General features: G+C 33.8%; 2 protein-coding genes and 1 pseudogene across 2 annotated transcripts; 2 read left to right on the forward strand and 1 right to left on the reverse strand.

Moving 5' to 3' along the window:
* Positions 1-27,886: 27,886 nt before the first annotated feature.
* LOC107846708 (trans-resveratrol di-O-methyltransferase-like) lies at positions 27,887-41,765 on the forward strand. The gene is made up of 4 exons (XM_047400078.1): positions 27,887-28,243; positions 40,485-40,712; positions 40,749-41,279; positions 41,378-41,765. Exons 1-4 carry the CDS (start codon positions 27,887-27,889, stop codon positions 41,678-41,680), a joined length of 1,419 nt encoding a protein of 472 aa, XP_047256034.1. The 3' UTR covers positions 41,681-41,765.
* Positions 41,766-50,212: 8,447 nt separating this feature from the next.
* LOC124888788 lies at positions 50,213-50,791 on the reverse strand. Its single transcript, XM_047400079.1, has one exon. The coding sequence runs from the start codon at positions 50,789-50,791 to the stop codon at positions 50,213-50,215; it is 579 nt and encodes a 192-aa protein (XP_047256035.1).
* A 5,354-nt stretch (positions 50,792-56,145) lies between these two features.
* LOC107846707 overlaps positions 56,146-72,089 on the forward strand; it is a 31,425-nt pseudogene continuing 15,481 nt past the window's right edge.

Genomic DNA, 72,089 nt, shown 5'->3' on the forward strand with positions numbered 1-72,089 from the left:
TAAGTGTAGGGACTTTAAAGGTGAATTTTTTGTTTTGAAAGTGGTTATTCTTGGTGACTTGGTAGGTTAAAAATGATTAAGTGTAGAGACTTTAAAGGTGCTTTTTTGTTTTGAATGTGGTTATGCTTGGTGACTTGGTAGGTTTAAAATGATTAAGTGTAGGGACAGTTGAATATGATTGATATCATAGATGGAACCTGATTAAAGCTAGATATATCAGCGGAACAATGATAATAGAATGGGAATTAGGGAGGAATTTGTTGAAGGTGTCAGATGATTTGTTGAACATGCTAAGACACTTGATGTTTGGTCACATTTTCGGGCTATTCATTGTCTTGTCTTAGATGTGATGGTATAAATCTTTCAAAAGAAAAAGTTGTGAAGGAACATCTTTATAGAAAGGGGTTTCACGAGGAGTTTTAAGATTGCATGCTATTGGTGGTGATATTGGGCAAAATAACTTTGTTATTAGAGAAAGTAATAGGTCTGCAGGGCATAATGAATATCAAGATACTAGGATGACAGAAATGGTGCATGATGCTTTTGGGATGCAACACGAGGGAGACTTTAGAGAAAATGTCAAAGATGTTCCTAAAAGCAAAACGGGCAAATTCTATGAACAATTGCATGTTGCTAGTCATCCTTTGTTTGACGGGTGTTCGCACTCTCTTTTGTCTGTTACTGTTAGAATATTAAGTATTAAATCTGACTGGAATATTGCTGAAGAAGGAATGGACTCAATGATAGGCCTTATTAAAGAGTTAGTTGACCCCGGCTTAGAGGTTTCTGATTCTTTCTATAAGGCAAAAAGATTGGTGTCAAGTTAGGCCTCTTCTTGGTTAGAATTGATTGTTGTGAAAATGGATGCATGTTATACTTTAAGAAAGATGCTAACCTAGAGTCTTGTAAGTTTTGTCATCACCCTCGATATAAGCGTGGTTTTAGTGGAAATCAAATTACTATTAAGACGATGCATTATTTAACTTTAATACCAAGGTTGTAGAGGTTGTATACTTCAAATAGCTCAGCTCCTCATATGAGATGGCACAGTGAAAATAGAAGGCCTACTAGTGTTATGTGTCATCCATCTGATGGAGAGGCTTAGAAGCATTTTGATGCAACTTATCCAGATTTTGCAGCTGAGCCACAAAATACTCGTTTGGGATTATGTACGAATGGCTTCTCTCCTTTTTTAGTTGGTGTTGTGCCATATTCATGTTGGTCTGTATTTACCACCCCGTATAATTTTTCTCCTGAAATGTTGATGACTAGTCCCTATATATTTCTGAATTGTATTTTTCCTGGCCCGCGTAATCCAAAAAGCAGAGTAGATGTCTACTTGCAACCTTTGATCGATGAACTTCAAATTTTATGGCATGAGGGGGTTAAAACTTGGGACATCTCACTTAAACAGAATTTCAATCTGCGTGCATATCTAATGTGGATTGTTAATGATTTTTCTACTTATGGAATGTTGTCTGGGTGGATGACAGCTAGAAAGCTAGCTTGTCCATATTGCATGGAAAAAATAAAATCTTTCACATTGAGACATGGCAGAAAAAATTCATGGTTTGATTGTTATCGTTGTTTCTTGCCACCTGATCATGAATTTAGGAGACTCAAGAATGCATTCAAAAGGAATAAAAGGGAACATGATAGTCCACCTCCAAGGCTATCTGGTGATGACATCTGGGAGATAGTTCAGGATTTGCCTAAAGCCAGCGAGGAACCATTGTACAGGCTTGATGGATATGGCGTTTCGCATAGCTGGGGCCAAATAATTTACTTTGAAATAATGTTGATGTCATGCATAATGAGAAGAACTATTTTGAAAACTTTTTCAACACAGTTATGGATGTCACCGACAAAATAAAGGATAATCCTAAGGCCAAACTTAACTTATCAGAATATTGCAAACACAGAGAATTACACTTACAGGAGGGGCCCAATGGTAATATTCTTAAGCCCAAGGCTAGTTTTACATTCAAGTTGGACCAAAAGCATTAAATATGTGAGTGGGTCTAAAGTTTGAAGGTGCCCGATGGATATGCCTTAAATTTTGGAAAGAGGGTTGATATGGCACAAGTAATCTTGCATGAAATGAAAAGCCATGATTGTCATGCTTTCATGGAACAATTACTTTCAATTGCTTTTATTGGTTTACCTGAAAAAATATGGAAACCAATAGCAGATATCAGTTTGTTCTTCAAGGACTTATGTGCCACCACATTAAAATAAGAAAATATGGCGCGAATGGAAAGTAATATTGTTGTTATCACAATAAGCTGGAGAAGATTTTTTTGCCAGCGTTCTTCGATGTGATGGAACATCTTCCCATTCACCTTGTGTACGAAGATCAGCTAGGCGGTCCAGTTCAAACTAGGTGGATGTATCCATTCGAATGGTAAGTAATTGCAACATATTTAAATTCGTACTTATCTTTTTTAATATAGTAAACATCTAATCTTAAGATTGTGCAGGGTAATTAGAAAATTGAAAAAGGGTCCCAACAATAAATATAGGATGGAAGGCACTATAGTTACGACATATCTTGCAAGAGAAACATCTCAATTTTATCCATACTACTTTCATGATGAAGTTGCTTGTTCAAGATACCGACTGAATCACCATCAAGACGATATGAATGAGCCTTATTTGCAACCAATATCAATTTTCAATCAATATAGTTGTAAGGCTAAAAAGACCATACATCGCAGGATCACTCCCACGGATCATAAATCAACAACTTTGTATGTCTTGTTGAATTGCTCGAAAGTTGAGCCCTTTCTAAAGTAAGTAGATTAAACTTTTAACATATCTTATTTGTTTACTCATTCCCTTAAAGAAGATAATTGTGTTTCGCATGTTGGATCTTCAGTTCATTTAAGACTCAATTTCACAAAAATCAAGTATATGCATTCTTTGTAACATGGTTTACATATGAGGTTCGTAAGTGTATTAATATTTCTACAAATTTTAAACATTTACACATTCCTCAACTAACATATATAATATATATATATATATATATATATGTATAATTTTTGTAGGTACACCAGTCACCAAATGCAGCCGCATACGATCAGCTCTTGAGAGATATTTCTTTAGATCAAGTTGAAGCTCATGCAATGTCCCACTACACAGTAAGTGGGTTTAAATTTTCCACCGAACAATACTCCAGAACAAGGAAAACAAACAATAGTGGTGTTTGGGTTAAGGGTGATAATGATGATGATTACTTTGGCATCATACACCAGATCTTAGAATTGGAGTATGTTGGTTTCCTAATCAAAAAACTGTCCTCTTTCGATGTAAGTGGTTTGATCCAAGCACAAAAGGCACAAGAGTACATAAGGAGCATAATATCATTGAAGTGAAGCACAGTAGGTCGTATCCTGTTTACTATCCATTTGTTCTAGTATAAAATTCTAAACAAGTGTATTATGATCCTTATCCGTTGCACAGTAATAAGTCTGATTGGTGGGATGTAATCAAAACAAAGCCTATAGGACGGGTGGAAGTTCAGAATGTCCTGGAGACTGCGTATCAAAATGAAATGCAAATTGATCACCAACTAGTGGACGTTGACTTAGTTGATAGTTTGAATCACCCAAAAAATATATTTGAAGAAGTTAATATTGTGGAAGAAGAAGCTGAAAGGGTAGGAGATGAGGAAACTTCCGAAGAGGCTGAATGGTTTAGTAGAGAATCTTCAGAAGAGGAGGATTAGTTATGCAGGTTGTATTTATTATGTATTGATCTCTTTATGCTTTGTACTATATATTTACCTTTATGTTTCTTATTTAAGATGGATATGTAATATACTGTTTAAGATTGTTGTTTTCACTTTTCCATAATTTATATATTAATAAAAATATTCTTGTCTATCTCATGTTGTTGGAGTGATTTGAAATGTGAATTAGTAACTTGAAATTAGTTACTTGGAATGTTTTCTTATATATTCATTTTGTAGGAACTAACTACTTGTTAGCTTTACATGATTTAGATGTTAGGTAGAGGTGACAAAGGTAAGGGAGAAGTTGATCCTACGAAAACAACAAAGAAAAAACAACCTCCACCTTATAGACGACCGACAGGTATTCATATATCTGAGGGTTGGTTTGCTGATGTGACAGCACGACCCTCATATTCTAGGTCATCTCAGTATTCGATTCCTGTTCCTACACATGTGGGGACACTACATGAGTCTACACCGACTCATTCTTCTCCTATCACTGTGCCACCATCACCACAGTGCTATCGGACTACCACTGGCACATCCAGACATCTACCATCGTAAGTACCCTTCTGTAGCAGTCACCCAGGTTCGCACAATGATTGTGCTAGATCTATTGGGTTGTCAGATTTTCATCTTGGCGGCACTCCATCCAGTGCTATATATCCGCCCACGGCAGTTCATCCACCATCCCTTTCTCCACGGCTCGGAGACAGTGATGATTTTGGGAGGCGTTATCTTATTTCATATGGGATAGGGTAAGATTTCTAAATATAATAACATTATTCATTTTTTTATTACTATATTATTATGCTCTGTGAAATTATTGTTTGATCTTGTGTTGTAAGTTTAGTGCGGATGCTGGAGTTGGACAAATTGCGGGAAAATGTATTTGTCAAAACTTCAATGGCTACTGGACCAGTTGACAAAAGGTTCCAAAAATTGATAGGGAAAGAATGTTTCAAGAATTTTATGTAAGGATTTAACTTATCGACTACTTAGCACATTGTTAGGAAAAAAGATTGAATATTATATTTTTATTTTTGTTGTAGAAATTTTACTAGTGGAATGATGCAAATGCATGTCTTATAAAGAGAAACTTTTTCAGAAGATGTAGATCCAGATATAACGGTCTGTTGGATTATGCCTGAACCAAATTGGTACGACCTGACTGGATAAGTGAATCCTTATGGCAACAGTATATTCTCTATTGGAATAGTGAAGACTACCAATTGTTGAGGGACAAAGGAAAGAAAGCCCAAGCATCATTCAAGGGTGGGTCCCTACATACTGTGGGTGCAAAAAGTGTAATTGTCGTGGAGGAAAAAATGGTATGTAACTTTTATAGTTTTAATTATTTGTTTCTATTTAAATTTTTAATTATTTGAAGTTTGATAATATTTTCATATACAGGAAAAAGAAAAAGGTAGGAAGATACCACACGATGAGCTATTAGAGGAGACACATCTAAAAAGAAAAAGAACCCGACTGATGAAGATGTCTAAGTTGAACCTCATGCAAAAGCTGCCCATGTAAGAATCAAATTTTTAATTTATGAATCTTTTTCTCAAAGTTGATATTATTCAAGTATAAGTACTTTAATATTTTTTGACTTTTAATTTTAACTTTACTTTGAATATAGGACAAATATATGCAGCTCGTTAGTGAGTATCGTAGTGCTCAGCCTTCTGAAAGTTAGGGTGACCCACTACCCCACCATGTAGAGGAGGAGTTATGCGGAAAAGTTGTGGGTCCAGCAGTTAGAGGCCATTACTACAAATACCACAGAAATTTTTTTGGCAAGAATGTTAGGTGTTCATCTGGCCCTACATACTATAACTCTTCAGTTGATAGAGAAACCGTTAAAACACTACAAAATAGGTTTCTAAACTCACTGAAGAGCTTGTTGCAGAGAGAGAGGGGGCGCAGAAGAGGGAGGATGATACACATCATAACTCAGGATGCTGCAACAGTAGTTCAGCTCTTTCATTTAGTCTGCAGGGGTTATTCCTCCATGTGCTGGTGATGCAGTTTAGGCCGAAAAAGGTCTAGGCCCACTGGATAATATCAGCTCAGATGAGTATGTGGAAGACGAGGACGAAGATGATGAGTTTTAGTTTTTTGACTTTTGTATGTGTTTTACTTTGGATTTGGATATTTTGTTGTACTTTTTACACTTTTGTATGTATTGTTGTAGTTGTTACACTTTTACACTTTTGTTGGACATTTTGTATGTGTTGTAGTGACATTTTGTATGTTGAGTGGGAATACATTTGGTTTCTTGTTTTTGTTGTTGTATTGTATTGTTTCATTTACTGCTTTTTATTTTTATTTTTAAATTTCCAGAAAAACCGACCACAAGTGGTCGGTTTTAATAATATTAATTAATTAATTTTAAAATAAAACCGACCACTTGTGGTCAGTTTTAGCAAAATTAATTAATCTTTTTAAAAAAAACGACCACTTGTGGTCGGTTTATTTTGAAATTTTTTATTCTTAAAATTATTTTTTCCTGTTTTAATAAAAAAATAATGACTTTTAAAAATATATATATATTTTTAAAGAAACCGAACACACGTGGTCAGTTTTAAAAAGCTACCACTTATTTACCAACCACGCACTTTGGTCAGTTTTGTGGTCGGAAATTAAGGAAAACCATTTTCTTTAGTAGTGCCACCAAAATGCCCCTTCTCCCTCTTCTTTTTGCCGCTGCCTAGCCGAAATTAATCACCGGCAGGCAAGCTCCATTTCCTATCACACACAACCAGCAGATTCGGCCACCACAACCACACTACCACAATGTCCAGCCTTCCCCATCTCGTTGCCGCCGTCGGGTTTGACCGTCGAACGGCCGGCAAGTTTCAGACAAACACACCAACAGCACCCCCTCTCCCTTTCTCTTTCATTTTCTCTGATCTTTTCTTTGATGTATTGGCCAGATAAGGCTAGATCTGGACTGACTATTAATACTCCGGCGTTGCTCTGGCAAAGGCCGTGGAAGCAACACCACTTTCTTCACTAGTTTATGTTGTTGTCTCCATTGAATGGGGTTTTTGATTTTTGTATGTTGTTATATTATTGTGGAAATCTGGTTGTAGCCTATATTTTTGATAATGTCTTGGCTATTTGGGTTTATTCCCGGTGAATTTCCTTTCCTTTCAGAGACAATATGTTGGTTTTTGCATTGTGTTGTTTTGTTGATTCACCGTTGTTATTGGTATACTGTTTAATTGCTTACACCCGCTTATTATCCCTTCATTTTTCTACTGGTCACTATTGTTTTATGTTTTTAAGCAGCTAGAGTTGATGCGATTCTATTTGGACTTTTGACGTCCTATTTTGTGATTATTTTGAGAAATTTTGTATTTACTGCTTTTGCTTTGAAAATGAACAAGATTCTGTACGAATTGGCCAATGAAATTATCTCTTCGTCTAGATATTTGAGGTCACCCCATTACAAAAGACGGACTTTATTTTATCAAAGTTAGTATTTTATATTAAGGGCCGACACATGGCCGATGAAGAAATCTTTTGTCGATTTTCGAGGCCTTCACAAATAAAAGACGGATATTACGTATATAAATAAATTTGGGCGATGACAAAATTTTTATAACAATGCAAAAAGTTTTATGATTCGTATCTTGGCAAGACAATTTAGGACGGCTAATAAATCATCAACCACTTCGTAGCCATGCCGTATTTAAAATTTAATTTGAGCCCATCTTTTAACAAAAATTATATATTTTTATACATATATGCACATATAGGTTCTCAATTTATTTTGATAATTCTTTATTTGTTACTAATATTTTATTAACAAGTGTTTATACAGGTTATTGGGAATACTCATCGGAAATAGCATTCAAAGAAGACTTTAAGTTTTATGATTGAATTTTTATACTTTTACACTTGTACGAATATTAAATTATAGTGAAATCTTTATTTTTGGGATGTTGGGAAGGATATTATTTATTTACGCAATTTTCATCACGCGTTAGGAAAATTTAGGCCATCAATTTTTACACTAAAAACATTACGTAATCTTTTCCTTTGAACAAATTTTTCTTTATTTAATCTTTTCATTTTTTCATACATATCTCATGTATTTTTGTTTATTTTTATACACATATTTTTACGATAACAAATTCAATTTACACATTCTTTACATATAAATTGTGTATAGTGTTTTAATACGCATTTTTGTATTTGTACTTACAAACATTAATTTTTCCTCTTTCTTTTAATAACCCCAAGTCTGGTCAGAAACTGCATTTGTGGATTCTAAAGGGTGTCTAATACCTTTCCTTCAGAGTAATTTGAACCCTTACCTAGGATCTAATTTGGTTCGTAGATTAGAACACAAGTCATACATGTTAATAATTAAATATGTTTCTTATTTTTCCTCAAAACTTTGGTGGCAACTCTGAAAATTTTATTCTTTTTAGAACCCATAACGTCGTGCTCGTTTTGACCTAAGGTAAAAATAGGGTATGACAAACATTATATGAAATAACTTTATTAAATTGACTAGTAACAAGGGATTGTTAAATGAATGAATGTTATAATGAATTGGGTCGATTCTCAATTTGTCGATATTATATGAAATAACTTTATCAAATTGACTCGCAACAACGGATTGTTGAATTAATGTACGTAATAATGAATTGCGTTAATTCTTAATTTATCGACATTATATGAAATAACATTATTAAATTGACTAGCAACAAGGGATTGTTGAATGAATATACGTAATAATGAATTGCATCAATTCTCAATTTGTCGAGATTATATGAAATAACTTTATTAAATTAACTCACAACAACAGATTGTCGAATGAATGTACATAATAATGAATTGTGTCAATTCTCACTTTGTCGATATTATATGAAATAACTTTATTAAATTAACTCATGACAATGAATTGTTGAATTAATGTACGTAATAATGAATTGCGTCAATTCTCAATTGCCAACAATATATGAAATAACTTTATTAAATTCACTAGTAACAAGGGATTTTTGAATGAATGTACGTAATAATGAATTGCGTCGATTCCTAATTTGTCGACATTATATGAAATAACTTTATTAAATTGACTCGCAACAATGGATTGTCTAATGAATGTATGTAATAATGAATTGCGTCGATTCTCAATTTATCGACATTATATGAAATAACTTTATAAAATTAACCCACCAAAATGGATTGTCGAATGAAGGATGTAATAATGAATTGCGTCAATTCTCAATTTGTCCACATTATATGCAATAACTTAATTAAATTAACTCGTGACAATGGATTGTCGAATGAATGTACGTAATAATGAATTGCATCGATTCTCAATTTGTCGACATTATATGAAATAACTTTATTAAATTGAATAGCAACAACGGATTGTTGAATTAATGTACATAATAATGAATTGCGCCGATTCTCAATTTGTTGACATTATATGAAATAACTTTATTAAATTGAATAGCAACAACGAATTGTTGAATGAATGGACGTAATAATGAATTGCGTCGATTCTCTATTTGTCCACAGCATATGCAATAACTTTATTAAATTGACTCGTGACAATGAATTGTCGAATGAATGTACATAATAATGAACTGCGTCGATTCTCAATTTGTCGACATTATATGAAATAACTTCATAAAATTAACTCGTCACAATGGATTGTCCAATGAATAGACGTAATAATGAATTGCATCGATTCTAAATGTTTCTACATTATATTCAATAACTTTATTAAATTAACTCATGATAGTGGATTATCGAATTAATGTACGTAATAATGAATTGCGTCGATTCTCAATTTGTCAAAATTATATGAAATAACTTTATAAAATTAACTTGCCACAATGGATTGTCAAATGAATGGACGTAATAATGAATTGTGTCGATTCTCAATTTGTCCACATTATATTAAATAACTTCATTAAATTAACTTGTGACAATGGATTGTCGAATGAATGTACGTAATAATGAATTGCGTCGATTCTCAATTTGTCGACAGTATATGAAATAAATTTATTAAATTGAATAGCAACAACGGATTGTTGAATTAATGTACATAATAATGAATTGCGTCGATTCTCAATTTGTCGATACTATATGAAATAACTTTATTAAATTGAATAGAAACAACGAATTGTTGTATGAATGGACTTAATAATAAATTGCGTCGATTCTCAATTTGTCCACATTATATGCAATAACTTTACTAAATTAAATCATGACAATGGATTGTTGAATGAATGTACGTAATAATGAATTGCGTTGATTCTCAATGTCGATATTATATGAAATAACTTTATTAAATTTACTCGTAACAACGGATTGTTGAATGAATGGATGTAACAATGAATTGCGTTGATTCTCAGTTTGTCAACATTATATGCAATAACTTCATTAAATTAAATTGTGACAATGGATTTGTCGAATGAATGTACGTAATAATGAACTGCGTCGATTCTCAATTTGTCGACATTATATGAAATAACTTTATAAAATTAACTGGTAACAATATGAGAGTTGCAATAGGATTTAAAATCGATTTGTAAAGAAAAGGAAATGGTAAGGTAATCGAACTGGAATCCATAATTCTAACACTTTTGTAGTGACCGTTGTTAATCTCCAATCTGTGTTTGTGTCATGCACAGTCGACTAAAGCGATGAACTATAATTGTATCCATATGTAGGTAGGCTAGGCAAGGCTATGGTAAAGAGGGTCAAATCGTTCACACTATTACATGCATCACTCTACATGCATTTACTGAGAGCAATCAAATCGGATAATGGGCAATCAGTCAGTGATTGTCCTTTTTTGGAGGTAAATTTTTCAACTTTTTAAAACCTACTAAAATGTCAAATGAAATAAAACCAACTTGAAAATATAAGTTTGTTAAAACTCGATTTAGAAAATATTTATGAAAGGTATAGCTGAACATTTTAATTCTGTTATTATTGAACGTTCTTAAAAATGAATATCGAAAAATCACATAATCTTAGACTGGGCGAAGTATTGGGTGGTTTAAGACTTGTGATCTAACAATGGTGTGAGATATGGCATGCTTCACTCAATATTCATATCAAATTAATGATCTTGTATAACAAAAGGAGTTATACAATCCTGCACATCTATTTTACTTACTTTTTTTATCACTCATGACATAGGGTGGAGTGTTGACTGCGTACTGAGGGGATTCATCGGTGTAACCAGGCTATCAACTTTGCCTATCGACTGTTCCAAACTTTTGAAGTTGGATTTAATTGCCAAAAAAAATCCATGCATCTAAGTGACGTCTTTTTTTTTAGTTTTTTTTAATGATTTGTAACTTCGTGTTTTCTTATTTAGTTTGTCGTCATTTACAATGTCTCAAGCCTCTGAATCATCCAATACAACCAACAAGCCTCATTTTTTATGTTATTACGGTAATCCAGCTGTCTTGAGGAAGTCACGCACCAATTCAAATCTAGGCCGACTATTCATTAACTGTGCGGTTGGCCAGGTTGGTTGTTTTATTTACCATATTATAATTATTTTGTTTTATTAAAATGCAATCTAATTCTTGTAATTTGTTGTAGTATAACGGCGGTTTCTCTTTTTTCGAATAGCTTAAAGAGGATGCACCGCCGAGCAGCCCTTCTACGTGCAATTTGAAAGAACTTGCCAAGTTTGAAGTCCTCCAACAGTTTTGTGAATCCGAAGAAAATAAGGAGCTTCTTACCTCATTGTTGTTTGAAGCCAAAGGGCGAAGGGATCACTTAAAAGGATTGCTAAAAGAAACCGAACAGGAGAGGGATCAACTAAAACAAAAGTTGATTTTCGCCGAAGAAAAATAGAATACCCTTAAAAATTTATTGTATGTTATGGTGCTTGCGTTGTTTTTTTGAAATTTTGTAACGGGTATGTACTAGAATTGAAAAAATATATATTTTCTCCTAAACTCTTTAATGATTATGTCAGCTTATTGTTAGTAATCAACTATGGGATCCGTCTACAATTTCAAGAGTTTGCTCCGTTAATCTAGTACAGATAAATCAGTTTGCACTCTAAAAATAAATCTATTACTATTCCATATTTAATAAATTAAAAGGTACTCTATAATATTAAGCATTCCAAATAACCAAATAAATGTAAGAAGATGTCAAAGTGTAACTGCTTCATTAAGGGCAGGAAAGTCGCAGCAAAGTGTTTAATTTTTTCATGATGAATTGAGAATTATACTATCTCCAATAGTGAATGATTTTAAATTTTTGTTAGGAGAGGACAAATTTCCAAAGTTTTTGTGATTATAATGAAATTTTGGCAATTAAAACTTGGAGGAAAAACCACAAACTTTTAAAATTTTTATTGACCAATTAAAAAGGGTTAACTTTTTACTACTATATAAAGGCATCGTTGCTTGTGATAGTGTTTAACTTGTTACTAATATCCAAAGTTCTGATAGTCTTTACTTGAAAAGGGTATGAGTTGGCATAATTCTTTTTTTAGGCTTCTTTGTTATCTTTCTTTATATTAAAATAACGACATTTTCTGTTTAATTTTTGTTTGCACAGACTTAAAATAGAGATTGAACAGATACATTTTTGAGTATAATCTGTAAAGCAAAGAATTAAAAGTCTACCAGATCGTGAAGAATTTGATAAAAGATTATCGATATTGTCCGACCAAATTCAAACTTTGGATATAATGCTAAGAGGTCTACTCAATCGCAGGGGCTGCTATGCTGATGAATGCCTTACTCCTCCATCATCACCCCCTCCTCGATGAATAATGGATGGTAAGTGCTAAGATTATTTTGATCAGCTTCGACTTTTACAGATGTAATTTTGATTTATCGAACCATTGCCCAACGCGAATTGGATTATATTTTTCCCAATATATTCACTGTGATTTGCGCTAATCAAATTATTTGAATCAAAAGTATGTTGATTAGTACAAAGTAGTATAACAATGGAAGTATTTTCTACTAGCAATATTCAATCTCATAAAATACTTATGCGATGACCCTGGAAAAATTTAAACAAACATAATAAACAGACGAAAAAAAACTAAGATAACTAAACGAAACATGAAAATTCATCACAAGTTGTCTTAACTATCCCCACCGTCGATTTCACCCGTGTGCCAAAATAAATCCTGCCTCATGTTATGCCGTTGCCATTGAAGTTCATCATTTTCTACTCTGAGAGCATCCACAAATCCCCTCAGAAGTTCCATGTCTCTTATATGATTTGGTGCAAACTCACGGACCCAAACTGAATGATGGTTATGCGGTTGGCCATTTGCATGACCCATTGGGTGCCCGTTATCATAATTGTTGATGCCAAAATTGTCCATTGTTTTCAAAGACTATTTATTTTCTTGAAAAGTTTTTTTTATGATGAAGATTGAAGAGTTAGGGTTGCATTATATAGCATCAAACCTATGAAACCCAAAGGACACCATCTGAAAATTGCATCCATTGAACGTGACTCTTCATTTTTTAGAAATCTGAAATGTCTTTGACAAATAGCGAACGTGACCCTTCGATTTTGTGAAAAAAAATTGAACCGTCTGTGGCAATTATTGAACATGACTTTCATTAGGGTTAAGTAATTTGAAAGCTTGATAATTGTTGTTATTTATTCGTTATTTATTGTGTAAAGTCGTGAAAATTATAGAGTTTAACTTACATCCACTGTCAGGGTAGGTTTTATTTTACACAAGCCATAAGTTTAAAAAGTAATAGGAAATTCTTACATTGTTCTCCTAAAGTAACATCAGTGATTACTTACTCTTTTTCTCTGTCCACTACTTGTTATTGATCTCGCCTAAGCTTATCATTTCAATCAAAAAATAATAATTATTTCTCTAATATTTGTTATAATAAAAATCTACTTGCATTAGTTTTCTATAATGAATTACAATCACACGCCACATTTAAAAGATGTATTATTTTTCATCTCAATTTATTTGATGATGTTTGAATTTTGAGAATAAATTGAGTTAACATTTTATGATATTTTATTATATGCCTTGCTAATTGATTTTAATATGTAGCGAGTTAAAATGTTAAAACAAAATCAACAATAGGGATAACCAAAAATCTCCCACTACTAAATCTGGAAAATATGATTAAGACTATCAATTTATAGAAGAGGTAGTGATTACTCTGATTATGTAAGAAGTTGATTGTTTACACGGGATTGAAGAAACAGAATACAGAATAAGTGATTATACTGTCGGTGAATTATTAGTTAAACTCAAAATTATATATTAAAAAAAGTAATCAAAATACAAAATAAGTTACATAGTTTGCTTCTGAATGGAAAAAATAACTTTTAGTCAACATAACAAAATTTAAAAAAAAAAAAAACAAAGCAAAATTAGGATAATTAAACTAAACATGACATATCACCGTAGGCCGTCGTTCCAAGCACTGCCGTCTATTTCATCCATTGACTAAAATAACCTCTGCCTGATGTAATGCATTTCCTGTTGAATTTCATCATTTTCTCGACTGAGAGCATTCATAAGTCCCCTTAGAAACGTTATGTCTCTTCTAAGATCAGCAGCTTTAAGGTTCGCGTATGATACCCGGCAACAGCAAATTCTGTGATCGTTGGTCTACAACGGTTATGTGGTTGGCCATTTGCATGATTGTTTGCGCGAAAATTGTCCATTTTTTCCAAAGATTATTTAAGTTCTTGAAAAGTTTTATTGAATGATAAGGAAAATTGATGATTCTGGCTTGTGTTATATAGCATCAAGCCTATGAAACCCAAAGGTCACCTAGTGAAAGTTGCATCTAATGAACATGACTCTTCAGTTTGCTGAATTAAATTTGAAATGTCTTTCATAATTATGAACTCAACTCTTATTTTTTTTGTTAAATAGTTTGAAACGTCAGTGACAATTAGTGATCATGTCGCTTCGTTTTGCCGAATTAACTTGAAACATCTTTGATAATTGTTGAAGGTAACTCTATATTTTTGTTAACTAATTTGAATGTCTTTGATAATTATGGGTTACCATTTTATTTGAACGCATGTCTTGTTAATACGGTATGTAAATACTTAAAATTGTGCATTTTTCCATTGATTCGTCAGGAAATGTTAACTTAGAGAAGCTTCTACACAGACCACACTTAATTTTATTTGGTTTTGGGAGGTGGGACGGAACAACTACCAAGCTGCTTTTGTTGCACCATTCTCTCAATTCTATATGCAGCTGCTTCAATACGCCTGAACATTGCCTCTTGCTTGTCGCCAAAGCTGTCCACGTAGCGCGTTAACACTTCCAGCTCCACTCGCATTTCATGGACGTGAGTGTACAACGATTGAAGTGGATTAATCGTAACATACCTGTATTAAAGCAGTGCATACAAAGGGTGAGATCCATGTGGGTTGTTGGGTGGGTTACTTATTTTCACCTGCAATTTCATAACAAAATTTAAAACTAAGAAGAAAGATGGTAATAGAAAAATGAATGGACGCATGATCTTTTCTAATCTTATGTTATGTTCTATTGCACGAAGCTGCTAAGATTATGCCTATGTTGTTCTATATCCTAGGATAAACACTCAATTTATAGAAAATAAACATCACAGGAAAGTAGCCTTTGTCTTTTGCTGACAATATTGACAGTCAACTTGTATAAATGTCGCACTTAAAAAAAAATTGTAATATTTGAAGTGTTAATTTTATCTCTAAACTAAACTTAAGGTGGAAATTAATGAAAAATATTTGAAATTTAAATAAATTTCTTACGCATTCGTCTGTTACGCTATAGTTGTAGATCAAAAAATAAGTTAGTTCCACGGCATATCACTCCAACTATTAAAGTATCCAACTGAAGTAACATGTCACTAACATAACTCACTACAATCATCGTCACTGAATTACACATATAGTACAATCATTTGAAAACAATGAAAGAGGGTTAAATCTATATAAGGGTTTTATTGTCAAAAAAATGTATTCCCTCGGTCCTATTTTATTTGTCTAAATTTGCATTTTTTAATTGTTACTTGTCATTTTACCAAGTTAATGTGGGACGAGTACAATGGGACAACCAGATTCTTCTTTGACTGTTACTCTAATAAATGGGACATATATTACTATAGTATAACTAAGTAAGTAGTATTTGAAATTGAAAATTTAAATTAGAGTGGTGTAAGTAATGACTCAAAAGAATGGTTGCAATGCTATTCCATTAGGCATGGGTGACACTCTTTAATGAATGGTGTCTTGGGAAATCACAAGGTTGCATATCCAAAGCAAAAGCAATGATGCCATAGCCGTCGGTTTAAAAAAGGGTCCCTTCGTTTAAGTCATCCATACACTTCATTAAAAACCCTAACCTAATTTTAATGGTTGTTTGGCTGGAAAAAGAAATTGACGGTTGAACTTGGAATTAGAGTTACTGTTTATAGATATGAATATATATTGAAGTTGTTATTTAATTATCGTGTAAAAAATATAACTAATATAAGTGAAACATCATTTTAATATTTTACAAAAAAATTAATTTCCCTATAGTGAATTTGTATTTATGGGAAAAAAAACCTATTTTTCACTCACTAAAGTGGAAGTAAGAAGTTTTTGGTGCATCAATTGTTTCCAACGTTTCAACGGGTTGCACCCCATCGCATGGATGCAACTATTCATAAATGGCCTTTTACTTGGAAAAAGACCTATTTAAATGACATTAACATTAGCACAAAACTAGTATTTACACATTTCAAAACTTACAAACTTATATTTTTTAATTAGTGTAATCTTGTTTAATCAGGAAAGAATTCAAAAGGTTAATTATAAAACTACCAAACGCTTATCTTGTCTCCATTATTTAATGATGTTTAATATTTTATTTTGGATTATTATCACCTCTTCTTAATTAATCTGACTTTTTTGATTCGTACAGAAATGAACGAAAAAATCAATGAGAAGTATGCGAATGCACTGATGGGGAAGCCGATGAAGGACTGTCTAGTTGGTCTCACTTTCTTTGCATCGACCTTGTCTCTAAGATGGATGTGATACTGGCCCAACAAGATCAACTTCATAAAAAATAGATAGTTTGGAGGTGTTGTTGAGGGCAACAGCCCGTGCTTCAGGATTAGATGACAATGATATCATCCCCCATCACTTCCCTAGTAAAGTGGGTATCTTAGCACCCTATGCCCATCATGGAATAGTTTGTAGTTTTTGTGTGGTTACCTTTTGACAAGTTAATGACTAATAAAACTATTGTGTTGTAGTTGCAATGTTATGGTTGTTTAATTTCATTTTGTTTGACAAGTATGTTCCGATTGTAGTAAAAAATTTCATTATACGCATGTTAATGCTTAAGTATATGGTTTCATTAAGTAAATTCATAATAATGTGAAATCAAAGATCGAACAAGAAATACTTTTCAATTCGTTGGCAAAAGAAAATTCAAAATGAGGCAGAATATACATAGGTCCATTTTTTTAAGACGATTGACAAGTTTACAATTTAGGGTCTATTTACATGACCCTATTTAGTCAAAGGAGGGAAATGGTGATATTTTCAAAATGTTTGGGTGAAACCTATACTTTGCAATATGGAGGAAAATGGTCATCAAAATTTGAATAGAAATCTAATTTGCTTGCGCTATTTAAAGGCAATCTTGCTTTCATTTCAAACGTACCAATCTATTTTTTATCATCTTCTGAAGAAGCTTTACCTAAGGTATCTAATGACATTAATATATTTTATTTCCCCATCTTTGCTGCCCTATCATAATAACTCATCATTAATATATTCTATCTTCCTCATCTTTGTTGCCCTATCATAATAACTCATCATCAAATTTGCTGACTTAATAGTCTGAAAATGGACGTTGTCGATCTGATATGCACGAGCCTAGAAGAATTAGAGGAAAGAGTTGAAGCTTTACCAGATTGTGAAGAAATTGAAGAAAATTTATCGGATTTATCCGATCGAATTCACGTATTAGACAGTTTTCTTCTTTGTTTACTTGTGCGTTTGGGCATTGATATTGATCTATCCATTCATACCCCACCTTCTCCCCCTAGATAACAAATGATTACTGTAATTTAAAGATTAATGAAGTTATTGTGTTCATCTTATTAGAGCGTGTTCTTTAATTTTCTCCACTGCATTGCCAACATCAAATCGCACTATTAGAAACAAAGGGTCCGGTAGGTTAGGTACAGTCAGGCGCCATATTTCACTACTAACTCTTGATCTTCCATTGAAATCTGATTTAGTACTTAACTAAATTAATTTAGTCATCTCTATCAGCAAGCATTTAGTTTACGTAATAAATACTTGCGATTTACCCAAGCCAAGCATGCTATAGGGGTGGCTTATCATTAATGCAATGTCATGATTTTTTGTTCGGCAAAATAAATCATCAACTGGAAAATTTAAAACATATGAAAGTGCCTTTAATATGGTCTTTTGGTGGTTTGAAATCATTTGATGATATTAAATATCAATTTCCTAAGTTAGTGGTTAAGCATGATAAATTTAAAATAACTTTATTTTATGTTCATGTCCACTAAATTTAAATTTTAATTTATCACAATAACTTTAAAACATGCATGAACATGCACAATTGCAACTTCAACTATATCCCCAACTTCTAATTTTTCACTACCAAACACGTACTACAATTGCCTCAACTCAACTATCCCTTATCCACTATATAAATAGGGATCACCATTGCACTAAACCACTCACCTTCTCCTCAACAATTGCAGAGAACTCTTTCTAGAAAAAAAAACTTTCTTTCCAACAAACATAACCCTATACGTGAGTTGAAGTAATTTATTTTTTTTTCTTCTAACATGTCAAGTGTTAAACTGGCTTCCTTTTCTTGTAAACTTTGTATTCTTTTTATTTTTCATTAATAATTGAGGGATATTATTTGAGACATTGTTTTTTCATATTGCATGTCTGATTTAGATTTAAGTTTTGCATTCTAAATATTATTAGGATAATATTTTATTCATATTGAATGACTAAATTTGATTTTAGTTTTGCAATTTTTTAATATGTGCTATAGTTTTTGTTCATCTTTAATGTAGCAATGGCAGATCTAGTATGGGACATGACTGTATTGATGAACGCGGTCAGGAATCTACAGAGAACAGTGCAAGATTTACACTGGGAGTTGGCCGCCACTAGAGCGAGGCTGATTAGGGAGATGCGTAGAATTGTGCGTCATCTGCCCGATGAACCTCCGAAAGATAATGAGAATAATAATAATAATAATTAACCGTGTGCTTTTTTAAAAAATAATATGACGTTTTATGTGGTACTTTTTATCTAGTAGTTTTTATTGTATGTAGTATTATGTAATTAGTTTCCGTTGGCTATAGTCTAGGTACCCCTGTTTTTCTTTTATTATTAATGAAGAATATCTCTATTTGCTCCTACTGATGTTAGTTTTTTTTTTTTAAGAAACTCACCTATGCAAAGCAGTATTACTTTGCTTCCGCAAAATCACTGAAGTATGAATACTCACAGTATAAATTGCGTTCCAATGCTATGAGAGTTAGTTTATGTTGTATTAATTTAGGCTTTTAAAAAGCAATGCAATTTGCAGTCTTCCGAGTGGCACTAGCTATTTGTTAGTCGAATGATGTTAAATAATGCCCGCAAGAGATAACTCGTCCAACGGAAAAGGGTTTCCTAAATAACAAGTGTACTTTCAACAGCTTAGTTTGTTAATTTAAAAAATTGACATTTCACTATCACAAAAGATTATTCCTCTATTTCATTAAAATTACAAATGTCGTATTTTAATGAATTACTCATCTTTTAATTTATTAACATAACTCAAAAATATTTTTCTTAGTGGCACATGTAGAGACAACGAAATTTTGATTGAAATGAAAATAAGGAGAACATTCAAAGAATTTGCATTGGAAAGATAAGAATGTAATTCAAAATAAGGAGAACATTCAAGAATTTGCATTGAAAAGATAAGAATTTAATTAAACCTTGGTCATTGAAAAGGCTTCATCAACATTGAATATCAATTTCAAGTGGGTGAGTTCCTTTTAAAGGTGCTCTAGTGTTAAATAATACTTATGCGTTGCTTAACTAATTTTGATAAATTCAATGGTAAAAATAATTCTCAATAGTTAGTTATTCATTCAATACTTGCTAACATGTTACAGCACTAACCTATTATTTTGCTTATTACCAGGACAGAATCGATACAATTTATGCGAAGCTAATGGATATTGCGGCAAGTAGGATGGTCTTCGCCAAGAATTATCTGCACTCATCGATGTGATTCAAGAGAAGCTTGGACTGCTGGAAAGCTACCATGCGGCGTTGGATGTCTAAGTCGATGATTTGTATACTAGGATAAGTGTTATATTTGTACGATTAGGCATTGATCCTGGTGTTCCATTTTTCCCACCTTCGTCGGATCCTTCAACGCATACTTTATCACCCTCTCTATCCCCATCACCACCACCACCACCACCCCAGATTTCCCTGCCTCGGTGATGTATTAGTTGTTTTTCATTCGTAATTATTATTTAAATAAATGGAATCCTTTAGTATCCAATTTTCGAATGTATTTCTAACATTTTATTATGATGATTTTCTTTTCTACCCAGTTGTTGGACGTATTCCTTAACAAAATAAAGCACCTAGGTTTCAAATCTAACTTTAAAAGCAAAATCGTTTCATAAAAAGACTTCACGTCACGTTAAAACGTGTGTAATATCATAGGGATGGTAAAATAACATGTACATTGAGATCCCCACCTTATATTAGGACCTATATAAAGGTTGCCTACAACATCTATATATCGTTATCTTATCCTAAGCTATTTGTGATACTGTATTTCTGTGCTTCTCTAAATATTCTTGGCCATTTCTCGCACTCCTATCTACATCTGCAACTAGAATGGATAGAACCCCAACAAGTTCAACGAGAAAGACTCTATAGCTAACCACGTCTCCCAAAGTCCTGAAAAAGCTATACTAAAAAAAAATCAATGCGATGTCTTGGAAGATGAGATGACCAAAATCTGCAAACTCCTCGTGGACAAGGAGAAAGATGAATCGATTTTGAGTTTTTCCTGCTTTATGAACCGAGGCCCCAAACAAAGGCCTTTGACATCTACCAGAAGGTCCTGAAGGAAGACTGCCTGTAATGTGTGTATGTGTTGGGGTGGGGGGTTGGGGGGTTAGGCTTGTGTTTGGGTTTATTAATTGTTACTTTTCTTCCTAGTGGGTGAACAATTAACAGGTCATTTTCTTCATTAAATGTGTTATTTGTTCTCTACTAGTTGTTAAATGTTGTTTCTTTGTGTAATTGATGCTCCTTCCTTTCAAGGTTCCTTTACTTTCACTCTATAGTTTATAGTGGGGCTAACGTTGGTTAAAGTTATGCATTGAACATTTTGTCCTGATTCATTTAGAACTACTCATTAACCTAGGAAACATAGTTGAGACCTAATTCATGAGATGTTCGAGTGTTAAGTACTAAACAAACAATAGCATATAGCATTTTAATTTAATTTAATTTAATTAAATAAAAATATTTTTGTTACATATGTGTCAATATTTCTAGAACACACAAAGCCACGACTACTCAACATTACAACAACAACAACAACAAACCCAGTGTATTCCCACTAAGTGGGGTCTGGGGAGGGTAGAATGTACGCAGTCAATACCTCTACCTCCGAAGAAGTAGAGAGGTTGTTTTCGGTAGACCCCCGACTCAAGATAAAGAATAGTTAACAAGGTCATAGTAATACATTCTATTACTATTAATAACATAATTAAATAGAGAAGTATTATACACAACATAATTAAATTCACAAGTTTAGATTTAGAAATTTCTTTATGTCATGTAATTACCAATCCAAAAAAATTTCCTCTACTCATGCTCATTGACATTTACCATGTTGTTTTCGAGTAAAATTTTACCAAGGTTATCATGTAGATTTAGTGCCATTCATGCAAAACTTAGATTTGCAGGCTCCTTAATCAAACTTGAGAAGGGCAACTTGGACGGGTTTATGTGTCAAATCCGTCTTAATGGACATAAAGAGTGATAGATTTTGATAAAGAATGATATAAGGTCATCATTTTGACCTACCAAATCAAAATTAATTGTATCAAGTACTGTGATGCCCCGGAAAAATTTTCCGTTAAGATCTCGGACAAAAATGTGTTGAATTCTGTTCTTTATCGTGATTAATAATTTTCTATGTGGAATTTCTGAATATGCAACCCGTCATCACGTAGAGCATCAAATAAGCTTTCCAAATATATGTGGATCATCCAAAATGAACACTCGAGGGATGAGTTATGACCATTCTGATCTAACCGTGAATAGTGGTGAACAGTAAATGAGCAGGAAAAAAATACTGAGGCCAGGCGAATTTTAGGGTCAAATTCAAATGATCATAATTCTTTGTACATAATGATATGGGTGAGCTACTATATATCAACAGAAAGCTCTAAAAGTCCTCTTTCCAATGAAATTGGTTTCATCCAATTTGGACATAGGAGAAAAAGGTTATGGTCGATCTACTTCAGCCTATCAAACCAGTCCACCAAAGGACATATTTAACATTATTTGATTTTTAAGGGTATTTTGTTCATTCCCACTCTAATCCATCAGGGTAAACCACGGATGTAAGTCCATTAAGAGCATTCAATAGCTCATTTTTCTCCAAAATTTCCTAAGGCTCAAACCCTAACCCTACTACTCCAAATTTCATCCTTCTATGTCTCTTGATTGAAACGTAAAAATTTCAAATTGATTTGGGATTCGAGTTGATCATGTTAAGGGATTCAAGAAGCACCCTTTATTTTTGTGAATGAAGTTCCGAAGTCAGAAGTTCATATTCATCTTCCCATTTTAGGTATGTGGGGCTTTGAACAAGATTATCCTTTCGATCTTGTACCCAGTATTTTTATTGAATTACATTGACATGAGATTTTAAATATTTTACCATGAATTGGAAATATGGTTTTATATCTTATATTACTGTCCATGAGCTATGGGATTATGTCATCTGATATGTGTATGATGTTGAGATGGAATTATGTCCAAAAAGTATTTGATTATGAGAGTATGATGATTTAATTTGTTAAGCCTTGATTTATACTATCATTCCACTATTTCCTTATTATGAATTTATAATTGATATTGGAAATTCTATAACCCTGCTATGGGTTGATGTCTCAAGTAACTTTAAATGAGAGTTGGATGGCAAATTGAGAAATGTTAATATTGAAGTTGCAATGAGTCTTGGTATTTTTCGGATGGTTTTGATGAGTTAAATTATTGAAATATTATGTATTGAGTCTTCATATCCTTGTCCAAATGTCGAGTCGATTATGGTTCAACACATTGATACCTTGTTGATGTTGAGGAAGATTAAAATGTTTTGAGCTAAAATATGTTGAGTTTGGAATCCACAAATTGATATGATTTGATAAACGAGAAAGAGATTTGATTTGGTCTTATGATAGACCCTTGTGATGTTGTGGTGGATTTCCTACCACGTTCTGAGCTTGTCGGGGAGTAGTACTTAGCACCGAGAGGGAAATTTTGTATTTCCCCAAACCTATGTGCCATCGTAAGGTTGTTTGATGATGATATTATTGGCTAGAGAGCCCGATTATGATTATTGCAGTTTTAAGGCCGTACTCCCTGGCAAAGAGTATGACGCTCCCGCCAATGGGGGTTTCAAACGTTGGTATTCCACGTAGCTCACGTGGGGTTGCCGGTTATAGGAAACTCCCCTGTCCATAAGAGGCATGTTTATTGAAATACCGAGTCACTCTGAGTTTTGATGTGGTAAGTCAAGTTGCCTATGATGATCTATAATGATTTATGAGGTTTTTCTCCTACATTTCCTATCTAAGATGTTATGACTTGCATGATTCAATGTCACTCAAGCCAGGTGTGTCATTATGGTCCGTATGTATGTTTTTACGAAATTTATGATACTATTTATATTTTGCATACGCCCCCACATACTCAGTACGTATCTTGTGTTGACCTACATATTTCTCTATGGGCTACATTCTTACCATGATGTAGGTTCAGGTACTCAGTCGCAGCCGCGACAGTGATATCTGAGTGCCGCATCTATGTTCCTTCAGATGTGAGTCCTCATGGTTCAAGGACCAAGTTGCTAGTTTTGGTGCTGTTGTTTTATGATCCCTTTGGTTTGTTGAGTCAGTTGGGGGTTTGTCCCAATGGCTCGTTGATTTTTCTGTATAGAGGCTATGTCAGACTAGTGTATTGTTGGGTTGGTTTGTGCATAGACATTCCATATATGTATATTCTAACGATATTCATGCCATGTGCGATGTGATATGATATGTGCTTATATATATATCCTTAGCATAGCGTGTATGTTGTTCTGTTGGAACCCAAGGGTAGTGTTTTGTCTTAAAGGGTTAGCTTGAGGCTACGTGTAGCCTTGGGTACCGTGTGGCGTCTCGAGATGATATTTCGGGGCGTTACAAGTACTCACTCAACTACTACCTCTTAAATCTCACTTTCTGTATTTTATTGAGTCACCATTTACTACACAGATTTTATTAGGGTCGAATAGATAATACTTAATGTTGTAGTATATTTATATGATTATTTTAATTACAGATTAGCCTAGTCATATCCTCACTTTTCACTACGAACTTATTTAGCAAGAGCCATTCCGCATAAGAAGAGCTGCATGGAAGATTGATTTGTTTCAGGTCACTTTATATTAATGTATTTGCATTGAAAAATATTATGTAATCAAGTCACTGTGATTTTGGAGGGGGTAGGCATCATGACATAGGGCCCTCAATGCTTCCCACTACTCACACAACAACTTGCAAATTCTAGTTTTTTTTTTTAAAAAAGATGCGTACTATTAGTTTTCTTTATACCGATTTCATTCGATCCAATTGGAAAATGCGTAACGGTGTGGTATATTATATGATCATTTTTTTCTACGTAGTCATTTACCATTTTGATTTTCGAGCGATTCGACCAAAATTGAGATTATGTAAGCTCCTTGCTCAAACTTGAGAAGAGCAACTTGGACGGGTTTATTTGTCACATCCATCGTGATGGCCTTACAAAGTGATGGGTTTTGACAAGCAACATGTAGGGTTTCATTATGACCTACCAAGTTAATTGTATCCAACTACTCTTTCAACTACTACCTCTTTAACTTTAACTTTTGAGTTACTTTTTCTTATGCATTTTTATCCAGGTCCAATAGAACATACGAAATGATGTACTAATTTATATGATCATTTTAATTAGTTGAATAATGAAAGATTATGACATCAAGTCATCACGTCAATGTTTATATGGAAAATATTGTAATATTGGTTATTAATGTATTGTTAAGCACCATTAAACCAAATATAAAATGGTTGTTGGGTGCTTTGGCTTTGGTGTGAAAGATAAGCACCTCATGATGCCTCGAGGGATGTAGGTTCGATTCTCGCTTGCAACAAACTTTTTTCTTAAAGGAAGTGAGCACCCACAGCCTCTCTCATTCCCGAGGAAACTTTTCTCAATTGAACTAAGAAGAGATAGTTAGAAGATTAAGTTGTTTTGGATCACTTCAACATTAATGCAATGTATTTGCATAGTTAAAATTATGACAACAAGTCATTCTCATTTATAGGGTAGACATCATGAAATACGTTCGTCAATACTTCCAACTAATCACTCAACGATTTACGATTTCAAGTTAGGATATTTTTAAAGGTTAATTTTTATTGTGCCGATATCGTTCGATTCCAACAGAAAATAGATAACGGAGTGACCCATATTTTCCAAGGTCATAAGGTGTATTTTGAGTCATTGGTGTAATAGTGAGATATGCAACACAAAGGCTCAACATTTAGATTCCAATGGCAGACACAAGATTTAAGGATAGTGGGTGCTTACAAATTTTTTAAACTGACAAAAAAATTAAAATTCACCTCAATGAGGTTTGAACCTAGGCTAGGCATTCCTACTAGTGGATTATGCTACAGTCAACCTAAATGCTAATGCACCCAATCAGATTTTGTTTGTTATAGTGGGTGCATTATCCGTATATTATATACCTATTTTCGTATATTTGCTACCTAATTTACCTATTCCGCATCGACTTTACTAGGTGTCAAAGCACCACACAAATTGGATATAGGTCCGCACCTGACTAAGAAGAGATGCTTGGAAAATTGAGTTGTTTTGAGTCACTTCAACATTAATGTATTTGCATAGTTAAAATTATGAAAACAAGTCATTGTGATTTTTTAGTGTAGGCATCATGAAATAGGCTCATCAATACTTCCAACTACTCACTCAACGATTTGTGATTTCAAGTAACGATATTTTTAAAGGTTAATTTTTATTGTGCCGATATCATTCCATTCCAATAGAAAATACGTGACGATGTGATCCATATTTTTGTATCATCTTTACAACGAAATCATTTAGCAAGCGGGTTTCCATTTCAAAATTTTCCAAGGTCATAAGGTGTATTTTGTGTCATTCATGCAACAGTGAGTTTCACAAAAGGAAACCTCAAGATTAAGATTCCAATGGTGGACATAGGATTTAAGGATAGCGGGTGCTTATAAATTTTTTAAACTGATAAAAGATTCAAATTAACCTCAATAAAGTTCTAACCCTGGGCATTCCTACAAGTGGATTAACCTAGAGTTAACCTAAAAGTCAATGCAACCAACCAGCTTTTGTTATAGTGGTTGTTTTTATATATTATATAGCTATTTTCGTATATTTTTTACGTTATTTAACCTATTCCACATCGACTTTACTGGTGTCGGAGCAGTAAGCACCACACAAATTGGACGTAGGTCTACACCTGACTAAGAAGAGATGGTTGGAAGATTGAGTTGTTTTGGGTCACTTCAACATTAATGCATTTGCATAGTTAAAATTATGACAACAAGTCATTCTCATTTATAGGGTACACATCATGAAATAGGCTCATCAATCTTTCCAACTACTCACTCAACGATTTGCGATTTTAGGTCACCATATTATTAAAGGTTATTTTTCATTGTGCCGATATCGTTCCATTCCAATAGAAAATATGTGACGATGTGACCCATATTTGTATATAACATCCGATACATTGTTTATTAAGTTCAAAAACTACAATTGCACCACATTATCAATCATAGATCTCAATTATACTGTGTGATTCATATATTTACTGGCAAACATATGAACAACCACGCGAATAAAGTACATTTACTGACTATACTAAATATACACTCATTTAAATGGTTGTTAATGTTGGTGTAATATACCACAAATTACAATAACTATCACAGTTGAAATAAAATGAACAAAAATAATTTAAAGAAAATAAGATCATCTTCTTCTTGGCTGAGGCGCGAATATCTCGCTTTCTTTAAGGAGATTCAAGCCCACTGCGGCATAATTTACACCGATCTAGTAGTATATCTCTTGACTTTTCCCCTCCAGGATACAACAACCCTTCAACTATGTACAACTCAAACAACTCCGGATTAGTTGAAAAGTCCAAAGCTCCACTATAAGAACACCTTCCTTCAACATGTATTTACTCTCTTTGTATAGTGAATATAGTTAAAGACTTAGAATATTTTCTTTGTCTCAACTCTTTCTTTCACTACTACATACTATAATCTTTTCCACACTTATCATATTTTCTTGTACATAATAACATGCAAGACCACCTCTATTTATAGGTGAGGAACTCATCCTTGTATTGAATCAGAAGAATGTGGTGTAGTAAAATGAGTACATGAATGGTCTATAGGTTACAAATGTTACAAGAGTTACATGCAACTAATGATCATATAAGTTACAAGAACTAATAGCCTTGAGAGTTACAAGAACTAATGGCCATATGAGTTACAAGAACAAATGGTCATCTTTACTACAATTTGTACCCACTAACTCAAAAAGATAATGTGGTGAGTGACAAGAACAATGACACCACTTTCTCCACTTTATGTTTATAATGTCATGCACTTTAATTTATTTTAATCATAAAATACACGAACAGTTAATACATGCCAAGCCATCTATATATATGTGTTTAACATCATGTACCAAAACATTCGTTTGTAATCCTCAAATAATAACAAAGGTAAATTAATTCGCAACATGGATAGAACACCCATTAGAGGAACGACTTTCCTAGGCGGTTGTGATTCCCCTAGTGTTCTAGTGAAACTTTATGAAGAACACAAAGGGAAATGCGAAGTACTTGAGGATGAGCTCACTGAGCTCATTAAGTGTTTGTTCACATGGAAAGGAGGCCTGTATATTGAAAAGCCCTTGCTTAACGAACAAGACCCCTTGACTAAATCTTTTGACATCTATCAGAAGATAGTTCGTGAATACCGCCTTGCTCGCTCCCTTAGAAGAGACACCGATGTTGCTGAACCACAACATTCAGGGGGGCCAACCAAGGCGAGACAAGCAATGCAGCTTCGCGAACTAGACCAACAAAGAGGTCCTGTTCTAGGGTGCTACTTCTTTAGGTAGCTGCATCATTTTGTATTCTTTGAAGTATTGCGAATCTAAGCTTTTTTTAATTGAAATATTAATGCAATGTGAAATATCCTTACTGATGCTAACATTGCGAAAAATAAATGATTTTTAATTACTAATGCCCACAATATATTACAAAATACATCGTTCAAATGCCTAGGCTTTGGTAATTACAATACATAAAAATAAAATAAGACAGACATACTTAAAACAATGTTAGGCTAGCTTCCCCATTTGTTGCTACTGTTATACCTAAACCTCCGGCAAATTTTTTAGTTTCAACGTTTACTATTTCAAAGTAAGAAAGATTTATAATTAAAATCAAATACTGCATCACGACATTCATTCAAAACCCAAAACATAATAGTAACACCAAAAAACATGAAAATGTTTTGATACTAATTTTTGGAAAAGTAACGATTAGCATGCAAAGAGGAGGTTTCAACTACACAGAATATGTCGGTGCTTATTAAGTTGAAGGACAAAGGAAGTTATCTTGATCCTTGAGATATCGATCAAATTTTTCCTTTTGTATCACCTCAATCCTCTCTTCCATAGCATTTACCCGAATCATCATGAACTCTAGACGTTCATGCGACCTTCTAATTTGTTCATCTAGCTCAGCCATTGCTTTGAATAGTTGTTTGGTATCACATTGAACACCATCGGAAATTTCTTCAATAGGACGTAAATACATAAAATAATTGGTAGGGTTAAATATACATGCAAAAAATGATAGGAATACAACAATGGATGGTAGTTTCAACTCATACCTTCATATCGTCAACAACTGCAACTACAATAAATTTTTTCTTCAAATTGATATGGTTAAATACATGATTCCTATGTGGTCACACAATTTAAATAAAAGGGAAAGATGTAAACTATCAATGTTGGAATTAATGTGCACGCCTAACCAATTGGTAGATTGTCTTGACAAGTCAAACATTACTTTACAAGTTACAATTAACTTTAATTTTTACTGAAAAGTAAATGTTTACATACCAGATATGATTTAAGTTACCTAACGTATGTTTAATGTTCTAACTTTTCACTCGTTAGGTACTCTTACATAAAAATTCAATCGTCCACGCAAAATATTAATTGTCTTAATAATCATTCGAACTTTCGCATTAGAATGGAGGAGAACAATTTTATTCCGCTGCTAAAAAATAAAATATAAAAATTATATTATTATATGACGATGTGAACAAGATCTACGGGTAGTTTAGAGTCCAATGCGTAGGATCCATTGAAGTTAGATGAGTGAGATTTTTTAAGGAGCGTGGAAAAATAATCTGATTTAGGATTGGAAATTGTTTAAAGTCATTTTCAAAATTTCAATCTTACACTCATCTTAAAATAACTCAAATGTTAGCATTAATTTCATTCCATTCTTCCAAATTAAAAAATAAATATTAATTAATTGACATGAAATAATCAAATCATTTGTATAAATATGGACAACCATTGAAGCAACCACTCATTATACAAGTAAAGGTAAAAGAACTGTATAACATGTCACATATTCCTACAATTTCCAACATTCAAAGCTTGCCAAAAATGTCTTCCTACCAATCGGCCTCTTCCAATGCCCTAGTTTCTTCCAATCCTCAACAAAGTTATGAGGAACTTTGCCTACTTCTTGCATTGTACTCTCAGCTTCATGACATCAAAATAGAGCTTGATGTCTTAACTCAATGCATGGAGAGTTTTGAGCGTAAGCAGGACGCCATGATCAAGATTATTGAAAAAATATTGGACAGAATTATGATGCCGCCTCCAAGATCCTCCCATCCACCTCCAACTTCCTCCGACTCACCCAGCACCGTAGAGAGAAAATGGAAATATTGTAAATAAAATAATAATGTTTTAATGTTATTTTTACTTTTTAGTCTTAATGAAATGTATGCTTATGTTTCAGCTTTATTGACTGGTTACCATAAATACACAATAAGTTATTTATCCCATCCATAGAGGAAGATCATGTAACTTCAAATATAAATATTGACAAATATAAACCAAAATGTTTCTAAAAGGTATGAATTTGCAAAATAAATGAAAATGAAAACTAAATATTTCTAAAAGGCATAAATTCAAAATGCAACACACGATTTAAAAAATGAACGAATTAATATTTTTGGTTTGCGCAAGAACGCCTATCCAATGATATTACAGAAAAAAATTAGTATACCAATAGTCGTCTACAGTGATTACTAAGAAGAAAATAAAATGAAGAGTCATTCAACTATAAATGTCTGATGAATACCCAAAAAGATATGTCCATCCCATTGAGAGCAAATGTTTGAATTATCAACAAATTAACTAGAGAAAATTGCTTAAATTTTCTAACGTATTTTATTCCAAAAGCTTTTCCGTATTAGTAATCCTTTAAAATAACTACAGAGAGTAACTACACAAAAGAATAACTATTATTAAGTGAAAAGTTTGAGCTTTTTATTTTGATTTATTGAATGTTGAATGTTGGAAATTGTTCAAAGTTGAGATATTTTCGACCTTCCAACTACATTCCTAGAAAATATAATAATTTCTTAAATGCTATGACTATTGGAACATCTACCACATTTATTACCTTAACTTTCACTTGTTTTCTAAGCCTTCTATGCCTTTCTATTTAAATCAGTGAATATGAGATCATCTACAGAATAACAAAACAAGAATTGATACTTAAAATGACCTCCCAAGAAAATAATTCTGCAACTTCCAATCGCGGAGCCCCTTTCACCACCAAACACTTTTCGGCTCCGCATAATCAACTCTTGTCGCTGTGTTCTCAAATGACCGAGGTCAGAAAATAGGTTGATGCTATGAGTAGAGGTATGGAGAGTTTTGGTCGCAAGCAGGAGCTGCTTATAAGTTACATGAAAACAGTGGTGGATAAAATGACAAAGCCATCGCAACCAACCTCCGTCCCACGAATGACATCAAAACCACCCCTATTTACGTTGTTCGACCGACAAAAATGGTAGTGAGAAGTACGATGTTTTTGATGGACGAAAAATATAAACAGAGTTGGTTTTTGAAGAGGAAGTAGCTCCAGTGAAGGATCGGTTTGGAGGACTGAAGTTTGTATGGCGAATGAAGAAAGACAACTTGTTCGTTAATAGAAGTGACCTAGGATCAATGAGATGAAGAAACATGACGTGATATCTATAAATTGGAGACATAAGAACGATACTAGTTATACTACTGTAGCGTTCAATAACATTCCATATATATCACTACAAATATTTTTACCACTCTTTCTTTGTCTAATTTTTGCCTTTCTACTACCGCCGTAGTGGTTTTCGATAATTTTAAAGTTGATTGATTTGAATTATTTAACGATCGATTTGTCTATTAGCTTGCATATTATTATTTCTGTTGATTTGGGATCTTCTAACCCCTTCAAATTTGATAAGAAATGACAAGAATCCCCTTGTCATTCTACTTGTTACAAAACAATTAAGCAAGCAAATTGAACATACTTTTGTCATTTATTACGGTGTTTTTTAAAAAAAATTTCAACAGCAACAACATATTTCTTTCCTGTATGATGCATGATGAGGCTGAAAATCTTAATCCCATATAGTAAAGTGGACTACGATTTGGGTAAATGGGATACTCCTATCAAAGATAACATAGTCGTAATATTAAACAACTTCAACACCTATACATAAATAGAGAAGTATTTATGAGTATCATACAATGTCGTAGAATCAAATACAATAAAGATTAAAGAAAGAAAAGGCATATCGTACTACAAAAACTCATGTACTGTGGGATGATTACTGGCGTTTGCATCATCGCCTCTACCTTCTCTACTACCACACACCCCACCTCCTCGATGACCACATCTCTCGCCGCCACTCCTACCTAGACTGCTTTGTCCCTTCTCGTATACATCATAGCATCTGGATCCTCATCTCCTAGAGTCTCCACAGAATACGTATTGACGCAAAGATCTATTTCTATTGATCTGGGGCCTTCCACGTGAATAAACCTCCCTTGGATTTCTTATGATTCTTGCATCAGTATCTGAGTCTAAATCAAGAATGTTAGGGATAGCCATGTCATCTTCCCAGACCATGTATGTTTAGAAATGAGCTTTCAAAATATTCTTTAGGTCCCTGCATCTAACGAGACAGTTCAATACGAGGTCGCATTTTTTATCGTACCATTTCTTGATTACATTGTATACTCGGTACTCATCCGTCATTGTTAGGTACCCTCTTAGAAAGAATTTACTCAGATGTGGGTGAACTAAGTCTCTTCTCTAGCGGCGAAGTATATATCTATCGTGAAATAGACGAACCCTTTTGAAAGTCATCGTCCTCATAATGTGGCAGCACGCAATCCCTTCACTTTTGAAGGTCTTGTAATTGCATTCAATATATTGATTAGCGGGATGGTACTCCACGATGAAGGCAAAATTATCACCGTGATAATCACTGCATATCGAATAGTCTGTCATGTTATATACCTCAACTCCCTCCAGCATATTAAAATCCACATGCCTTTTAATTTCACAATTGTAACGCCCCGAGTCTAGTACTCTAAATGCTACACGGTGCTCATAATCCTGAAGGACCACAATCTAACCCTTGAATGATATCTGTAACTGATCACTGAATAATATACTGTAAAAAAATGCAGAAAACTTGCCATAAGGTTCAAAAACTGAAATACAATTGAAAAACTGAATACTAATACAACTGTCTGAACATCTAGTCTAAAAAAGCCTCTAAACTATCTGAAATGTGGAGTTGATCGGACAATCCCCCAACTAACTTCATCTACTGAAATGCTAAATCTAATGCAATAATAAAATAAGGAACATCCTCGAATGATAAGGACTCACTTCTAAGTCTACTATTGCTGGCTGAACCTGAAATGGTAAGGGTACTCTGGATCCCATGCTTCTGAACCTATGGTATAAGACACCATAGCTAAAAGAAAAGTATACGTCAGTACATGGGAATGCACTGGCAGGCTAGATGAGGTAAGGCTGAATGCAAGGGTTTACAAACATGAACAATACTGACTAAATATCATGAGACTACTGAATAAGGATACATGCATGAGTGCATAAACTATAACTGAAATCGTAGTAACACTGAATACTAAATACTGAATTCTAATAACTGGATTTCTGATTACTAAGTCTACTGATATTGATATCTGGTTGACTGAGGTTGATATCAGTCTTATTTAATGGGTGATCTTTGAATATACTGATAATGAAGATGATTAACTAAATCTGAGATCAGTCTTATCTAGTGAGTGATCTTTAAATCTAATGGTACTTGATACTAATTGACTGTATTTGAGATCAGTCCTATCTAACAGGTGATCTCTGAATCTGTTGGTACTGATGCTGATACTGCTTGACTAAATCTGAGATCAGTCCCATCTAGTGGATGATCTCTAAATCCATTGATAATACTATTGAGTGACTGTATCTAACAATCCTGAATCTATGCTACTGAGTTGAGTTCTTTTACTAAGACTAATTCTAAAGCTAAGACTGTGGGAGGTAGTCATCTAACTGACATGCCCTTTCTATATAAGTTTGGGGTCCAACCTATAACCCCAGTTAGAAGGGTGTTAGTACCGTGCCACGGGTAAAGACAACTTCTGTTATGGAGTCAATCCTATCTAACGGGTGACCCCTCGGATCAGTCCTATACTAACGGGTGACCCCTGAGTATGTCAGTCCTATCTAGCGGGTGATATTTCATACCTACACTGGCTACATAGTTCTGGAACTTAGGGATTGCTTTTAGGGGTCTCAGTCCTATCTATTGGGGTGTCCCCCATCCCTAGGCTCGCTCGGTGTTGAATTCTACTCCTAACTGAAAGACTCTGAACTGATTCTTAGACTGTACTAGGCTGAGCTGAATCTGTTACTGATCATACTGGTTAACTGAGCTAAGCTGAGTTCACTGAGTTTCATTGACTGATGGAATACTACTAAGTTCTGAATTGATTACTGAACTGAAGCTAGAATGCTACTGATACTGAGATTACTGAGATTTTCTAAGTTCTAGGACTGTCTGAGTTCTACTGATTATGGCTTGATTGAGAGTATCTTGAAAACTGACACTGGCTCTAGACAAGCAGCTAATTTATTGAGTATAAATACCCTCAGAAATCGATTACATAAATAATACAAGATAGGACAACTTGTACATGAAATGGTAATAGGCTATCATTCACAACACAATCAATAAAACATCTCTTCAAGCACTTAGAAGTCTTAAACATGTAAACGTAAAGGGATGCATACTATTATCTCATAATTCATTCAATAAGGAATGCATATGAGTAGCAATGCATGCAACATATCATAATTCATTCACTAATGCATTTCAACAAACACTTGGCATGTATTAACTTATACACAATTGGGAATTTCTTGTCAACATGCTATAATGACTCTATTTCCTTTACATAAGCATTTTATCAAACATATTGGGAGTATAGTTTATTCAATACACCTAATTAACATGGTTACATCAATCAACATTCATCTTGAAAAGGTTTACCATGAACATCATATACTGGGATCCAAACTTGGAACTTTATAAACAAAACATGAATTAAAACTCAATAACAATATGAACTTCAATTTCAATTTACATGAATCATGAAATCTCAATCTTTGAATTTAGAAAAGGATTCTTTAACTTCTTGGGTGGAAGGAACCCAAGAATCAACATCTAACATACCTGGAAATCTAGATTCTTGAAATTCTTGAAGACTCTTGGAGGGATTCTTGAGATTGATTTGACTTGGGGGCTAGGGTTTTCTATCTTTGAGAGAGAATGATTTTATTCTGGAGGAATAGTGAAAATAAATAAGTAATTTTGGCTATTAAGGGTTTAAATCTCATATATAGGCTGATTAGGGGCTTTAGGAAATTACCAATTGGTCCTTGGAATTGAAAAATGGTATCTGAAAATCTCGATTTTTCATGTTGGCGCGATGCGATGAAATCGCGCCAACTCACTGGAAAGTGGACGACTGAAAAACTGGCTAGTGGTGCGACGCGGTGGAAATTGCGTTGCCACCTTGGTTGCGAACTGGAATAGCACCGCGACGCAGTGGAATCGTGTTGGTGCACTGGAATTTGACAATTCTGAAATTGAGCCTTGGCACGATGTACCCTAATCATGGAGGCTCACTGGATTTTGACGATTGCCATTTTGGCTGACTCCGCGATGCGCTAAAGTACCAGGTGGGACACTGCTTACTAAAATGGCTCTAACTCTTCGCTCTATTATCGGATTTGGACGAATTTGGTATCGATGGAATGCTTATTCAATTTTCCACATGATAAAAAGTCAAAATCTTGAAAATACCACAGGGAATAAAAGGTATTCATCTATGAAGTAAGATCTTTGATGTTCTAGGGATGAATCGAAGCTAGATAGAAATATGAGGTATTACAACAATGTGGAAGCCTTAAAACATGCACCCTAAAGAAATCATAAATAGTGTGGGTGTAGTGGCCATATATTTACATATCCCAATCGAATGCGATGGTAAGTCGTACAAGCTGCTTTCTTTCACTAGCTTGGCTCTCCAATTCCTTCTCATATTTTAACCTGAGGGCAACCTCATATTGCTCAAAAAATTGCTTTAGAGAGCTTTAACCGCTAATGTAGCCATCAAAGAAGGCGTACATTGACTCACACCTTTGCGTGGATATTATACCAGCCCAAAAAAAATGCTTGAGAAATATGAGAACCCATTTGGACCACTCCGAGTAGAGACTTTGGAACCAAATCTATCGACCCAGGTTGTATTCTTCAAAGAAGGCTTGCCATTTATCCTCAAATTCAGCAATTGTAATGTTGTCAAAGATGATCGCTTTGAAGCAAGCCTTGGCAAGCTTATAATTGGTCACCCCCCAAGCTTTACGGGTAGCTTGGTAAAGATGTGACAAATCACAGGTATTTGGTAGCACCTCATAAATGGCTACCTAAATACTCTCACATTAGTCTATGAGGATAGCCGTTGAAGGGATTTTTCTCATGGCCGTAAGCTAGGTTTTGAATACAAAATCATATGTTTCGATGTCCTCCCTTGTGAGAAAAGCACATCCCAGAAGTATAGACTGGTTGTGGTGATTAACACCAATGAACGAAGAAAATAACATGCGCTACTGATTCACGAGGTAGGTTGTATTGAAGCGTATGACGTCACTGAAGTCGCGGTAGGCAGCCTGCAGTATGTGTGCACCCATACAGCATTTCGAAGTATGTCAGTATTGTCGGATTCTATTGAATAAAAAAAATTTCATCCTTGGACTGCATATCCACAAAAAATTTGTACAACGTGGCAACATCACTGGAAAGTGTTCAGAGCCTCCGTTGCTGAAGAATATAGTGACGATAGTCCTTGGGAGTGCACCTCATTCTTCTGGGGCCTCCAAATTCGACCTCCAAGAGTCTTATGCTCTTTGAAGGCCTTAGACCTGCAATGTCGTGCGCTACTAGACTTCTCTTCACAGTCCTGCTCAATTCCCTATGGCAGGGTAAAAAATATGACAGTGCAGGTTCTAACTCATGATTGTACTCTAAGATAACCTTTGTCACTATGCACAAACCATCATTCATCACTTGACAGTTCACCCTAACTTTGCAATCAACCCTCTTACTTTGATTCTTACGCATAGTTTTTTAGTACTTATCACACCCAAATGTCACACACTTTAATTGACCAGCAAGTTTTTTTTGTACTTTTCTTTATAACTACAAAACCAGTCAAACGACTATGTTCTTGATAAAATGTGAAGGTGGTTTGTATACAATGAAAAGACATACCTTCAACAGGGCCTGCCGTATATTGCTCTTCAGTGTACCTATCATCATGCATTGGTCCTTCCTCTTCTTCAACACCATTCTCCCCATAATGATCTTCTTCGTCGTCCGAAATAGTTAAATCTTCATCTTGAACCAATTGATGAGACCTATTCATCTCCTCATCGGACAAGTTTTGAAGGTCTTCGTCGTCAGTGTCCAACTATCGATCTGGACCATTAGCATATCCACCATATGAATCTTCATTACCATGCAAACTATCACTATCCCCCAAGCCATAAAGGTTATTTAATGTTGCTCCTAATTAGTTATTAGAGTCATTATGATCTATTATGCCCGAATTAAATTAAAGAGGATAGAATAATTAATGACCAAGTGCAATGAAAGGGTAGGAAAATTTAATTGAGTATAGTAGAATGATTAGTGAAGACAAAATGCAAAAAAGGAAAGTTAAAAGAGTAGATCAGGAGAAGTTTGGTCTAAAAAAAATAAAAAGTGATTTTGTAATTTTGGAGGGAAGGATAGGCAGTTTTGGAGTCAAAGGAAAAAACCGTCATTTTACTCTTTTCGAGTAAATCGAGTCAATCGGTCTCGAGTACTTTAGCACTACCCTAATAAAAAAAATCAACAAATTGAAAAGTGCAGCATATTATGAGCTAATGATTATTACTGAATAATTGGCAACCAATTGTACAGACAAACTTTGAACTTTTTTGTACGTATATAAGTGATGATGAGTAAGCTTGACGTATATGTCATTTATGTGGTCATTTACTTGACCACTTGCCAAAACCAACAAATTGAAAAGTGCAGCATATTATGAGCTAAATCATTTGTGCAGACAACTTTGAACTTTTTTGTACGTACGTAAGTGATGAGTAAGCTTGACATATATTTCATTTATGTGGTCATTTACTTGGCCACTTGCCATCAATTGATAAATGACTCCATGACTAATCTTTCGAAATATACGTGTCAACTTTTATATTTTACCATCTGTGCGCTATTATGGGATGGAGTATAATGACATTGTATAAAATAATAATAATAATAATAATAATAATAATAATAATAATAATAATAATAATTTCAACTTCATTAATTCCATGTCACTTAAATATAAAATTCAGCTTGAAATTCTGAATATCATCCATAGCGATGGCCGAACCATGATCCTATTCAATTTGGTGAATTTTCTCCCAATGATGTATCATATAGGGAGGGAATGAAAAATGTCTTAGAATATGTGAAGCAATTTTTCTTTACATGTCAGATTATGATTTAAAAAGTTATGATAGAATTTTGTTGATTATATGAGCCTTGCAATTTCTTGTTATTCAAATTTAAAAAAATGATGTGAAATTAAAAAATGAGTCTGCAAGCTTAATACAAATATGAGACATGAAACTAATTACACTTGATATGATATTATGAATATAGTAGAAGTACTTAGTAGGTACAAGCAAAATCAAATTTATGTACTTGGTATGAAAGATAGTGGTTTGTTTTATGGAAAGATATCCTACTATAGCTTAAAAGCCTTTTATGAATTAGAGGAGAAAATTGGGTGTTTGTTTGGAGAAAAGAAATTATTGTTGCTAACTTTATCATAGAGACTGAGTTTATTGCTTTAGCTTGATTAATTTAAAAGTGAATTGATTTAGAAATTTGTTATACCAATCACTTTATTTTAAAAGATTACTTTCTCTAATTTTAATTAGTTGTGATAGCATTAATATAACTTAAAATGCATAACAACATTACTACATTGTTAATTTCAGATCCATAAGAAAAAACATAAATATGTTGATCATATTTGACATGTGGTGTCAATAAATAATTATGCCAAGTTTTGTGATAATCTTGCAGATGAACTAATCAAGGCCTTGACAAGATAAAAAGTTTGAAAAATCTGAGAGTACTTAATGAAATTTTGTATCTCGTATGAGTGGAATGTTGAAATTATAGGACTACCCTTCACAGATTTCACTTATGTGAATGCAAAAGAAGGCCACTTACTATGAGAATTGAGCTTATTCTCAAAAACACTTACCTAAATCGGGATAGTACAAGTCCGTGATGTGCTGACTATTAAAGTTTATGTCGATACCTTAATTGTTGTGTGTAAGCAGTGACACTTTATTTTTCTTAAGCAGACATAGTTCAAGTTTGACTATTAACTCCAAAGTAAAAGTTACTATTTTTCTAAGTGGAGGTTTAATGCAGAGCACATCTTCATTATGAATAATAGTCCCCCTTCAATTAATTAAATTAAACTCTCTTATTTGAATATTAAAATGAGTGGAGGATTATTGGGTCTGAGAGCATTTTAATATTCAATAAACTATATTAAAGTGTGATAGTTAAAAGATATAAAGTGGAGAAAGTAATGTCATCAGTTTGTGTAACTTTTGTAACCACATTTTATTGTCATGTTATGTCCTGTAACACATGTAACTAATAGGCTCTTGGTTTACCCACTTAATATTTTACTACTCCTTCATTTACTAGAAAGAAGAAATACTATATTTATATAAAAAGTGTTTTCTTGCTTGTTTTGTGACATAGATAAAGAAGAGAAAGATGATAAGTGTGAAAAAATATTATTATGTGTAATAGTGAAGAGAGATATTTTAAATCTCCAACTGTATTTACAATAGAAAAGAGAGTAATAATATGTTGTAGCAAAGTATTCTTTTAATGAAGTTTTGGATTTAAATTAATTCAAATTTGCTTAAGTTGTTCGAACATTGTTGGATTGTTATATCTAAATGAGACAATTTGATTGTTAATGTTAGGCGTATGTAGTGCCCTGTGATATTCAATTAATGTTAGGCGTATGTAATGCCTGCGATATTCAACTGATCTCATCGCTTTTCACTAGTACAATGCAAAAGATTTTAAAGTAAATGATAACATTTAATGTACTAATTTTTATTGATAATCAAATACAAATAACGTTTGAGTAGTGTTTGATAGTCCTAAATATTATTTCAATAACATGAAATCTTTTTTTAAAAATAAATAATTTTTTTATAAGCGGTGCCGAAACAACATAATTTAAATAATACAAAAATCCACAAAAGTGCACTGTATTATGAGCTAATGATTTCTGAATAAGACAACTTTGGACTTTTTTATGCGTGGGTGAGTGATGAATAAGCTTGACGTATATTTCATTTATGTAGTCATTTACTTGGCTTGGCCACTTGCCATCAATTGATAAATGACTTCATGACTAATCTTTCGAAATATACGTGTTATATTTTACCAACAGTATATAATGCGCTATTATGGGACGGAGTATATGTTGCAACTTAAAAGCATCTCAAAGATAGTCTCTCCCAATATAATGGCAATAATACTGCAAAGGAAATTAGACAAGTACTGCCTGCTCAAGCCACATATGGAACCACACTTTCAACTTCATCAATTCAATGTCTCTCAAATGTGCCATTCAACTTGGAATTCCGGATATCATCCATAACCATGGCCAACCCATGACCCTATCTGATTTAGTGAAGTCCCTCCCTATTAGCAATATCAATGGTAAAACTCGCAATTGTATTTATCGTCTTATGCGTATTCTATTCCATGCAGGTTTCTTTGTTCAAACCAATCTGATTAACAAAGAAGAAGAAAAGGCAGAGAAGAAGGAGGAGGAAAAGGAAGAGGAGGGATATTTACTTACTCCAACTTCACGTCTCTTCCTTAAAAATGAACCTTTGAGTCTAGTCCCATTTTTGCAAGTTCAACTAGATCCAATGATGATGGATCCATGGCAATGTCTAGGCAAATGGTTCAAGAATGGCGACCACTCAAGTAGTACTACTCCATTCGGGGCTGTTCATGGCAAGTCATTTTTCGAATATTCTGTGGATGAACCGAGGTTCAACCGTTTATTTAATGAATCCATGTCTTGTGATGCCGCATGGGTTACAAGTGTGATAACTGAATATTGTAAGGGAGCTTTTGAAGGATTGAAATCATTGGTAGACATAGGAGGTGGCACGGGAACCTTGGCTAAAGCAATTGTGGATACGTTTCCACAAATAAGTTGCACTGTATTTGATCTGCCACAAGTAATTGAAGGATGTGAAGGGAGCAAGAACATCACTTATGTGAGTGGAGACATGTTTAAGTTCAATCCTTCCGTCGATGTAATATTTCTAAAGGTAATTAATTAACTCGTAATTTTCTTTTTCATTATAGTAAACGTATGTACGTACTTGTATTAATCAATGGTTTATTTTTTATGAATATTGACAAATAGGGGATATTGCATGATTGGAGCGACGAAGATTGTATCAAAATATTAAAAAAATGTGAAAAAGCAATTCCAATTAAAGAGAATGGAGCAAGAGTGATCATCATTGACATGGTACTAATGGGTCAGAAAGGAGACCACAACGCATATGAGACTAAACTTTTCATGGACGTGCTCATCATGGTTCACCCTTTTGGAAAGGAAAGAAGTCAACAAGAATGGGCAAAACTCTTTTCTGATTCTGGGTTTAGTGTATGGCTGTCAAGTGGGCTGGGCCGGGTCAACCCAGAATCGGCCCGTGTTATTTAACCAGGTTAAGGGCCGGGTCCGGGTTGGGGTCTAAGTGGGCCGGGCCGATCTAGGCCCAATAGTAAAAAAATTAAAATCCCACCCTAACTCGGCCCACTTAACCCAACTCGGTCAAATTCACCAAAATCCGGTCAAACCCGGTTAAAATATCGGTCAAACCCGGTCAAAAATATTAAAAAAAAAAAAAAAAAAACTTTCTTTCAATATACATTACATATACCCACCTATATACATTATAAATACGTTAAATAATATATATACACTATATATATAGTATATACTACATTAGAATTTAAAAAATATATACACATATACACGATTAGTCAATTAGTCATATATACGCACCATTCAATGTATATATACTACTACTTATAAATATACTACAATATATATATACATTACAATATATATAGATATACTTATATACTAATTCAGAAAACATATACACATGTATGCGTTAAATATACAAGATATATACACGTGTATATGCACCATACAATGTATATATACAACTACTTATAAAATATACTACAATATATATACATTACAATATATATAGATATACTTATATTCTAATTTATAAAACATATACACATGTATACGTTAAATATACACTTCTATAGAAGATATATAACCGTGTATACACACCATTCAATGTATATATACTACTACTTATAAAATATACTACAATATATATACATTACAATATATATAGATATACTTATATACTTATTTATAAAATATATACACATGTATACATTAAATATACACTTCTATAGAAGATATATACATGTGTATACGCACCATTTAATGTATATATAATACTACTTATAAAATATACTACAATATATATATACATTACAATATATATAGATATACTTATATTCTAATTTATAAAACATATACACATGTATACGTTAAATATACACTTCTATTGAAGATATATGCACGTGTATATGCACCATTCAATGTATATATACTACTACTTATAAAATATACTACAATATATATACATTACACTATATATAGATATACTTTTATACTAATTTATAAAACATATACACATGTATACATTAAATATACACTTCTATAGAAGATATATACACGGATATACGCACCATTCAATGTATATATACTACTACTTATAAAATATACTACAATATATATACATTACAATATATATAGATATACTTATATACTAATTTATAAAACATATACACATGTATACGTTAAATATACACTCCTATAGAAGATATATACACGTATATACACACCATTTAATGTATATATACTACTACTTATAAAATATACTATAATATATATACATTACAATATATATAGATTTACTTATATACTTATTTATAAAACATATACACATGTTTACGTTAAATATACACTTCTATAGAAGATATATACACGTGTATATGCACCATTCAATGTATATATACTACTACTTATAAAATATACTACATTATACATACATTACAATATATATAGATATACTTATATACTAATTTATAAAATATATACACATGTATACGTTAAATATACACTTCTTTAGAAGATATATGCACAAATATACAAAACATATGCTACTTAATATAATAAATTAATAATATTTGGTAGTAAATTAATAATATATTAGAAGTATGTTTTAAATTTAAAGTAGAAAACTAGAAATTCAATTTAAAATTTTAAATCGTTAAATCAAAAAATATAAAAACAAGGACTAAGGAGTGAATGAATTCGGGAAATTTTATTGATTGCAAAATGATCCAAAATTTATAATTTACATGATTGAAAAATCTACAAATTATGCATCATTTTTTCCAACTCATTCATGTTAATATTAGCGGGAACTTGCATAGGATAGTTGAAGTCAACTGGGGCAAAACCATGCATTGGACTTGATTCTGCTGAGTTCTCTCATGAAGTCATAATTTCTTCAAGTTTCAGCTCGTCGCTTGGCTCCGGTTCCATTCCTTGGTTTCTTCTTTCCGCTCTAATCCAATCTCTGAGGCAAACTAGAACATTCATTGCATTGCTTCCCAATAAGTGTCGGTTGTCTTCAAGCTGCTGTCGTCCCTGACTAAAGGCGCTCTCTGATGCAACAGTTGACATTGAAACATTCAAGATATCTCTAGCTAATCTTGAAAGCACAGGATACTGTGTTTCATTACTCCTCCACCAATCCAACGTGTTGATCCGTCGTCTGCGATCCTCTGGTGCCGTCCGAAGATAATATTTTAGCTCTTCCTGATAAGTTGATGTTTAAGTTCTCTCATCAACACTGTTCCAACAATTTAAATCATAAAACGAATCAAAAAAACCACTATGTGCCAGCCTTTTAGAAGATGATGGCTCCTCGGGAGGATGAGGAGCGACAGTTGGAGTGATATTTGTTAGTACGGCTAAATCAAATAAATCAGCATAGTGATTATATAATTTTTCTATGCAATCCTTTGCATCAGCCGTAGCCGTCCACAAATCAGGCTGTACTTGTTCAGAATCATGGTTAGTATTTATTTCTAAGTTAGTATAAATAAGAGTACTAAAGTGGCACATATTATTATATTTCATGCACGGATTTAGCATAGCACCAACCAAGTAAATAGGGGGAATCGGGAAAAAATATTTTTTAAATTTCGTAAATATGGCGCGAACAACTTCTTTATAACCTTCTTTATTTTTATATTCTTTGAGCAAATCAGAAATATCGGCTATATATGCCAAAATATTACAAACAGTAGGATAATAAGCACCGGAAAATTCAACCGTAGCTACATAAAATTTTTCTAAAAACTTAACAAGATCATTAATTACAACCCAATCAAAATTATGTAGCATGCAATCAGCAGAATCAGTAAATGAACCGCAATGTTGGTTAAAAGCTAGTGTAATAGGAATTCTATATTTATAACAAGTTTTTAAAAATTCATACGTAGAATTCCATCTAGTATCAATTTCCTCAGGCATCAAAATCGGTGTAAGTCCATTTTCTTGACATTTAACTTTAAATTCTCTAATTCTCGATCTACGATTATTTCCTTGAATAAAACCAACGGCAAGACGAATTTTTTCAATATAAAGCTCAAAAAAACTCAAGACCATCTTTTACAATTAAATTATATATATGACATGCACACTTAATATGAAAAATTTCAGGCAAGGGCGGAGATAGCGTAAATTTTATTTTTGTTATAGCAGTCTTGTTGTTAGAAGCATTATCAAAAGCAATACATAAAATTTTATTTTCGATACCATAATATCTGACAATTTTAACAATAGAATCAGCAATAAATTGTCCAATATGTTTACGATCTTCATCATATAAAAAAGCAAGAATATGTTTTTGCACATGAAATTACTATCCATCCAATGACAAGTAACGGTTAAATAATTATTTTTATTTACAGCACGACCAAGATCAGAAGTTAGGGACAATCTACATTGAATTTTTTTAACAATGTTGATAAATAAAAACAATATTGTGAATGGAGTCTAAAAATATCAGACCAACAAGTAGTTCTAGGAATACCATTAAACATAGGATTATAAATTGTTTGTATATAACGAATAAAGGCATCAGAAGAAGGAAAACTAAAAGGCAAACAACCCACAGCTACCATTTTAGCTATTTCTTCCCGGTCCCTCAATTTATTATACTTCTTCGCTACGTGACCGGTTGTTGGGTCCATTCTAGTTTGCGTTGGCCCACCAACATCCCCACCACCTTGTGCAATATTTAACTCTCTTTTGTGATCTTCAGCTATATGTCTCATTAACGTACCCGTACCCCCTTGCTTGCCTCCACTTCTATGCTTATATATTTGTTGACAAATATTGCATTGCACCTCAATATCTGATATACGTTCAAAAAATTTCCATGCAACACTATTTTTTTACGAGGTCTTGGGGCACTGGGAGGACGGAGAGGGAGATCAACCGATTCAGATCTAACGTTAGCATCTCCTACTGCGGGTGTCTCAGCAATATTTTCATTATCTTCGTCTAAATTAACCGCATCTACTTCATTTTCTTCTTCTATACCGTAATTTTCCTGAGCTTCTACATAATCCATATCGTGAGCACCTACACCTATTTCTTCCTCAAAAGGTGTACCAAGCGGTACCGGAGGCGAAGGCACACGGGTATATGTACTACTTGAACTACCTCTACCACTAGTAATTCGCTTTTTACTACCACTACTGCTTACGGGACAAAAAATTTTAACACCTCTAGTAGCGAGGTTTCTTAATTTATCCATAATATAAATTAAATTAAACTAAAAATATTCAAAATATACAAATATAATAAAATTAAATATTAAACAATTAGTACAATAAATAAAAATTAAACGTAAGAGATGGAACGACAATACCAAATTTTGGAAGTATTCGAAGGTTGCGACTTTAGAAACTTCCGCTCGTACTTTGTAAACGAAAAATTAAAAAATTAAAGTGAACACTTTAAGAAATTAAATATATTGAATATTTGAGAATTGAGAATTGATATTTGAGAGAGAATGAGATTTGAGAGAGTGAAAAATTGTGTGAAAAATGATTTGAAGTTGTAGGGTATTTATAGAATTTTTTTGGGATTAAAAAATATTTTTTAAAGTTAATTTTTTTTTTTAATAAACGGGCCCAAACTAGCCGTTTGGACCCAAAAACGGCTATATAGCCGTTGGGCCAACGTCTAGTTTGGCCCAAAATCCTTTTTTTCTTTAAAAAAAAACAAAGGTATCTGGACCGGGCTTGGTCCGGGCCGGGTTAGCCGGGCCCATTTTAAAAAAATAACCAGCCCGGGATCCGAAACCCTAAAGTCCTAGGGCTTACCGGGCCGGATCAAGCCAGGTCGGGTTAGTTACAAGGGCCAAGTCGGGCCGGGTCGGTCCGACCCACTTGACACCCTTAGTTTAGTGACTATAAAATCATTCCCATATTAGTATTGAGATCTATTATTGAGATTTATCCTTAAATAATCTACTCTTGCCACTATAATATAACTAAAGAAGATATGTCCTAGATATAGTGGCTAAATAGTAAATCCAATTTCAAATTGTAAAAGTTTTTTCGTTGCTACTTTGGAGGTGAAGAAAAACAACAATTGAGAAGGAAAATCTTCTTTCGTATTTCACTGTATATCCATAAATCTGTACATAGTAGTATAAATAGGTGAAAAACTCTAACAGACTCTAATAAAATTGTACACTTGGCCTAATGTTATTGGTTGTTGCCTGTACAAATTTATTCCGTGCAATCTTTTTGTGCAAGGACTTTCACCAATGCTTATAAAAAATTCGTTGATGGAACGACAACTATCTGGGCAAGTCGCTCAGTCTGCATCACAAAAATCTACAAGCTTTAGTGAAGGAGATGAAGTCATAAAAAGTCCTAATCCAGGGTTACCAAGCAAATAACGAAGGACATGAATAGTTGCATCAAGATGTGGCTTTCGAGGATGTTGCATATATTGACTCAAATGTTGGACGGAGAAAGCCAGATCAAGCCATGTGTGAGTCATATAGTTTAATTGGCCCATTAATCTCCGATATAAGGTAGGATCTAGAAGAGGATCTCCTTCATCTACTTTCAATCTCAAAGATGGGTCTAAAGGTGATTTGACAGGTGCTAGATCAAAATAGTTATACTCATTAAGCACCTCAAGTATGAATTTCCTCTGATTCAAGATCAATCCTTCTGCTTTCTGGATGACTTCCATCCCCAAGAAATAGTGTAAGTTTCCCAAGTCTTTGATTTGAAATTCTGAGTATAAGAAACTTTTCAAAGCATGTATCTCTTGGATGCCATCACCCGTTAGGACTATATCATCAACGCACACTGCCAAAATAGAAATAGAAGTACCCTTGTGCTTATAAAATAAAGAGTAATCATTAAGAGAATGAACATAACCTTTAAATTCAAGGGTTGTAGTGAGTCTAGAGTACCACTGGCGTGAAGCCTGTTTTAAACCATAGAGACTTTTCCGCAAACGACATACATGTGAAGGGCTAGGAGGCTGAACACCTTTCGAAAACTGCATGTAAACTTCTTCATCTAACTCACTATGTAAAAACACATTGTTGACGTCCAGTTGAAATAATCCCCATCATTTTTTAACTTCTATAGCAAGTATGCATCTAATGGTAGTGATCTTAACCACCAGGTTGAACGTTTCAGTAAAATCGACTCCTTCTCTTTGTATATCCCCTCTCACAACAAGTTTAGCTTTTAATATTTCAACCGAACCATCAGATTTAAGATTAACTTTATATACCCACTTACATGGCAGAGATTTTCTCCCAGTAGGAAGCTGTACTACTTTCCAAGTATTGTTAGTAATCAAAGCATCAAATTCTTTGGCCGTTGCATCTTGCTAACCTGGATGTAGAAATAGTAGAATTAGGAGTAGGAGAAGAAACAGAAGCGGGTGAGGAAACAGAGAAGGGGGAACTGGAAACGGTAGGGACTTGGGAAGAAGTAGTAGTAGAGCTAGGCACATTGATGAAATCTGAAAAATCATCTGAAATTGAAACATTTGAGGGCACAGGAAAAATAGGAATAGTAGTGTTAATTGATTTAAAAGGGAAAGTTTTCTCATAAAAAACTACATTCCTGCTAACGATAAACTTTTGAGTTTTTAAATTGAGTAATTTGTAACCTTTTTTCCCAAAGGGATAACCAAGAAAAATGCAAGGATCTGCTCTAGGCTCTAGTTTATGTCTTTCTTGAGTTAAAGTAGATGCAAAACATAAGCATCTAAAGCTCCTTAGATGAGTATAATAAGGAGTTGTACTGAATAAAATATGATAGGGTGTTTTGAACTTTAGAACCTTAGAAGGACATCTGTTGATGAGGTATGCCACTGCCATAACACAGTCACCCCAAAATTTTTAGGCTAGATGCGACTGAAACAGTAAAGCTCTAGACATCTCAAGTAGATATTTATGCTTTCTTTCTACCACATCATTTTGTTGTGGTTTGTCTACACAAGATGTTTGGTGAATGATACCTTGAGAAGAAAGAAAAAAAGAAGTTTCTACACTAGATCCAAGTTCCCAGGAATTGTCAGATCTTATTATTTTCACCCTTTTATCAAATTATCGTTCCACCATTGCTAAGAAATGTTTTAAAACTGAAAAAGCATTGCTTTTAGTGGATAAAAGATATATCCAAGCCCCTCTACTAAAATCATCCACTATTGTAAAAAAATACTTATAACCATCATATGTGGGAATGTGAAAAGGACCCTAACTATCAATATGAATAAGATCAAAAATTTGTTTAGAAGTAATGTTACCCATAGAAAAAGGGAGCTTGGATTGTCTAGCAAGGGGACAAATTTCACAAGGCACATCAAACTTTGAATAAACGGAAATAGGAATTTCGTTGATATTTCTCATATTGGATAAAGGCATATGTCCTAATCTAATATGCCATAACTTTTTATTTACATCAGAGAAAGAAAGACTTGAGAAAGCAATAGAATTGCTACTCTTTGATTGAAAGACTGAACTAGAAAAATTACTACTAGGTTTACTAGATTTGAAAACACAAGGTTGATTACTCTGTAACACATAACGACCATTTCTGGATTCACCAAGCATCATTGGGCTCTTCGTTGAAGGATCCTGCATAAAACAGAGAGATGAAGAGAAGATCAATAAATGATGAAATTGTTCACATAACTTTTGAACAAATAACAAATTGAAATGGAAACTTAGGACAAACAAAACATTAGTGATAATGAAATTTGGAAATAGTCTTATAGAACCTGCATGTGTTACTCTGACCCTATGAGAGTTAAGAAGTTTGACAAATGATGCTCTAGGCAATAACTTAAGGGAATTAAAGTAATCTTTGTGAAAAGTCATGTGTTGACTTTCCCCCGAATCTATGATCCATGAATTAGGATAGATTTCTTTGTGAGAAATTTCAGAATGAAAAGAAAAAGGTACAGGACTTATACCACCACAATTAACATTAGCTATGGCCTCAGTTTCAGTGTTTTGATCACCAATTTTTCCTTGGTTAAGCATGTGTTTGATTTGATTCAGTTGTTCTTGAGTGAATAGTTTTTCTGTCTCCGTAGGGTCAACATTGTAGTAAAACTGATTCCCTACACCTTCTTCTGAAGAAACTGCATTGCCTTGTGCTGTGTGTGTATTGTTCTTTGTCCTGGTAAACTTAAAATCGACTAAAAAACCATGAATCTTATAACAATAATCAATGATAGGTCCTGATTTCCTGCAATATTTGCTAACAAGGTTAGACTTTTTATTATCATTATAAAACTTCATTCCTTTGTTAACCGGAGGAGGGGGTCTTCTGTTAAAATTATTCTTTCCAGTAGCTACAAAAGTAGATCCATCTCTAGGATATTTGGTGGTTGTGAGCACTTCCCTTTGTTTGTATTCTTGCATGAGTAGTGCATAAGCATTAGCGATAGATGGCAAAGGAGAAATCAGTAAGATATTACCTCTAGCACTATAATAAGACTCATTCAAACCCATGAGGAATTGTACCAGCCTCAGATCCTGCTTTGCCTTGATATTCTTGTCTTTTGCTCTGCAAGTACAGTCACAACTACACATGATGAAGGCATCCAAACATCAAGCTCATCCCATAATCGCTTGATCTTTGTGTAGTAAGTTGCAATGTCACAAGTACCTTGTGAAAGGTCACTCAGTTTCTTTTGAAGTTGAAAAAGCTTAGCTCCGCTGCTTTGGCCAAACCTTGCTTCCAAATCATTCCACAACTCCTTAGTTGGGGATGAGTAGATGACACTTTCCGAAATCTCCCGAGAAAGAGAGTTTAAAAGCCAGGAGATCACCATGTTGTTGGCCCTGCTCCAAGCCTTGTATAGATCTTTGTTTTCAGTTGGTGCAATGGTCGATCCATCAATGAAACCTATCGTATTTTTGGTAGTCAACGCAATCATCATTATCCTATTCCATCCTGCAAAACTTTTTCCATCAAAAGGAGTATTCACCAGCAAAGTACCCAGTGAATCAGACGGAGAGATGAAATAAGGATGGGAGGATGAAGTAAAATCAGTAGCAGCAGGTACTGTAGTTCTTCGAGCTATTACAGTTGAATTATCACTCATGATTGAAAAGAAGTGAGTCACGGTGTGGGAATTTGGAAAAAAAAAGATAGAATAAGGATTCAAAGCCCTTGCTCTAATACCATGAAGAAAAACAATAATTCAGAAGAAAAATTTTCTTTTGTATTTCACTATGTATCCATAAATCTATACATGGTAGTATAAATAAGTGAAAAACTCTAACCGGCTCTAATAAAAGTGTACACTTGGCCTAATGTTATTGGTTGTTGCCTATACAAATTTATTTTGTGTAATCTTTTTGTGCAAGGAAAAAATATATATAAGAAATTCTTAAGAGGATTTTGTGATAATCACTTGATTTAAGAAAATTATGCCAATTATTCTCTTGCAAAGCAATAAATGTCCAGGGTAATTTAGTCTTTTGCTAAATCTTCTTCATTTTCTTTCATCCTCTTTCTTCTTAGCTCTTGTTTGTTGATGGTAATCGGAAAAGCAATCGGACAAATTATTTTCACACCAACAGGAGGCAAGGCAGTCAACCTCCTTTGTACGTTTTTTGCTAATGAATAAACTAGGTAGGGGACTATACCTAATCCCCCATCACTATAGGAAAACTGTGTGGATGGTGTGTACATATATATATATATTAGAAAAATATATGCTCAGTTTTGAAGTTCAATCTTTCTTTCATCTCAATAGTTTCTAAGCGCGCGTTTCGTACATACGTGTGTTTTATGTGAATAAGTATATAATCTTATGAAATTACATATAGTAGTGAATGTGCACCTGAGCAGTAGACTGAGAAAGATCAATCAACTCATGTAAAAGTATGTTTTCATGAACTTACTTTTTTTTTTTTTGGGAAAACCATCTACCGAGCACTCAGTTCTTGAGGTAGTGGGGGGTTTGACATAGACCAGGCCATATTAATTTAATAAAAAAAACTAAACAAAGGAGGGAGACATAAAATCAAAACCTCCGAAAAACGTAAAGTTTTAACATATTAAAAGTAAAGTTTGAAATGCTATGCCTGTTTTGAACTAGAATTAAAAACACGACTAAAATTCAATCACTAATACTAAAAACAGGTCGAAAATCGAGGCTCAAAACCAACTAAGGCCCTCGATTATAGTATAAAATTGACGCAAAATCAATAGATTATAACATCGAAAAAATGATTGGTCGGTTTACCCATAATGATGCAAAGTCTACGGTATACCAAACGAATCGATGGACCCTCAAAGCACAAGTATATTTTTTACATGGATTTGACATGGGTCAACATCGATTGCAGTCTATTAAGCGTTACCAACAGCTTAAAATTGTTTATTTAACCACCCCCAAATCATGTGATTATGTGTTTAAACTTTTTTTAATTTAATTATTTCCTTTTCACCACCCCCAAATCATGTGATTATGTCCTTTAATTTTTTTAATTTAATTAATTTTCTTTAACCTCCCCCAAATCATGTGATTATGTTTTAAAAAAAAATTAATTTAATTATTTTCTTTCACCAATCCCAAAACATGTGATTATCTATTTAAATCTTTTTTAACTAATTATTTTCTTTCACCAGTCTCAAAATAAGTTATTATATTTTTAAATCTTTTTCAATTTAATATTTTCTTTCACCAGCCCCAAATCATGTGATTATTTGTTTAAACTTTTTTTAATTTAATTATTTTCTTTCAAACTACAAGCTACTGATGGCCCATCGATTCATATGGTCTGCAATCGACTTATATGTTTGATCGAGGAGTGACTACGGCTAAGATCGATGATAGACTACATATCATTTTTTACTCTTCGTGAATTTAATCAAGTCATTGTACAATTGTGTTCATTGAACAAGGAATAAATATTTGAAAAGTTGGTTGTATAGAAGAATAACCAACACAAAAAGCAACAACCCAAAAAAGCCTATGTAACATTTGTTGGCCATGCTACAAGTGGTTCTTTTGTGCCCGGATTTCTTGCATATTGAACACTTATTCCTCCTTTTGGACTTGAATGTTTCATCGATGCCCTTAACGCGTTTGACTTTCTTCCTTCCGAGTTTGGGACCATAGGGGGTGGAAAAATCTTAGTGTCTTGCAATTCCTGTGGCACAGTCTATTCGAACTCTGGAGGGACAATGTTAATAACTTCAGAGTATGTGAGGAGGTAAGTTTCAACTTTATAAATTGACGAAGAGTACTCGTATATGGAGTTACCATAACCTTCGCCATCACCATACTTTGCTCGCAAAGCGGCCATCGCATTTTCACATGGCATTTTCACCAAGTCATATTTCCTACAAGAATAACTCATCTCCAAGAGATTGGCCTTGACAGTAACACCGTTGCCGAACACGATGAATTGATCGAGATCCCAATTTATATTAGTCACATACAAGGAATCGCTCGCACTCTTATCATCCCTTAGAATCATTTCTGCACAAGGCACAAATTTGTTGTTTGTACTGTCGACAAAGGCATGCCGCTCCCTATACTTTTCACCAAATTTTTTAGTAATTGAATTGAATATGTATGACACGGGCTACTCCCATTCATCCGTCAACACTGACTTGGGCGACTCAACGATGTTTATGGTCATCACATCGTACCTATTGTTCGGGAAGTATGCTCTACTCCATTTCTCAAAACCAAGCACATTTTCAAGGACATGTGTTGCCTTGGGGAAATTATTCATCAATTCCGCAAAATGCTCGCTAAACTCATCAAGAGATAAGCCTTTGTCGCGGTGTAGAATACATAAAGATGTTCTCCACAGTGTTGATTTACATGAAAACTTTCAGCGAAGTTCCTCATGCAAGTCCATGATGCGCACGACTGTAAACATGGGATAAGGCATTGACAATGCTAATGTGCCTACTTCCATTAGTGAAGGAATGTCTTGGTTGTAATCCCGTTCCACAATCTTCTTTTGCATCTTGCGAGTCCGATGAAACATCTTCCATATGCATAGAATCATCTTCCATATTAATTGGATGATCACCATCATTCTCATAATCATTCAAATTGTCGTCGACTTTGGGGAGTCAAGGTGGGGGTGGTGATGAATTCAACGGTCCTTCGAAGGGCCACTCAACTACATTTATCCTTAAAATAGGCCTAAAGCCATGTGCATCAACATCCACATGTACAATGACACACGTATATCATTATTTATGATCGTAGAATTGTAATGACCCTTCAGGTTATTAGCCGTGCTCTTGCTTATTTTCACTTATAGAGCTCCTCCATAGTCGTCTCAATTTATTAGTAATTTTTTGGAATCAATAGTTCAGTTACCTGACAGTTTGTATGATTTTTAGAATCGCTTTTCTAATTTGAAGTCTTCGTCGATTCCAAATGGCTGCCGAGCAAAAACAACAACAACAGCAACAAACCCAGTTTATTCCCACATAGTGGGCTCTGGGGAGGGTAAAATATATGCAGTCCATACCACTATCCCCGAAGGAGTGAAAAATTCATTTAAATAATTTCGGATGCAAATTTTAACTGTGCCAGTAGCTATGTAATATTAATTTTAGGATAGATAGACCCTTGGTTCGGATCCCACAACACTCGAGCTCATTTTGATCCATTAGTTCAAAAGTCAAAAACTGAAATATATGGGTGTGGGACCCACAGTGACCTAAATGACCTTGGATGGAAAATATGACTTTACCAATGCGTCTGGAATGTCGAATTTAGTGAGGTTACATAGTTCATTTGCGAAAAACAGAGTCTGAATAAGTCCGAAAGGTCAAAAACAAGTTTTGACCTTACGGGCCCATCTAAAATCATATAAAAGGGTCTTTTGGGCAGATTTTGGGGTATTCTTCATTTCTATTAAAGCCCTAGCATCCATAAGATATTGGTGACTTAAAAAATGGGTCTTGTGGGTTGATTAGGAGCTTAGTAACTTGTGTAATCCATCCTTTTGCTATAAATCTAAGTAAGAATTCCCCTAATTTGATATTGATTTCATGATTTCTTGACTCAAAACCCCTAAATCATTGTGGGTAAATTGTATCCCCAAAATTGAGTGATTGACTCAAATTACTTGAGAGTTTTAACTTCCTAAAGATAATTAGGCTATGGTTGGTCTTGAAAACTCCTTTCCAAGGATGAAACCCAATTGTGGTTTTGGTGTCCATTTGAAACCCATGTCACAATGGTGCTATAATGGATATTTTCATTCTTGTTGTAATGCTTATATTGTATTATTTATAGCATTGCTTGTGGAAGGAGAAGCTTCTCGGAAAGGAAAAGAAAGGAAAATTTCATTAGTTCGTGAGTTGCTTGGATTCAACGTAGGTTAGGTTTTCCCATAGTATAGATTGAGTGTGTTTATAATGTAATCATTGATATCTTGTGAGATTAGGTGGAGAATTTAGACGATAGTTGATTAAATGGTGAATTTAGAATTCATTAATTGCTATAGGCCATGGATTTATAAGGTATGATATTTCACCCTTAGTCTAGAACCTTGGTTAGCTTAATTGGGTCTCATGAATATTATTTTAAGTAGACGTGAATGGTATACTTCTCTATCATTAGGAGTGTATTGACCTATATAATGCCTAGATAGGAGATGACCTTGGTGTTGGGTTGACTTAGGAAGGATTCTTGAAGAGACTTTGCCTATTGACCTAGAAAGGATTGGTAAGCCCTTATGGTGAGGTATGGATGACTTAGCCTAATTTCGGGTAGAATCTAGACATGTGTTAGTAAGCTTGGCATTCTCGGGATTTAGAAGTAGGAATTGACCCACCTCAAGATTGAACTAAGTAAATGCTTAGCGACCTAGATACGTGGTGATTGTCCAAGCTATATACATATATGTAGGAGTTGTGATGGTTGCACTCGATTATCAGATTATCTTGTGATCATGAGTTGAATACCCTTGTTAAGTAATTACTGTGCATGTTTGGTAAATACTCATGCTCTTGTTGATGCTCATATCATGTGTGAAGCTTATTAGTAAGGTAAAATGGCAAGTGTTATCCCACATCCCTACTTCTTTATATATTGTGATCTTTTATGTATGCTTATTGGTTTGGCCATGCATGTGGATGTATGTTGTTGTATCTGGAGAAATATGTGATATTATGATGATTCCTGATTCGAGTCCGGAGGAATATGTGATATTATGATGATGCCACAGTTCGAGTCCGGAGGAATGTGTGATATTATGATGATGCCGAATGAATTTGGAGGAATACTTGATATTATGATGATGCCCGGTTAAAGATCAGAGGATTATGTGATATTATGATGATGCCCGGTTCGAGTCCAGAGGAATATGTAATATTATGATGATGCCCGATGAATTCGGAGGAATACGTGAGATTATGATGATGCCCGGTTCGAGTTCGGTGGAATGTGTGATATTATGATAATACCTGATGAATTCGGAGGAATATGTTGATATTGTGATGATGCCTGGTGAATCCGGAAGAGGTAAGAACATTATGATGCCGTGTGGAGCAAATTTACTTATATGTATTGAAATTTGTAAGGTTAGGCCATGTGGGGCCAACTACCTATGTGCTTGAATTATGAGGTCTCTCTTGGTAAATTGTTATTCGTTTCTTGTTCCAAATCACTATATAAGAGGTGTGACCTTTGTTGATGCTAAATTAGCTACTAGAGGAAATTTGTGTCTAATATTGAGTTAAGGCTTAGCGTTATGTGTAAGCTTTCATAAAAATTCAAGGGCTAACCTAATATATATACTTGACTTGAATAAGAGGTTATATTATGAAATCTTGCCTAATAAGGTGGTTTATGTGATAACTAGCTACTTCTAAAAGATATGATTATTATTTGGAACCTAGAAATCTAATAAACTAGTTGGTGGATTTTACTTGATTAGAATATGTAAACTAGTCCTTAAGGTTGTGACATGCTTAGTGATGATGGATCTAGTATTGCGTGATGGTTATTTAAATTATCTTCTAACATGTGAAATTGAGATGGCTTATTTGATAACTCATGCCATGATGATGCTAGTTAAAGAATGGCCTTATGATACTTTAATAACCTATACTATGGGTGACTTGTAGTTTTTCCCCACTTTGATGACTAGTGATTTTAAGATTTGTAATCTTTTGACTTCTGAAAAAAAATAAGGTTAATTAGTATGGACTTTGCGGTATTTATCAATGAATTATAGAATTAATGATTACATGCCTATGCTATGACAATGTTGCTTTCTTTATGCTGAATTACGGTATGGGTGTTTGGAAGTGGATTTCGATAATGAGTCATGGCAGGGTTGTGCTACCTGCGGTTTTTGGTAAATTGATGGAGCAGCTGTGCTTTATGGTATTATTGGTTATATTCTTTTGTGTACTCTCCGGTGGTATGGGACGCCATGATGAGTTCTTTATTGTGCTCTCTTTCGTGTACTTTCCGGTGGTATGGGACATCGTGGTAAGTTCTTGTGTGTATGTTATAAAGATGGTTGATGATGATTATGGCAAGTAGATGTTTTTCTATTGTGTATATGGATGTATGCTTTCAAAATGGTACTCAATTGTTATGGTGATTATGGAGTATATTGAAATAGTATGTCATGTTAGTGCTGTAGTAGTAAAGATGTTATTACAGTGGTTTCAAAGCAGATTCAGGTTCGATCCTACCCCTTGACTTTAAGATCATTGTCTTAATTTATATCATCTTTACATTATATTTGAGCTCAGTCGGCCAATGATGCCTACTGAGTACCCGTGTTTTGGTAGTCATACTACACTTCTGTACTTTTTGGTGCAGACCCAGGTTCTAGTTGCCGTCGTTGAGCTAGTTCGTGCGAGTTGACTATTCGTAAATGGGGTTATCTCTTGGAGATTGAGTTTCCCTCTTTCCCCTCTATTCTTATTTGTCTTTTGCTTTCGAGACAAATGTATGAGATTATTTAAGACATTTTAGATTCTGGGATTGTAAATTCCTCTTGTCAAGTTTAGAAGCTCTTGTGTTAATACTATCAGGTCGTAGAATTTGTGTTTGAATATCGGTTGTTGTTAGTAGTGAAATGTTGTTGTTATATATTGTGTTCATATATAGAGTCCATGTTGGACGTTCTTACCGAGGTAACGCATTGCCATAACTCCGGATTACGATATCGGCTTACCCGGTGGAATATGATAGATGCCATCATGACTCCAAATATTTTCCATACATATTTTCCCACTGCAGCTTCATTCTAGCTAATAGAATCAATTATACCAAACTCTCCTTCATGTTTAGATCTACACACTAAGTCCCGCCAGGTTATGGGAGGGGGCTTATTTGAGTAAGCTTGTCCAATCAATAAGAAATTCCTGCATAATACCACTATTTGCTTCATAACCCTTTTTATTAGAATAAACATAGATGAATGTGCAGTAACACTGAATTAATGTTTAGACCCCAAGTCTTGATTCTGCTAACTATTTTTTCAATCAACATTTCGCAAGATTCTTTGAAGAGACGGGGATACCCAAATATCTGAATGGCATTGTACCTTTCTCATAGCATGTTGGTTCACTTAGATCCTCAAATACTTGATGATCCATGTTTGCACTAAATATACATGACTTGACTATATTTGTATTAAATTTTGAGGTCATAGAGAAGGTGTGCAATCCTCTAATTATCAGTATTACTGATTGAAAGATTCCTTTGCTAAAAATTAGCATGTCATCTGCATATGCATGTACAAGTGATTCAAACTCAAACTTCTGCATTTGTGTGAAATTCAAATCCCGATTGGCCTGCCACCCATGTCTTAACCCCCTTTTCCCTACTATGTTCCCATACAAATCATCAGTTTTTTTTCATATAACGTGCATAAAATTTGCATCATTATTGTATAAAATATGAATAAGATGCATATAGAAAATTGTATTTTTATTGTATAAAATATATATATGTACAAGATATATATCAAATTTATATCAGTATTGTATAAAGCTGCCAGCAAATGGCTAGAAAATGAAATTAAAATTTAATGGTCATTTCCGTGTCAATAATTTCAGCTGAAGTGATATTTATGTCCTTTTCCCTAATTATAACACGATATCTATATGTTTTTTATCCATATTTACACTCAATATCTACTATCAATCTATCATTATACTACATGTCAAGTTTAGATATCTTATTAATTGCACATTAAATTCACATAATCTAATGTTAGATTAGCTCAATAGACTATTACTTCAACCTTTATCATTTAATTTCTTTCTATTTAGTATATATAATGTCGACTAATCCCGGATAACTGAAAAAAGGTAAATCAGAAATTACAATAGGACAATTTCTCTTTTATTTTTTATTCAAAATAATTCAGACACTATCATTTAGTAATATGTAATTTCATAAAATTACACCAAATGATACGTAAGGTACACGTGTAAAGCGTGTGCCCAAAAACTTATAGGACTAAAGAAAACAAAAGGGAAAAACAAGAACCAACAGCAGCTTCTAATGCTCTGAACCTATACTTGGCATATCTTCCATCATAAGTACTTATAGTGAGATGAGTTCTATGTAAGGATAAACCTCAATAATAGATCTCAATTCTGATATAGGAATTTTGTAATCACTAAAATCAAAATCATAGAACAACCTTTCCCATTGTTGTTGACTTCTTTCCTTTCCAGAGTGAAAAGTGAGTCCGCGATCAAAGTATGTCACCTATTTAAAAAAAGTATCAAAATATATCATAGTTTTAGGATGGTACCAAATATGCTTAACTAACTTTTTTAGTGAATTATGCCAGTGTATAACTCACTTTTTAAGTGAGTTATCCTTTTTATTTGTACATAACTCACAAAAAAAGTGAGTTATATAGATAACTTACTTTTTTTGTGAACTATTTATTAAAAGTTATATAACTCACATTTTTAGCGAGTTATGTACAAATAAAAAGGATATAAAACTCACATATTATATGGACTTTCTATTTTTCTTTTGTAATTTTTATTTTATAAAACTCATATATTTATTTATTTTTTAATCAATTTTTATTTTATTGTGCTTACTAATTATTTGAGCTATGCAGTTTCCTTTTGTCTTTTAACTCACATAATTAGTGAGCTTTATAAATAAAAATAGTTTATAAACAGTGAGCTCTATATAACTCACATAAAAGGTGAATTTATAGAAATAAGAAGGATAACTCATTATTTTGTGAGTTTTACACTTTTTTCTAATGGTTATACGTTTTTTTCATTGACTGACATTTTTGATGGATAACTCAACTTTGTACGATATATTCTGAAAGTAGATGTAACAATTTTCTCTATGTTTTTCCCTTTTTAAAAGAAAAAAAGATTTTAATTGTATAGTATATAGCCATTAATTTGTATATACTCCATTCTCACATCTAGTTATATAGTATCTAATTTGTTTTGCATAACTCATATATTTTTAGCAACATATTCATATTTCACATCACTGATAAAGTTGTGCACATAACTCACATATTTTAGAGCTATATCAAATAAATGACTCACTTTTTAAGTCAGTTACTTATTTTATATTTGAATAACTCACATAATTAGTGAGTTTTATATGATAAAAACAGAGGCATTATAAGATAAAGAAAAGGTTTCATAACTCACATAATTAGTAAGTTTAATAAAATAAATAAATATGAGTTTTACAAAATAAAAATTACAAAAAAATAGAAAGCTCACATAATATGTGAGTTTTATAAAAATTCACATAAATTATAAAAATAAATATAACTCACTTTTGTAAAAACAGAAAAGGATAACTTACTAAAAAAGTGAGTTATATAACTTTCAATATATAACTCACTGTTATAAATAAATTACCAAATATAGTGAATGTCTATTTTACCATATATAGTGAATGCCTACTTTACCATATATAGTGAATGTTTATTTATGAAAAAGTTAGAAACTACAAGGTTAGTTTTCCCCTATAAAGGGGTTTTCTTTCATCGTAATTGACCCACTCAAGAGAAATAAGAATTACACTCTCTCTTCTTTCTCCATTCTTCTTGTTCTTATTTTATATTTTATAATACGTTATCAACACGAGACTCTGTCAAACTAGGTGAGATTATAAATCTAAAGGTAATTTCAAGGTTAGTATTTTCTTATTTTATTTGTCTTTTGCTACCAATGATATAATTATTATTGGATTTGACGAAAAATAATTGATTCGGAACCACTTATGCTTTAAATTTGTTCATGAAGAACAATATTGTTAAAAAATATGATGATGAATTTAAGTCTCATCTTATTAAGAGGACAAGACTTTGATTTAAAAGTTCCAATGCACCATGATGATAAGATGTTGGGTTCAACTCCCATCAAGTTATAGCCTAAGACACTTTTATATGGATAAGATATTGAGTTTGATTCTCAATACACTATATTGATGATAATATGATGGTTAAAGCAAAATAATGGGTGTTTGGTGAAAAGTCATGAAATATATCCCATTGATATGCTCTATTTCATGAAGTGAATATGGTAGCAATATATTAAGAATTAAAAAGTTGGCAACTTGCTTCATTCTTGAAAGGAATGTGGTTGCAGTGCATAATATATCTGAAAGAAGACAAGTGATTAAATGCACGGATATAAGCGTGGAGGAACAATATGATAATAATCATCAAAAGTGATAATGTTTTCATATGCTTATTATGATTATACGATATGTTATATAAAAATTCTCTACATTATATGCCTACCTTGATTTGCTCTTGAATTAGTAATATTTTGAAAGAGGTTATAAGCTATCATAATTTGATAGGCTTAAGGCACGATTATATTTCATTCCCGAGAATGAGAATTTTGATTGTTACAAGAACAGATCCATTCCCTAGGGTGAATGTGATAATATTTAGTAAAACTTATCAATACAAACGTGCACTTGGTTGTAAAGATATCACAATCTACTTCCAGAAGAGGTAGAATAATTGAAAGATTAAATATTTTCAAGTTACTGTGGTAAGAAACACGAATGTGAAAAGTTACCCAAGCATGATGAGATCACATTTCATAATAAACTAAGAGTTTATTTTTTATTGGTACAAAATTCGCGTCACAGTAAACAAGAAGTTTACTAAAGTAAAAGGCACAAGTCATGATAAACTTGGAGTTTACTGGTACAAATAAGTTCATAAGTTGACATAAGCGATTATGACATTCCAAAGATATGCATATTAAGTATTAAATAGATATTGAAGGATTAAAAAATTATTCATGAACTTTTAATGTTGTGTGTTCTCATGATAAGTTGGTTGGACCAACTAATGTTGGGATTAGATCCCTTAAAATCTGAAAATTGTAAAAGATGAATATGGGTCCGTTCACTTATCATGTGATATGTTGAAAATATGCATCAATAATATGATCACATGTACATTTATTGTCAACCTGCAGTTTGACATTCATAAAGTTGTTTGCTCAATAAAATTGAGTTAAGAGCATAATTTTCAGATTGTGTAATCAAAATAATTCATCTTGATAATGTTGATTTGGCACAGAATGTCTTTGATAAATAGATGAACCATTGCTAATAAGAACAAAAGCTTCATGTATTGGTTTGAAATATTATATACAAAATTACTTGTATGCATTTAACCAATAAATTATGATTAACTCCTTCTCAAAGTTGGTGTTGAGTCAGGAACCACACGTTGTCTATGTAATAGTTTTGATGTGTGGTATACGATTAATGAATATACCATAATGCACAAAGGTGAATTCCTCAAAGAAGACGGAGGATGTATATTAGTTTTCCTAACAAAAGGGAGAGATTATAAGAAGCTATGAAATATGTTAGGAATTATCAGCAGATCCTCATTCAAAAGATAATTCAAGTCAAATGTTGAAAGTATTTGCTGACTCAAATTTAATCTCATATTTAAGCTGCAAGTGCTCCTATTTTGTGTCCCTAAAGGATAAAGTCTACTAATACATAAAGCTAGTAGACCAATCGAATCCAAATGAAATAATTCTTGGAAAGAATAAGTAGCAAATAATCATAATAAGAAGGCAATGTAGTCTTGAAGAGCCTACTACATAACACTTCATGAAACTTTATGAGAGGTTCATGTACCTAAAAATAATGAAGTGATGAGATCTCAAAATGTTAGGTCACATTGTGAACCGATACAAAATTATATATCGTTAATAATATCTTAAATATAATATTGGTGCAATATTGTAAAAGATTACGAGGATTTGAATTCGACGTTTATTTAAGCATGCCGGCGTAGAAACATTTATCAAGTGACATGAAAGGATGCAACTTACTAAGCATAAAACTTATTTGATTTGCAATCCAGACACTTGAAAATGATGAAATTTGAATATTTTCAGTTGGCAAATTTATATGAAAACTTTTAAGGATTCAAAATATTTGAAACATATAAAAGTTTCTGGGAAACTTATCTATAATCCTCATATTTTATAAATTTATAACTGAAAGTTATTGAAACCTTTAGGGAGTTTTCAAAAGCAATAGATTATTTGCTGGAATGAGAAATATATCAAATTGAATTGGTTATATATCTTAGTGCAATTGGTGTACTAATGTATCTTGTAACTACTACAAGACTTGATATACCCTTTCTAGCAATTTGTTAGCAAGGTATAATTCTGCTCCTACTAGGAGAAACATATGGGCTTATTTTATTCAAAATATTGTAGTCCTGATCTTGTTGGTTATGCTGATGTTGAGTACTTATTTGACCTGTATAAAGCTCGATCTCAAATAAATGATGTGTTCATATATGGGGGTACTGCCATATATTTGAGATATACAAAGTGTCTATCGTAGCCACTCCATTGAACTATGTTGAGATAATAGCTATTCATGAAGCAAACCATAAGTGTATGTTGTTGAGGCCCACAATACATCTCATTCATGAAAAATGTGGCTTGAAATGTGACAAAGTATCCATGACTTTTTTATGAGGATAATGCAACATGCACAACACAACTTAAGGGGGGATTCAAGGAGATAGAATGAAACACATTTCAGCAAAGATTTTCTATGCACATGAGATACAAAAGAATGGTGATATTAACGTGCAACAAATTCGTTCAAGTAACAATGTGGCTGATTTATTCATCAAATATCCTCCAGTTGCAACTTTCAAGAAGATGGTGCACAAGATCGAAATGTAAAAGTTCAATAATGTTAGCAGTAGCGAGAGTTAATATGCGTTGTACTCTTTTTTACGAGGTTTTATCCCACTAGGTTTTTAACATAACCCAAACTAGGGCATAGTCGTGTCGGATGCCTCAAGCCTAACTGGGATCGGAGGCCACCCCCAATACCCCATCATAACCAACCTACATCCCATATCAGATGAGTTTCAAATATTTATATATATTTACAATCCAAAACAAAATAGAACAATCATAAATCAAATATAGTCAACTGGTGTCGGCCCTAATACTAGTACCAATGCCAAGGCTGACACCAATACCAACACCGACCATACCATCCCATAATAGTTCCGCAAAGCCTCTATCCAAAAGTAAAACAAGATTCGATTGGGACATGCCCCCAACCATAGACAAAAACAAAGTCTATGAAATGTTCAAAGTGTGTAAAGAAATCCATGACATGAAATGGAGTCTTCCGGAGTATGGAAGCTCTCCACTTAAATCCAACATAAGTTGATCCCGAATTTAATTAATGAGCAGGTGGAGTAGAACGGTTACTTCTTGCATCGCATGGGGATATAGGTGACCAAAGATGGGTTAGCGGGTGAACTCTAGCAAGCACTTAGGGTAAGGATTAAATAATTCCAACCTTTAAAATCAAGTAAACAACCATATATATATGTATATATATAAAATCCATGTCGGAAAAGAGAATCGGATTTAGCATGCCTTTAAAATCATTACTAGGGTATGTGTAGCTTAACCGTCCTAGAACCACCCATGGGCTATATGGGTCCAGTGTTACTCTTTGAATGGGCCCCAATGCATGTAGCCGCACGAACTGGAGATACCATAAGAGTAGGGGGTTCCCATGAACCCTTTGCTCTCCATGATACATATATACAAGTGTTATTTAGGGGATTCCCGCGTACCTATAAGTTTAGTCAATGGTCTCCATGACCAATCCTCATGTCGGCAAACTTGAGTTTTCAGTGTCTGTCTATTAGACTCACACCTTCACGGGTAGCTATCACAACCCGTCATTATTTCCCAATTAAAACCATTGTCACACAACCAAACCGCCAATCATTTATTATGAACAAAGGTTATAAGAAGTGGTATCGTCATACCGACTATAGCTTGCAAGCAATGTCGTTAGCCAACCTTTTTAAAGAAATGGGATTCCCATGTACTTGGATATTTCATTATCATTAAGTTTACTTAGGGATCCCCATGTACCCCACAAGTAGTTCATTATTATGTTTGCTTGGGGGATTCCTATGTACCCTACTAGGCTTTAAACCATAACCATGACTACTAAGACCTTACCATTTAACCATTTAAAACTATCCAAGCTAATTTAGGGTTCCATTACCACTTTATACTATGTAGGGTTTTCAATAGAAGTTCCACAATGTAACAAAACCATTCTCATAAGTATTTTATCAAACATGTTGAGGGCATGTAGTTTCCAAAACCGAAGCCAGGTACTAATTAACCATTCCCATAAAACCACATGTTCAAACCACCATTAAAAAATGAAAAACCATAATTAAAACATGCAAAAACCATAACCAACCATTCATAACCAAAAATCCCAACATATAATTCAAAACCCAAAACCATACCACAATTATGCCATGCAAACCATACATTAAATCATGCCTTTAGTTGAACTACCAATGAGAGAGGAGTAACATACCTAGATTACAAAGAAGATAGAGAGAAACCACCCTTGTAAGCCCCAAATTGATCTTATTGAAGAAACCCTAGCCTTTCTTGACCCAAGTTCCTTGAGAGAATTTTAAGAGTGTTTAGAGTGTTTAATTGATTGCAAATAGGTTAATGAATCCCTAAAAAGATGTTTTATGTCTTGGGGTTATGAGAGGTTAAGAGGTAAAAATTCCATACTAACCCTAAATTAAACTGTATAAAATTCCCACAGGAAGGTACAACCATACCCCCTCCAACCGTACCCTACCATATGAGTGGTACCCATCACTCATACACTAGGCATCCCTTGGAACCCAAAACTGTCTAACATACGACCACCAAGGATATCTCGTACCCGAACATACGACAAGTACTCTAGAACCGTACCTTAGGCAGAATAAAATCCTCTAGGCTAGACTTAGGGCATCATACGGTTTGACATCATACCACTAGTACCCTAACATATGACTAGTATGATCCATTCGTACCTTGGAAAAACACTATCCAAATCACACTAATTTACATACGACCAAGACCCCCTAAACCATACTCTATCATACGACAAGTACCCGTAATCATATGATATCTAGAAAGTTCAAAACTCAGAAAAATTCTAAGGAGCAAAACCCAAGGTATTTTAATTCTCCCTCACTTGGATTATTCGTCCTCGAATGATAGACAAGGAAGTATAAGCACAATTTATATCCCAACACCTCCATTCCAATCCTTAACCAAGTTAGAAAACAAAATGCAAAGAAATCAATCTTTTCTTTAATCAAAACTAAAAAACAAGGTTGTTGTGAAGAACATATACCTTAAGTACGAATATCCACATTGGAAAACAAATGCGGATACTTGGACTTCATGTCCTCTTCTGCTTCCCAAGTATCCTCTTCCACCTTGTAGTTTCTCAATGTAACCTTTACTGAGGCCATATCCTTGATCTGCAACTGACGAACCTGACTATCTAAGATCTCGATCGGGATCTACTCATAGGACAGAGAGTCCAAAATACCAATATCCTTGATAGGCACCACTTGAGACGGATCACCAACGCACTTCTTTGACATAGATACATGGGACACTTGATGAATGGATCTTAAACTAGAAGGCAACTCTAATTCATACGCAACATTACCAACCCTTCTCAAAATCACATAAAGACCAACATACCAAAGACTGAGCTTCACTTTCTTCCCAAACCACATCACTCCCTTTATGGGAGACACCTTTAGGAACACTCTATCCCCAACCTCAAACTCCAAGTCCCTATGTCTTACATCCGTATAGAACTTTTGGCAACTGGGTAGCCTTAAGCCTATCCCGAATCACTTTACCTTCTCCATAGCCTGATAAACCAAGTTTGAATCAAACATATCCACATCACCAAGCTTGAACCACCTAATAAGAGATCTACACCTCCTACCATACAATGTCTCAAAAGGGGTCATCCTAATACTAGGATGGTAATTTTTATTGTAAGCAAACTCTACAAGAGGTAAGTGCTCAACCTAACTACTACCATAATCAATCACATATGCATGAAGTATATCCCCCAACATCTAAATAGTCCTCTCTACTTTCCCATCTGTCTGCGGGTTGAAAAGAAGTACTTAGACTAACCTTAGTCCCCAACCCTTTCTAAAACGACTGCCAAAAGTAAGATGAAAACTACATACCACGATCAGAGATAATAGGAATAGGTACCCCATGCAACTTCACAATCTCTTGGAGGTATAACCTCACATAATCCTCAGCCGAAAAGTAAGTCCTCTCTGGTAAGAAGTGATTCTACTTTGTCATCCTATCCACTATGACCCAAATCAAATCAAATTAATTTAGAGATCGAGGAAGACCGATACAGAAATTCATGTTGATTACTTCCCATTTTCATTCAGGCAATTCAATTTCTTGGTACAACCCTCTAAGCCTCATGTGCTCAACTTTCACTTGTTGACACACTATGCATTTGGCCACAAAATTAGCCACATCCTTCTTTATACCATTCCACCAATACATCTCCTTAAGGTCATGATACATTTTTGTCAAACCAGGATGAATAACATAGCGCGATTCATGCGTCTCAGCCAAGATCCTCTCATGCTAACCATCGATGTTGGAAACACATAACCTCCCTTGGTATCGAAAGGTACGATCACCACTAACCTCAAATACCATTACCTTTTACCCACCTACATCACCCTTGATTTTCATCAAGACATGATCTAGCATTTGCTTCTCCTTGATCTTTGCACCAAGAGATGACTACACCACTTCCTGTACCAATACACCACCATCCTCGAAGTCTAAGAGGCGAACTTCAAGGTTAGCCAAGAGGTGAATATCCTTTACCAACTCCACATGCGCTAAACTCCTCATGGATAATCTGCTAAGAGCATTAGTAACCACGTTAGCTTTACCTGGGTGTTAGTGAAGACTTATGTAATAATCTTTGAGAAGCTCAAGCTATCTCCTTTGCCTAACATTAAGCGCTTTCTGAGTGAACACATACTGCGGACTCTTATAATTTAAGAAGATGTCCACGTGCACTCCATCTAAATAGTGTCACTAGATTTTCAATGCAAACACCACAGCTAATAATTCCAAGTCATGAGTAGGATAATTCCTCTCATGCACCTTTAACTGTCTATAAACATAAGCTATCATCTTTCTATACTGCATCAGACCACAACCAAGTCCTACCCGAGATGCATCATAGTAAACTATAAACCCTTCAGTGCCTTCTGACAAAGTCAAAATCGGAGCCGAAGTTAGCTTATTCTTTAGCTTCTTGAAACTACCCTCACAAGCATCTAACTAAGAGAACTTTACCTTTTTCTGGGTCAACTTAGTCAATGGGGCAGCTATAGTCGAGAAACTCTCCACAAACCTCCTATAGTAGCCAGCCAAACCCAAAAAGCTTTGAATGTCGGTGGGAGTTATGGGTCTAGGCCACTTCTTAACCACTGCAACCTTTTCCAGATCCACCATGATCCCCTCACTAGAAATCATATGACCCAGAAAAGTGATAGCGTTCAACCAGAATTCATATTACGAGAATTAGGCATGCAACTATTTCTCCTTCAAGGTCTGCAACACAATACGAAGGTGATTGACATGATCCACCTCACTCTTAGAATACACCAGGATGTCATCTATGAACATAATAATAAATAGATCTAGAAACTGATGGAAGACCCTATTTATCAAATCCATGAACGTTGTCGGAGCATTGGTCAACCCAAACGACATCACCATGAATTTAACGTGCTCATACCGAGTACGGAAGGCAGTCTTAGGGATATCCACCTCTCTAATCATAAGTTGATGATACCCGAATCAATGATCAATCTTAGAAAAGAATTTGGCACCTTGCAACTGATCAAACAAGTCATGTATCCTTAGAAGAGGATATTTGTTCTTAATCATTACCTTATTCAACTGTCAATAGTCTATACATATCCGAAGGGAACCATCCTTTTTACGCATGAATAAGATCGGTGCGCCCCATGGGGACACACTAGGATGGATGAAACCCTATCCAAAAGGTCCTTAAGTTGCTCCTTAAGCTCTTTCAATTCAATCAGAGCCATTTTATAAGAGGGAATAGAAATTGGACGAGTGTCTAGAACCAGGCCAATCCCAAACTCAATCTCCCTATCAGAAGAAACACTAGGAAGGTCGTCAAGGAAGACCTCAGGAAATTCATTCACCACCGAAACCAAATTCAAGAAAGGATATTCCGAGTTAGAATCTTTAACTCGGACTAAATGATAGAGACACCCCTTGGAGATTAATCTTTGATCTCTAAGATATGATATAAACTTCCCCTTAAGAGCTAGGGAACCACCCTTCCATTCAATAATCGGCTCACTAGGGAAACTAAATACAACCTTACGGCTCTGACAGTTTAAGGACTTGTAGCATGAGTGTAACCAATTCATACCCAGAATAACATCAAAATCTATCATATTTAATTCATACAAGTCCACCAAAGTCTCCTTACTACCAACAGATACCATCCCCCCAATAGACTCTTTTAGTAACCACAGAGTCACCTACAGGGGTAGAAACAAAAAAAGGGTCCGAAATAACCTCGGGACCAAAACCAAAATACACAACCACAAATGAGGTCACATAAGAAAGAGTAGACCCCGGATTAAGTAAACAATAAACATTCTGAGAAAAGATTTTCAACATACCAGTCACAACATTAGATGATGCCTCAGAATACTGCCGAGTAGTGAGTGCATATAGACGGTTTCAACCAGTGTCAGAACTAGATGGTGCACCCTTTGGTGCTGGAGCTGATGATGAAGCAACTTGAACCTTATTCGCCCCAAAGCAACCTTACCAATCGAATAATTTCTAAGCATATGGCCTGACTGACCATATTTGAAGCACCTGTCCCTCCCTTCATAACAACAACTTTGGTGCAACCGACCACAAAACCTACAAGGAGGATATGATGACACAGTACCAAGCTAACTCTAGCTTTAATGTCAACTAACTCTAGATGAAACAGACAATAATGAGAACACACCTACTATTAATGAACAAGAGAAGTAAGCTAAATGTTTACAAACCACGAAACAAAGACTCAAATACAACAAGAGCTTGAGACACCAATGACAACTGAGCAGGTCCTTGTTATAAGTGAGGATTTAGATGATGAGTTGCTTCAAGAGAGATGTGATGTTGTTTGTATATGGAAGCTTAGGTTTTCTTATTGTAACATGTTGCATATATATGAGACAAGAAAACCTAGGACTCTTCTCATTGGCTGGAACAAAAATGTTGTAGCTTTTGCCACTAACTTTCTGTTAAATGGTACTTTTTCTAGCTGTATGTTCACTGAGTGAAATAGACGTGGACTTGTTGAACTTGGTTCCTGAGCAGTAGCAAATTTGATCTCCTTGAACCAGGTCCCACGGTTTATGGCTTGTCAATCATCAAAACTAAGGACTTAATCATTTTCCCCATTTTGATGCTGACAAACCCACACTCCATTCTACTACTTGTAAATCAAGAATTCGTCTAAGGTACAATCAGACCTCTCTATAACAGTCAACATTTATAATAATATTTCAGATAACGGTACTCAAGTTTTCATTTGGAACCAATATTTAATATTATATCATACGTTGCCTATCACATTATTTCATTATATATGACATCCAAAAGATATATGCATTCAGACAAACAAAACCATCACAAAGAGGTTTGATCGTACAAATTGAAGAGAGGGGAAAAAAAAGCAAAGTCAACCATCATAACCAGGGGCGGAGCTACGTTGTAGCAAGGGTGGTCAGATGAACACCCTTCGCCAAAAAATTATACCGTATATATAAATAAAATATCATTTTTAATGGGTGAAATGTATAATCTGAACAACCTAGAACTGTGAAGTTGCTCTAGTCCACTGGTGCTAAGTTCTTAGGGAATGCATATCCTTACTTAGTCCGCGGGGTTCTAACCCCTGCCAATACTAAAAAAAGACGGATTTTCGACCACCAAAAAACGACCACAAAATGTGGTCAGAAAAAAATCACTACTAGTGGTCGGTTTTTTATTAAAAAAAATTTTTAAAATAAAAGTGACCACAAGTGGTCTCTTTTGTATTTTAAAATTTCAATATAATAATTTTTATATTTATTACTATTTCCTTTACAAATTTAAAATTAAAAAAAAAAATTGACCACTTGTGGTTGGTTTTGATTAAAAAAATATAATTAAAAATATTTTTAAAAACCAACCACAAGTGGTCGGCTTTTAAAAAAAATTAATAAAACCGACCACTAGTAGTCATTTTTTAATTAAAAAAAACAGTTTAAAAAACCGACCACTAATGGTCGATTTTTAATTAAATTTAAAAAAATAATTATTAAAAACTGACCACTAGTGGTTGATCTTTAATTAAAATAAAAATAAAATAATTTTAAAAAACCGACAACTTGTGGACAGTTTTTAATTATACTAAAAAAGAAAATTAATTTTAAAAAAATAACCAATATAATAATAAAAATAATTAAAAAGTAATTATTAGGAATTAAAAAAAAGTAAATAATTATATATATAATCTAATATATTATTTTTGAAATTACACTAATCACACGTAGTCAATAACTAATATAATAATAATAATAATAAAAATCAATCAATTTTAGATTTTGTGAAAAAATTACACTAAAAAATATATCAAATAAAATAACCAAATTACGATAAACATAATCTTTATATTTTACTTAAGTTTCAATTTATAAAATAAATATTTTTCTTTGTATATACGTTAAATTGTGTTAAACATGCATAATCGTTGTATAATGAATATGTGTGTATATATATCATATCGTTGGGATAATGATATTATACTACTATTGCAGTCATAATAATGTACTATATAACTGATAATTCATTAGAATATAATGAACGTTCTATTATAAGATAATATACATGTGGATGTGATGTATATAGTATGCATTCAAGTGTTCATA

The sequence above is a fragment of the Capsicum annuum genome, chromosome 11 (genome assembly GCF_002878395.1).
Source record: "Capsicum annuum cultivar UCD-10X-F1 chromosome 11, UCD10Xv1.1, whole genome shotgun sequence".
Classification (NCBI taxonomy): domain Eukaryota; kingdom Viridiplantae; phylum Streptophyta; class Magnoliopsida; order Solanales; family Solanaceae; genus Capsicum; species Capsicum annuum.

Excerpts from the sequence above, each read along its gene's own strand:
- LOC107846708 (XM_047400078.1), top strand. The coding sequence starts at position 27,887 with ATGGATAGAACACCCATTAGAGGAACGACTTTCCTAGGCGGTTGTGAT. Across the intron at positions 28,244-40,484 it reads TAGACCAACAAAGAGGTCCT|ACAAGTACTGCCTGCTCAAG; the intron begins GTTCTAGGGTGC and ends AAAGGAAATTAG. Across the intron at positions 41,280-41,377 it reads TCGATGTAATATTTCTAAAG|GGGATATTGCATGATTGGAG; the intron begins GTAATTAATTAA and ends ATTGACAAATAG.
- LOC124888788 (XM_047400079.1), bottom strand. The coding sequence starts at position 50,791 with ATGAGTGATAATTCAACTGTAATAGCTCGAAGAACTACAGTACCTGCT.